General features: G+C 35.2%; 5 protein-coding genes and 1 pseudogene across 7 annotated transcripts; all 6 read right to left on the bottom strand.

Annotated features, from left to right (window-relative positions):
* Positions 1-2,133, bottom strand: LOC132307212 (protein CHUP1, chloroplastic). 3 transcript variants are annotated; one of them, XM_059804906.1, is made up of 5 exons: positions 1,343-2,121; positions 940-1,256; positions 740-851; positions 347-478; positions 1-268 (listed from the first exon to the last, which is right to left on the bottom strand). In XM_059804906.1, the coding sequence occupies exons 1-5, from the start codon at positions 2,060-2,062 to the stop codon at positions 227-229; spliced, it is 1,323 nt and encodes a 440-aa protein (XP_059660889.1). In that variant the 5' UTR covers positions 2,063-2,121; the 3' UTR covers positions 1-226. The 3 variants fall into 3 exon arrangements, with proteins under 3 accessions (XP_059660889.1, XP_059660888.1, XP_059660890.1); XM_059804905.1 differs by having other exon boundaries at positions 1-275; positions 1,343-2,114; XM_059804907.1 differs by lacking the exon at positions 1-268 and having other exon boundaries at positions 369-502; positions 1,343-2,133.
* Positions 2,134-4,567: 2,434 nt separating this feature from the next.
* On the bottom strand, positions 4,568-12,255 carry LOC132307209 (ran-binding protein 1 homolog c-like; annotated as a pseudogene).
* A 4,313-nt stretch (positions 12,256-16,568) lies between these two features.
* On the bottom strand, positions 16,569-23,797 carry LOC132307208 (ERBB-3 BINDING PROTEIN 1). Its single transcript, XM_059804904.1, has 10 exons — positions 23,643-23,797; positions 23,439-23,552; positions 23,153-23,237; positions 22,773-22,922; positions 22,302-22,455; positions 18,106-18,321; positions 17,871-18,007; positions 17,679-17,770; positions 17,105-17,287; positions 16,569-16,897 (listed from the first exon to the last, which is right to left on the bottom strand). The coding sequence occupies exons 2-10, from the start codon at positions 23,527-23,529 to the stop codon at positions 16,815-16,817; spliced, it is 1,191 nt and encodes a 396-aa protein (XP_059660887.1). The 5' UTR covers positions 23,530-23,552; positions 23,643-23,797; the 3' UTR covers positions 16,569-16,814.
* A 2,126-nt stretch (positions 23,798-25,923) lies between these two features.
* LOC132309571 (mitogen-activated protein kinase kinase kinase 18-like) lies at positions 25,924-33,022 on the bottom strand. The gene is made up of 2 exons (XM_059807865.1): positions 31,469-33,022; positions 25,924-26,096 (listed from the first exon to the last, which is right to left on the bottom strand). Exons 1-2 carry the CDS (start codon positions 32,946-32,948, stop codon positions 25,924-25,926), a joined length of 1,653 nt encoding a protein of 550 aa, XP_059663848.1. The 5' UTR covers positions 32,949-33,022.
* An 8,810-nt stretch (positions 33,023-41,832) lies between these two features.
* Positions 41,833-44,296, bottom strand: LOC132307207 (probable protein phosphatase 2C 25). Its single transcript, XM_059804903.1, has 4 exons — positions 43,789-44,296; positions 42,792-43,130; positions 42,503-42,682; positions 41,833-42,399 (listed from the first exon to the last, which is right to left on the bottom strand). The coding sequence occupies exons 1-4, from the start codon at positions 44,239-44,241 to the stop codon at positions 42,238-42,240; spliced, it is 1,134 nt and encodes a 377-aa protein (XP_059660886.1). The 5' UTR covers positions 44,242-44,296; the 3' UTR covers positions 41,833-42,237.
* Positions 44,297-48,847: 4,551 nt separating this feature from the next.
* Positions 48,848-52,405, bottom strand: LOC132307206 (leucine-rich repeat extensin-like protein 5). Its single transcript, XM_059804902.1, has 4 exons — positions 51,962-52,405; positions 51,349-51,446; positions 51,147-51,212; positions 48,848-50,664 (listed from the first exon to the last, which is right to left on the bottom strand). Exons 1-4 carry the CDS (start codon positions 52,354-52,356, stop codon positions 49,157-49,159), a joined length of 2,067 nt encoding a protein of 688 aa, XP_059660885.1. The 5' UTR covers positions 52,357-52,405; the 3' UTR covers positions 48,848-49,156.
* Between the last annotated feature and the right edge of the window lie 804 nt (positions 52,406-53,209).

The following is a 53,209-nucleotide window of genomic DNA, read 5'->3' as shown; positions in this document are numbered from 1 at the left end:
TTGAGAACAGAAGAAACCTATCTGGAATCTTCTGCAGATGTATAGATATAGAGAGTATCTCTGATATAGTAGTTCACAATTACCAGTGATATATCTGGTCTAGCCAAAAAATAACACCTTTTACATTGGTGGGCCGTGGTGTGCCACGGACCACAATCTGCATGCTATCAAGAGTAGGGAGTTTTAGTAGCATACTATTGTTTTTGACAACTCATTTTAACCTTCCTTAGTTCTTCGAATGCCTCCGTGGTGTCCACATCAAAACCACCTGCAAACTGGAAGATTTTGTGGTTAGCAGAACAGGTGAAGGAAATATGAGGTAGTCTTCCAGAGGGTTTCATTTTACCTGGTGCACTCTATAAGCAAACCGAACGCCTTGTAGCAATAGAATCTCTTCTTGCGAGGATTCATTGTATTGCAATTCTTTAGTTACCCTTTTCATATATTCCTTTGCCAGTGCCAATGAACTCAATTTCATCTGCGAAGAACGATAGGGAATTTACTGCTACAATGGTCAGGTAGAAAAAGCCTTTAGTGTGCACATCATAAAGTCTTGGATGACTAGTTACTCTGTTTCTACAGTATGATTCACTTACTGTGACTGATTATATGCGCGCGCGCGCGCACACAAACTTTAGTTATAATGAACTAATTTATTATAACTTTTATTGGTAAAGAGTTGCTCTCAGCTTAATTAAACATACATGCTTTATGATAAAGCTAGTAATGTGCCACCTACCTGGCCAATGAGCCCGATGTCCAGCATCCATTTCCAAGGGATATGGAACTCCCTGTATCTCTTGCTTGTAGCCTCTCTCATTCTCTCAATGTTGTCAACACTTCTTTCCAATCTGCATTATATGAAATTTAATCACGTAATTAAAAAAAACACACAATTGAATGAAGCAACACATAGTACCCTATAGTATACATGCTCGCCTGTCTTGCAATGCTTGTATCTTTGTAAGGGACTGGGTCAAAAGCTGTTTTGGATTATCTTTGAATGATGAAACTTCATATTGGAGGTTTTTCAGGTCCCGGTAGTTGAATGCAGCTTCGCGCAATGCATCTGCTTTTCTCTCTGGCCACCGCGGGAAGTGCTTCAACACAGCCCTTTCATCAACCAGGCAGGACAGCTCTCCATCTAGCCATTTCACAAAGGTCTCCACATCGGAAATCTCTGTAAAGGCTGCACCCTCCACCTCCCTCGTTAAGAAATTAATAAATTCCCCTTGAGTTTCCACATCTGATTTTATCTGTGCATAAAGACACACAGTAATCAGCAGAATTTATGTTTTGGGATAAGTAAAAAAATGTAAGAATTGGTTGCTAGCATACTTACAGCTAATAGATAAGCTGATCGGTTCTCAATTTCTCCAATCATGTTTCTAGAATTTGTGGCTGATGGCAATCCCATCTGATTGGTTTTGCTCTCCCTTTGCGAATCTCTCTTCATGAGTGAACGATAAAAGTCCATCACCTCTGGCACACGATGCACTGCTTTCGATCTAACTAGCAATTTTGATGGTGGTGGTGGCGGCGGTGGTGGTGGTGGAGGTGCTGGTGCTGGTGGCACTTTGTTTCCATTTACTTCTTCGACATAGGCAGGAACTGTAGTGGTAGGTGGAGGCCTAGGTGGTGGTTTTGGTACTCTGGCCGGGCTCTCCTTTTTGGCTGCAGCTTCTACTAAATCTTCCTTTGGATACAGGTTCTCCACTACTGGACTCTTCTCTGGTATTTCCATCTGAATTGCTGGTTTCTGTAAATATTTCTCTGTGATGTTGCTATCCATTGAGTACTGCAACTTCTTCCAAAGCATGGATTTCCTCTCATTATCGTGCGCTTTGAGGGCACTTACTTGCACCCTTAGCCGAGCCACTTCTTGTTTTAATTCCAGATTTTCTTTCTCCAGTGAATTGATCATCGCCAGAGAAGCTTCAAGTTCTCTCCTGAGGAAGGCGATCCTCGATTCATGATCAGGAATCGCCATCCTGTTCTGTTTTATGATGACAGGAGGAAGAGGGAAGCTGAAATGAATTGCTGGATCTTCCTCTTTATGCATGGCCTTACTTCTGAAGTAAGGTATGTGTTCTTCACCTAAGCCTGAAAGGTAAAACAGTTGAGACAATGCCCCTAGATGTGGTAGAATGGCAGGCTGATGTAGTGTAAGTTATTCTAGGGAGAGGATGTTTTGGACATTTCACAAGTCACAACCCTCTGTTAGATTTGGTGATTTAAATTTTACCATTGTATTTTAGTTGTTTGTGTAGGTGAGAGATGTTTTTTACAAGTCACAACCGTTGCCAAGTTAGGTAACCATTAAATTCTCTGGTCAAGTTTAATTTCCCTATGACTTATATGAGTGGTTTCATTTGAAAACCCTAATAAGTAGTGTAGCTCTCTAAATTCTTCCACATTTTACACAGAGTGTATAGCATGGCCTTTGCAACAGATGAAATGTGATTGATTGCAAAATTCCAACTGTCGGTGTGTGAAAACTTGTCTTTCGATTCCCCCACCGTCCATGCGTCGGCAGCGGACTGGGCTATTGGAAACCATTAGGTCAATCTGTTCAAAATTTCTGTGAATTGATGTCTAGGGTATCATATGCAAATGCATTTTCTATTCTTTGCTTGTGAAGCAATTGAAAACTTAGAAAAAGAGAAGAAAAAATATATATATAAAGGACAGTGAGAATGGAAAATTAAAGAAAAAAGAAAAAGAAAAAGTCTGATTATTACAGCCTACCAGAATGAAGTCCTCATATTTTCACTTTCTTTTAGTCCTTTTCCTTTATCTTTTTTTAAAGCTCCTAGTTAGTATGGGTAGCCATGATAGGAGTTCAGAATAGTGAAGATGCTATTGGTAAGTAGAAGGCAAAAACAGATTTAAGTGACATTGCTTTTTATTTATTTATTTATTTGGTAGTTGGACTGGACTTATAATTCCATAATTTCATGATTATGGTGAAGAACATCAAGCAATTAGGTTGAGAGGTTCCTCATGCACCTTTAAAATTTTGTCAACATTTTAATTAACTTCTCCTGCAAAAGGGAAACATCTATACTTGAAAGCCAACCACTAGGGTTCAGCAATCTAAATCATCTTTAAAAATCTTTAATTGTTACACACACACACATACTTATTTATTCAAATTATTAACAAGATTAAAAAAAAAAAAAAGGTGCTTTAAATTCTAGCAGTAGGTAGACCCTGCTTTGAGATCCTTAATTTCTTTTTTTATTCTTTTTATTATTTATTTTTTATTTATTTTTTGTGTAGGGTCCATGCCAATCTTTATTTATTGAATTCCATTGCCTATGGGTTAGGGAACCCCTAGAGAGGGGTGGTGGACATGCACAACTGGGTGATAACTCAAGAACATAAGAATATGAGATGGGTATTGTCTTTGGTCCTAATTTATTGTAGGAGTATGAAACTTGAGCAAATTCATGGTGGACATTTCACTCATATGGTTGATGCCCTTAAACAAAGGGAAGCTAAGCTGTCTACCAAATTAGTCAAATAGATGGTACTAGTATTGATTTCTGAATTCTCGGTACCTGTCGCTAACTTCTCTTAATGTTATAATTATTGAAGCCTGTCACAAGTTTTTTACTTTTCTTCTTCTTTGGTACAACTTTTAATGGAGCTTGAAGATCCCAGGTTCCCACTGGATGAAGGCATCATCTGTAAAATATAGTGTGTGAAAAGTAAATAATACCTTTATATCATAATAATATATTGTATTGCAATACGTAAGGCTATTATTGTCTTTTCATACAAGAGAAGGGCAAAATTGTCATTTTATATATTTTGGTCAACAAATCTGCAGAAATAAAACGTTACAGGTGTCATTGAGCACACACGCAAAATCTGAGGAGAGGTCAAAGTAATAAACGCTGAATAATCTATTTGTGTAATTTGCTCAAACCTCAATGAAGGTTAGTGTAATTTAACCATAAAATAACCATATTGAAAGATTCATTTGAATGAAAATAAGCTGTGCATATCTCACAAGCTTTTAGGTGACAAGTATTATGGCCAAATCTATATCAAAGTATAAAAGTACCTTCATGACATCAATAGTTCACCATAAATCACCTCCATATATACAAAGTACTAACCAAGAAGCAACATTAATTATATATTTGAATCTAGAAATTTTTTGATCGAGTGCACCAGCCTACCTCGTTGAAGATCGTAACATATCTGACACACTAAATTTTTATAAACAATTTTTTATAAATAGTTTGAACGTACCAATAATGTAGCATGCCTGACACACCCAATATTAAGTCAAGGATTTAGGGGGACAAAACAAAATCCGATCCTTGTCCTATTATTGATTAACTTTCACTTCAATAAGCACAGACTATGCTTCGGCTAATCTCCTGTTACAATTGAAATTGGTCGATCTTGATTATGTATCTACCAGGGTTAATTAAACTTTATGATGCATCCAAACGTTGTTAATAAAATTCACTACATTAGTCACTCAATATAATATTTTCTTAATTGTCACAAAGTAAAAAGTAAATAAAATTTGCTGGTATGGCCTAGAATATGGAAGCAACCGCCAACAAACCATGTGAATCATTTCTCTGCGCATCATTTCAATGAAATGAAATTAAGCATCACAGCGATTGTTGTATAAAACTGAAAAATGAATAGGGGGGTATAACCCCTAAAAAAAAAAACTAACAAAAAGCACAACTGGACTGATAACTTACTCCAAGTTGAATAAACGGTCAACCCTCGTAAAACCCTCTGAAAATGCCCGAACGGAGAAAGACCTCGACAATAGGACCTGTATTCGACCAATGTTGACCACGACTCCGACACAAACCGACAAAATCCACACCATTCCACCCACATACAACCGCTCCGGTGCACTTGACCAAGCTGAGTACACCAAGAACCCGGTGGTAAATGATGTGAGAAAATTGACATCATTCGAATGACACCATGTATCAAAACAAACGCATCCTCCTTTAAGTTGAGGAAACAGTCTTCTCGTCCTTGTTCTCTGAATCTGCTTTTACAGGCTCACCTTCAGATTCCTTATCTGCCTTGGATGCAACAGGCACCTCTTCACCCCTTTTGTCCTCTGATTTCTTATCCTCAACACTCAAATTCTCAAGAAGACCAGCAGCAGCAGCAGCAGCAGGCGATGCATCTTTAGCAGCAGCAGGCGATGCATCTTCAGCAGCAGCAGATGCATCTTCCTCTCTCTCCCGTTGGGATTCAACAACCTCTTGAAACTTTTCCTTAAAGGTTTTGCAAACTAAAAAGAAAAGAAAAGGGCGCATTAAATAAAAAATGATCAGGGACAAATTGGAAAAATAAAAATAAAAAATTGAAATACAAACAAATAAAAGTCACAACTTTTTTTATTTTTATGTTACTCTTCAGTCTTTAGGAATAAAATGCCATCAGATGTATAAACAAGTTTAGACGAACCATGACTCATAAAAATGACTTCTATAAGCCGCTTGAGCACAACAAAATGAATAAGTAATAAACTGTACATGAAATTTTAACAAGCAAAAATTTTAATTTAAGATACTGAATTTAGAATTGCATATCAGCTAAACTCTTGAAGAAGTTATTGGACAACACCATGACAAAAATATACTGTACCAGAATGATGGGCTGTCGAAATGGCAATCCAAGAATGCAAAATCTATGGGACTAAAACTAAGTCTCAATTCAGATCCTTTAATACAACACTCAACAATCACCAGTACGTGCATTAGCATCGTTACTTAATGTCCCCATAGCCCTTCAAACCTATCCCATCATTGGGCCATCAATCAAAAATGTGAACAACAACAATAACAAGAAAAACCATTAAAAAAAATATATATAATAGTTTACTTGAAAATTTTGAGAATACTCCACTCCGTGATTATCTGTATGTTATAAGACGTTCCCGACAAAGAGATCCAAGATCCAAGTCAAATTCTAAAGGAGGGTGCCAAAATGTCATTCAGATAAGTACTCCCACAAGGACAACAATGGATGTGTGTGAAAGGTTTGAACGTCCAGTCTTGTAGGGGAATTAGGGATAGTATTTCAGCCCACTATTTTTCTAATACATAATTAACCCAGTCATCGTCAATTTGAATACATAATTGGCATGACACGAGGAAATAATGGCTAGATTACCATAACTTTCCAATCCTAAATGTGCTTCGTTACCACCATCTATAAAGGTATTCATGTTTGCCAGGGTTTCTGTAATTCTAACTTATTTTTAATGAAGCAGTTCCAATGAGTTGGGCCCTTCACATTATGGATCTTAAAACTTGCACTATTCCTATGGCTTGAACCCAAGCCCCGATCTCTTGACAAGATAGCCATGTCCTATGTACAAAATTTAGCTACTACAATGACAAAAGGATCAAGAAAAAAAGAACAAAACAATGGGCACGTCTTTAAAGATAGCTTCAATGACCGGCAACAGCCATGAGAGCAATGAAATCTATCATTTTCATGTATGAAAGAAGCTACACATGACCACCATAACATCTACCATTTTGCCAGATAAGTGACATTGGATAAAATTTTTAAAAATGGTATTACTAAAGCACAATTAATTTTCTAATCACCAAATTTTTGTTTGTTATTCTGTAGGAAAAGGTGACGACATTAACACCATGAATTACCTCTACTCTGAAATTTAATTGTCAATCACATACAGCTTCTAGGTTTAAGAGAAACTATCTTACAAAAAGAATAGATTATGATGTCACAATATACTTGTCTCCAGAGTTCACAATATTCAAAAAACATTGACCATAATACATAGGGATAAGGATACCGCAATTGAAAAATGTAAGTGGGTTGGTGTGATATTGTCTTTTTTGATAAGTGGTGTAACTTGTCTTCCCCGATCAAATTAGGATAGGCTAAGCTAAGACCTACTATTATGAAAAAACAATTTATATGGATTTCATACAGAAAAGTCAGCCATCAAAGATACTTCTCAATGAGGCGATTGATAGAAATATATAGAAGGAAAAGGAAACTCATAGTAATAAGATATTTATTGACTTAAAGAAGTATGTGCTCTCTTTAGGTAAATTTATGAGATTAAGAGATAAGCAGTAATTAATTGGTGAACAATTGGGAAAGCAGAAAAGATAATATTCCATAACAATAGACTTTTATTTGGGCCTGTTTGGCATTGCTATTAAAATGAAAGGAAAAAAAAAAAAAACTTTTGCCAGTAGAGTTGCCAAAAAATTGCTGTTAGTAAAAAGCATTATGGTGTTTGGTGATACATTATATAAAGTACTTTTCACAATAAAAATATTTTTAAATCTGTTCGGTAGCAATATTTTTTAAAACACTCATATTCTTAATTTTATAAAAATGTCCTTCAATGGAATGTTATTATATTTGATACTAACAACTCTATAAAAGGAGGGGCTAAATTGTCTTCATAAAAATAAAAAGGATAAAATTTTCTAAGGAAAAACAGTTACCTAAAATATAAAACCTCTACTCAGAATGCAGTTTTAAAAGCTGGAAATTTTAACTTCATACAAAAGCTATAATTGATAACTATTAAAAGTGATTTTAATTGGTTATCAAACACATCTAAACGCAAATTTTGAAATAAAAGAGCTTTTAAGCAGTTGAAAAGCAATCCCAAACAGGCCCTTAGAAGATTAGCAAAGAGCATTGGTATTATTAAAAAATGAATCAACTTGAACATGTTCAAGAAGAGCCTAATATTGAGTGCTGTTTGCTAGAGATATAGCTAAAGCAATAAAATTAATTTCAATCTATGCAAATGTTGTAGATACATATTAGAATAGGATCTATCCCCTTTATGTTTCTAACGATTAATCTAATGGATCCGGCTCCTCAACATTTCTCACTTCCGGTGGACAAGCGGCCACGTAGAGTAGTGAATCACAAATTTTTATTAAAAAATAACTATCTAACGCAAAATGGCGTCACTTTGAGCTGGGTAGTTTTTAAAAAGTTTCAATGTTAAGTTGCCTAACGCCAAAGGGTCTCTTTAATTAATGCATCATGCACCTCATGATGCATTAAAAGATTCTGTCCTCTACCCCTATCTCTCTCTCCTCGAACATGCACCTCATGATGCATTAAAACATTCTCTCCTCTTCCCCTCTCTCTCTCTCCTTGAACGTTTTGGCCATGCGCATATCTCTCTCTCAACTACAACGAATTGTTGGTCTACTTAAATGAATCCAGCTCCTCTACATTTCTCACTTCCGGCGGACAAGCGGCCACGTAGAGGAATGAATCACAATTTTTTATTTAAAAAAAAAAAACCATCTAACGCAAAATGGCGTCATTTTGAGCTGGGTAGTTTTAAAAAAGTTCCAATGTTAAGTTGCCTAACGCCAAAGGGTCTGTTTAATTAATGCATGATGCACCTCATGATGCATTAAAACATCCTCTCCTCTTCCCCCCTCTCTCTCTCCTCGGGGCATAGTGGATTTGTTTTTAAAAAATAATAAGAAGTACAAGGGAAAGAAAAATGAATTTTGAAGGAAACAAATTAGAGCATGATTGGGGTTTTGGGGGGGGGGGGGGTGGGGTTTATATATACACGTAAAAAATAAAAGAGGGGGATTGTGGGGAAAAAAAATAAAAAAATAAGAATAAGAAGAAGTAAAAGGGAAAGGAAAATGAATTTTGAAGAATTTTAGGGGGGGGGGGGGGGGGGGCATGATATACAAATTTCTTATATATATGTATGTATGTAAAAAAATAAAATAAAAACCATATATATTATATAGGGCGGGGCTAGGCCGGGGGGTCATGTGCCCACCGGGCACACACTGGCTCCACCCCTAATTGTACACTCTCTTCCTCCAACTTAAATGAGTTGATATATTTGGATTTACTCTCTCCGCAATAATTACATTAAATTTTCAGAATTCAATTGAGATGCTAAATGTATCACTTTAAGAATATCTCTTAACACGTTACCTCTCAATACAAGTTAGCTTTTGAATCTCTCTCTCTCTCTCTCTCAGTTCATTCCAACGTTAAATCCTAATTATATATATTTTTTCAATAACATTTTTCTCTCTTAGCTGATTTCTCTTGCTACCACACACACTCCTTTTCTTCTCCCATTTTCTTTTTCAGATCTCATACATTGTAAGATTTATATTACACAATGTATATTACACAATATATGAGATCTGAAAAAGAAAAGGAAGAAGAAAAAAATAAAAATTCTATCACTGTCATACATTATAAGATTTAAGTTTAATCCTCACTCATTTTAATTTTTCTTCTTGTTTTTTTCTAGGTGAACAAAATCTCAAATCTCTAGGCTTCAAACTTTGTGCAACATGTAAGAAACAATAAAATTTAGTGTGTTCGCTTTATTTTTTCCCCCTCAAATTAGTTCCATTGTATATATAAATCAGATTTTTTTTTTCGTTAAATATATCACATATTTTTGTATTATTTTATTCTTTGTATTGGGAGTGGTGATTTTATTTCTTTAAATAAAGAGTGCTTTAGGCTTCCCATAGATAATACAACAGTTGATGTAGAATGAAAACCGCATAATGGAATGGAATTGATTTGGTTGAAGATGCTTATATATTTTATAATGAGTATGGGCACAGAGTTCGATTTAGTATAAGAAAGGAGCATTGTAATAAAAGCTCTATGGGAGAGGTTATATCAAAGCTTGTTTGTTTGTTCTAAATAGCGGTTTTGAGTTAAAGACAAGCTGGATTGTATGACAAAGAACCCTAGGGCTGAGACGAGGACTGGTTGTGATGCCTTAGTATTCTCTATTGTGCTATTGTGTTGGTGCTGTGATGTTTGGACTGAAGATTGTAGCACTATGGTCGTTTGATAGGATTTCAGAGTTCTTGTATGTCTTTTCTATACTTTAGTAACTATGTGATTGAGATGAAAGTTTATTCACTACAGATCTATATCTTATGTGCATCATTCCTCGATATGGCTTTTGTTGATCTGTTTCTATATGAGTGTCTAAAACAAGTTGTTCTTCACAATCCCTCTGACTTAGAGTTCATTCACTAAACTTTAGAAAAGTTTTTTCTACTAAAGTTCTTCATTTGAACTTAGAAGGAAAGCCAAGTGCAACTGCGTTTATTAACGATTGGCAGTTATATTAGAGTCATCTCCTTTGCTATGTTTCAGTAGTGTACTATTGGGAAGAAAGAAAAAAAACTTCCTTTAAGTTTTTCAATTCAGAAAGATCCAATGAGAGGTCACGATCTCAATTCAGATCTGAAAATTGTACGATTCATTTAAGTAGGGCAACAATTCATTGAAGTTGAGAAAGAGACACATGCATGGCTAAAACATCCGAGGTGAGAGAGAGAGAAGAGAGAGTGTTTTAATGCATCAGACAACTTAACGTTGCCTGGTGCATTAATTAAAGAGACCTTTGGAGTTAGGCAACTTAGTACTTTTTTAAAGACTACCCAGTGCAAACCAACGTCGTTTGGTGCTGGGTAGTTGACAAAAAAAAAAATAGGGATTCACTCCTCTATGTGGTCGCTTATCCGCTCCTTAGAAGCGGACAAAAAACAGAAATGTAGAGGAGCCAATAATGCGTACATTTAGTAGAATAATGCATAGTTGTTCAGATGGATCAATGGTAATATAAAAGGATGCTATTACCAGGGATGGATCTAGAAATTCATATGGGGGGGGGGGGGAATTTCAAAATTTTATGGGCATAAATGCAAAAAAGTACAAATTTAGAGGTGTAAAATGTAAAAACAAAAGGGCGGATGCCCCCACTGAGCCCACTGTAGATCAATGCCTGGCTATTACTACTTAACTACCATAAAACAAAGTATATTCAAAATAGAACAATTCAAAATCAAAGCTAATGGAAACATCTGCTGTAGCATATCAAACAATGATATACTTATCCCAAAAAAAAAAAAAAAAATCAAACCTAATGAACCAAAATCGGTGACTGCTCTATTCAGGGGAAAAAAATATTAAAAAAAAAATCAGTGACTGCTCTAATACTTCAGAAAGAAGTCAATATAGGTCTCATTATGATAGACTGATAGTGAAAGCACAAGTAGGAAGTAGCATGCAAGGGGCTAAATCCTTAAAGTCCAAGTCCTGAACCACAAAGTTAATCCTTTTCCTCCTTTTCAATAGGAATGAAGATAACTAATCAAGAAAAAGATATCCATCCAGATATAACAGATAGAAAACCATGATAATCTAGTTCAAGCTTTTCTACACTCTATCAGTCTGTTTTTTTTTGTGTATTGCTATTCTCGTTGTTCTTTGCAGATAATAGTAATGTATAATAAGATCCTACTACGATGAACTTAAGCAAGACTGGGATCAATAAAAAGGATTAACCATCACATATCAACTTTATGATACTAAAAGAAAATTTCAAACATAAAAGAAGGAATTCATAAGACATATGCTTACTCTCAATCGATACAAATCGAATGCAGAAGAGTTCATCCCTCAATTCACCATCTGCAAAATCAGTTGCATGCCAGACACAAGACTTTTCGTTTCCAGTATGTTCTAGAATCGACATGGTCGGAAGAACGTCAAAAGAATAAATAAACAAAAAACAAATTTACGATCAGAAATCAAGACATTCAAGTGAAAAAACGCAAATTGTAATAGAAAAATAAACTAACATACTGAGATGGTTTGCGCAGATCCGGAGAGTATGCGATTGCCGCAAAACAAGCCGAACTTTGCCCGATTCCTTGTGCTTCAAAAATTTCACAGTACCAGCGCCTCTCTCCTTCCACTGATTGCCATCTCTATCGAATCGGTAAAGCTTACACTTCCTGAAGAGAAAGTATATATATATAAAATAAAATAAAAAATAAAAAAAAGCAAATCAAATCATAAACCCTAGGGTTTTAAGCAAATTTAAGCATATCACAAGAGCTCCGTGCATGGATCTGAGAAACAAGTAATAAAGAGAATGAGAGAAGAGAGTAGTCTACAGATCAAGCATGGCGTCCTCGTCTTCTTCGCCGGTGGTGACAGCGACCTCTTGGAGTGCGCGATTGGATTTGTTGGTGCTCCGGTGTCTTCATCCTCGCCGGTAGCGGTTTCTTCTTCGTGCACGGGATCGGCCATTATAGAGAGACGGAGTGAGAGTGTCTTTTGAGAGAAGCAGATGATGTTGAACCAGAAACCGAGTGGATTAGAGGGTTTTACAGGGGTTTAAGCACAGCACAGGCGTGACAATTACGCACAAAAGAAAACTTTAAACGTAATTTGTAAAAATTTGTCGGAGTAAAGAAAAAAATAAATTGCAAAAGAGAAGATAAAAATAAATAAAATTGTTACATAAAATATTTGCAATTTTGTTTATTTATTTATTTTTGTAGATATATATTTTTTTTATTGACGAGAAACACACACCTCACTCACACAGAGAATCAATTCCATGATTTTGGTTCCTCATTAGTTCGATTCTGAAACTGGAGCAATTAAGAATTGGAACCGTACTAATAATTATATATATTATTCTTCTACTGTAAACTTTTCAAAAGACTCCGATTATGTTGTAGTAATCCTATTAGAAAATTATTCATGTAAAACCTCTCCATCCAAATCCTAATAGAGGGATATCTATATTTTTATATATACTATTATTAAAAATATAAGAAGTTTCTATCCAATTTTGAGTTTTCACCCTATATTTATTTATTCTTTTTAAAAGAATTTTTAGAAGAGAGTTTCTATATAATTCTATCACATATTTTATATATTTATTATTCAAAATGCACTATGGATTTAGAATCATTAAATAGTATAGACATAAATGTGGCCCAAGGTATTGCTAGGGGAAAAAATTCCTCCCCATTTGCTCTCTCACTGAAGAACGGCAAGTAAGCATCCAACACTGGTGCGTACGGCCACATTTTTAACATAGTTTTGTCATCACCAACTCAATAATGTAAGTAAAAAATTTACTAATTTATACTTTATTTTACCATATATACAAATAATGATTTATACGGTTATATTTTATACGGTTTATTATATTACTATTTAAATTAAAATACTTTTTTTACTTTTTCTCTTCTGTATCAGAATTTTGTTAATATATGGTATATAGTTTATTCTTCTTCTATTTCAAATAATGTAAATGCACAAGAACAAACAAACTGATTTTGAGGTTGTCTCTAAACAATATAAAATACGTTCCAAAATTTGGTTTTACAGATTTTTTTAATGTTAATCAGACCTAATAACCCAAACTTCAAATTCTTTAGATAACCAAAATCACCTATGGGTAACCCAAACTTCAAATTCTTTAGATAACCAAAATCACCTATGGGTTGCCTATAAATAAGATAATAGTTGTTTTACAAAAAAACATAAAAATCAGAGCCTCTCGCTTACAATTGCCAAATGGCCAAAATCTTTTTTCCAAAATAGGTCTGATTTTGTTTCTTTGAAGAGAGAGCTCGTTAATCACAAAGTATCACTTTATGTAATGTGTTATGGATTTGCTTTACGTTTGATCTGATTTTGCTTCTTTCAGACTTAATTTTGATGAGGGGAAGTTCATTTCGTTTGGATGCAAAGCTGACTTTTTGCAGGGAAGGTTTTTTTTTTTTTTTTTTTTTTTTCTTTTTGGGGAAGTTTAATTTTCAACTTTTCTGCCACTTATTTTGTCAAGTGGAACCAGTAAAGTGAAATTAGATTAATTAAATATTGCAATATATATATGTTTATATGAATGAAAGTTGTATGTATAAATTGTGGGACCTATAAAGTGAAAATTTAATCGGCTTTGAAGAATGCATTTTGCTGAAAAGTATTTAAAACAAAAAAAGTTATTTGAAACTCTTTTAATTATTAATATAATTTAACTGACAATTATATCTTACTAAATCATGAATAATAGCAAAGAGTTAAATTGGAATGTACAAAGAAGGGAAGAAAAAAAAAAAACCATAATTAAAGTGATTGAGTGAAATTGCCAATGATGCAGCAACAATTAATTGGCATAGTGAGGATCCAGTATACAAATTTTACCCAACCCAATCTACATGCTAGAAGTTTTTTTTTTATTTTATTTAATTTCCTTGACTACATGATAGAAGTTGAAAGAGATGAAAAAAGAAAATGAAAAAAAAAAATAAAACAGAGATGGTAGCAAAAATATCCCATTTTTATTTTTATTTATAATTATAAATCACTTTAACAATGGAACAGGTAGCCTTCAAAAAAGAATATATATATATATATATATATATATATATATATTGAGAGAAAGAAAAGTTATTTAGAATTCTACATAGAGTTAATTTTGGATGAAAGTTCATAAATCTTGAACTCTTCAGACTTTGAAGTCAACTAGGAGTCAATAGTAATTTTTGCTGGCAACTCCTCAATCTCTTTGTTCTTCTTTGTTGAATCTTTTTTCAACAATATTTTTTTCAATAAAGTTCTGTGAAATTTTGCTCAACATTATTTTTTAATTTTTTTTTGGATAGAAAGAGAAAGATAAAAGTTTGCAATGAAATTAAAAAATGGAAATAGGTTAAATAATGAACAATATAGGAATTTTATATTTATTACTTAAAAAATTGTGTATCTTGCGGAAAGTCGATCATGAAGTATGTTTTATTTAGGGATGGCAACGGGGCGGGTTTGGAGCGGGTTTTCCTAAATCCCGTCCCGCCCTTTTTAATTTTTGTCAAGTCCATGCCCGCCCCGAGACCCGCGACGGGTTAGATTTTCATGTCCAGCCCCGCTCCGTTGGGAAATACTGTGCCCCGTGCCCGCCCAGTTGACAAATTTTTTTCTCCCACGTTTTGGAACTTAAGCTCGTGCTATTTAAATGTGGAAAGCCTGTGAATGGCACAACATAAATGAAATTATGTATCCCAACAAAAATAAAAACCAAATCACAAAAAGTTCTAAACTTCAACTTCCACCATAACCAAAACAAAAACAAATTTAATACCAAGTTTACATCCCAAATTAGGATGTAAGAGATGGGCAACTCGGTAAGCTGCTAAAATAAGTTATTAATATTATATATATATATATATATATATATATATATATATATATATATATAATATAGTTATATGCTTAGCGGGGTGGGGCGGGGCGGGGCGGGGCGGGGCGAGGCCCCTATGATATGTGTACTAAACCCTTACCCGCCCCGTGACCCACAACGGGTACAAAATTTGTGTCCATGTCCGCCCCAACGGTATAAAAAATGTTCCCATATCCATTATTAATGGGGCGGGACGGGGTGGAGCCCCGGCGGGGCGGTAAAAATTGACATCCCTAGTTTTATTGGTTTTAGACTTTTTAAAAATCCGTTTTTAAAAAAATTAATAAACTCTCTATTATTGGCGAATGACTTTCTGGGCTTAGAAGCCCGTTTTGAAGCCACGGGACGCCTAGCCAAATGGGCCCATACGTTTTATACAGAAGTTGTATGTATAAATTGTGGGACCCATAAAGTGAAAATTAAATTCATTAAATATTGCAATATATATATATATATATATATATATATATATATATATATACTGAAGCTGTAAATATAAATTGATAGCTTAATACGAATTTAGCTCAAAGTGCTGTATATATAAATTGATAGCTTAATACGAATTTAGCTCAAAGTGCCAAGTCAGTTTTTTTACCTCACTGGACCAATCCAGCGACTGGTAAATGGAGAGGATTTTTTTCCGCTAGGGGAGGACCGGGGAATCGGTTCGGTTCTGTTTTAATTTCATGTCTCAATGATTCTGGTTTTAATTTCTAGGAACCGTTGAAAACGGTTTTGGTTCGGCCATGAAACATATCGAACCGAACCATGTGCAATCCTATAGGAGATACCGCTAGGTCACAAAGTTCTCGGTTATTTTCAACAAAAATTTTCTTAGCAAATATTTCGTAGTGTAACACATTGAAAATTTATATATGTCCAAATAAAATCATTATCATCCTAAAAAGAAAATTACAAAAAATGATGTAAACAGCATCAAATAATTATAATTCATTCTTGAATTTAACAATTATGTGAAATTCATTTCTTCGTCGAGGTTTCAAGAGCATCATTTTACTCTCATTTTCGCTTTCTTCTGTATTACAGTTAAATTGCTAAAAAGTGCTCATGTATTTCTAGTGCATATGTTTGTTGGACGCATATAGTCTTTACAACACACAATGATAATTAGAAATCATAAAAACAAAAAACTAATTAAACCCTACAAAAACCCAATAAACAAAAATATGGAAGATCAAACAAAATTATTAAGAACACATTTTTTTTAAGAGATCCTTAACCTGAAAACAAGGTTATGCTTAATGGCAAAATGGAATTTCCATATAGAGTTTCAATAACTCAGTTGTTTATCACCCCGGGGTGGATGATTTATACTTTGAGAAGCCAACTTTTATATATATATATATATATATATATATTTCTTTGGCAAGAAACTCACAAACCCATTTGCGGTTTGTCCCTAGGATCGACCGTATGGTCAGCTGACCATTCTCTCCCCTACTTCAAGTTATGAAATGAGAACCACCACCACCACAAGCATTCAGAACACCACCATTATATTTGTTGAAAAGCTTCTAATGAGGTGAAAACTAATGCATATCTTTTTGTTTCCCACAGCTTGAACTATTGAAGCATTATAACGCAAAAAGATATGCATCTGTGCATAAACTAACATCATCCACAATAGAGCAAAATGCCTCCACCAGGCTCAATGTCAGATCACTCTCCCTTCATAACTTAAGCTGCAATCAGCCGACATAAAGGACTGAAAAACAAAAAATTCTCATTCTTTAGATGCAACGCCATTAGATGCTTCATCCATAGGCTCGGTTTCTGCTGGATCATCCATTTTCTCACCTTTCTTACCTGCAAACAGAGGACGCCACAATCTCAATTTTTCATGTGTAGTGTTCATTGAAAAGACACTGGTCGTCTACTTCATCTACCCTGGGAATTTTCTTACCAATTTCCCACAAAACAGATCAATCTACGACAGACCCGATTTATATGCTATAGAGAAAAGGAAAGACTGTTTCTACAAATTATTCGTGGAAAGTTGCTATATACACGCACCTTTCTTCTTCTTCCCACCACCTTTCTTCTTAGTCTTTATGCCAAGGGCGAGCCAGGCTTTGACCTCGGCGTCATCATCTATCGTCTTTGTGGGCTTCAGCTCCTGCAGAGGATGGGCTGTGATCCTATCCGATCCATTAGGCATTAAAAGAACTGTGAATTTTATGTGAGCAACCAAATCACCTGCACAACAGCCAAACAAATAGTTTAAAGAATGACTGAGTTAATTGATAAATTAAACAGGCCAAGCAAATTAGGTCAGTCATCAGAGGTAGTTCAACGGAGGAACAGAAGCAAGAGAGAAGGTACATCAAAGATTGTATAGAGAGCGTTTCATATTAAGTACTTAACTAAATATTTGGTTCTTAACAAAATATGATTTTTGTGTTAACTAAAAATTTGGTTCTTAACAAAATATGATTGTGTTATGGACATTAGTAGGGAGAGTTTTCAGGATAAATTTCCAGTGTCCGTTTCATCACATTGAATACAGAGTTTTGAAAGCACAACAAAAATATGCACTCGCCGCTTCCAAGTCAAAGGATTTGTCATTGAGTTAACAATGGACACTTACCAGGTTTCTCATGAAGAACAGGGTATGGCTGCAAAAGATCATGGTTAACACATTCGACTAATCCCAGCCGAGCCCTTTTCTCTTCCAAAGCCCTATAAGAGGGGCAAATCAAATGATACCACGCCAACTAGGAAAACAATCCTGATATAATTAATCTAAGAGAGTTGAAATAAGATGACAAAGATGGCAAACCTTGCCGAAAATGGCATGATGGGGAATTTCTGACTAATTTCGCTGAAGATAAACCTTGACGCCTTCATCTTCAAATGATAGTTCTTGTCCACGGCTCTTTTGTAAACAGTTGTTTGTCGCTCATCCAATAACTTAGGCTGCAAATGATTTTTCCCCAAAAAACATACAGATCCATAAGATTTTGCACAGTGCAATTATAAAATGATATATGATTCTAAAATAGGTCGACACTTACTTTTCCATCACCTGTGCTGGTGACTATGTCAATTGCATAAACTTCATTCTCCTCAAATTCTGCATCGTCAACTCTAGTTTCAGGATTGGATACACTCAGTACAACCTTATTACCATCAATCACAAACTGCTTTAGCTGATGACTCAGAACGCCCTCAACAATCTTGCAGTCATAGGCAGCAGCAACCTTCTGAATGGCATCTGTGACATCCTTGTTCTGCAATACCACGAGGAACTCAGTAAACAAGCCAAGAAAATGACCAAAAGAGCATTAAGCATTGATTACAATAGATAATTATACAAAAAGAATTAACAACAAATACAACTATACTACACAATTGGACAGAAGGAAGACTGACATATGTTGTGTGCATATCCCATTGAAGAGAATAGCGTTGACTGTCAGCTACAGTTGGCAGAGTTAAAAGGCTGAGATGACAAGCAATTCAATTTTACGCTTCTTTCTTTCTTATTTTTCTTCCCTCTAAATTTTTTTTTTTTTTTGACATGGCTCTACAAGTGTCTTTCACACATCAGAGACCATGAAGAGCTCATTTACTAAAGTGAATCACATACTTCAGGAAGGCCAGAGTGAAATGACAGATTTAAACCCTTTAAAAGCATTGAAGTTGTATGTGTCATGAGCAGAAATTCTTCAACACGGGGGAAGTTAGAAGATCTTTTTTTAAAATAAAAAAAACTTTAAAAGAAAGAAAGAGATGGGAGGGGGGGAAGAAGAGAAAATAAACCAAAAGTTAGAATTAACCATACATAAACTGAAAAACTATAAACAACCAAAAGCCCCCAACTGCAGCTAATTTTATCAGGGAAAAGAGAAAAGACTGCATTGATTTTGACTTTGTGGAGTTTCTTCTTTTCATTCAAAACGAAGTGCCATGAGCCACATACCACCATTTTCTTAGTTTTTCTATCTCATACTTAGTTGAAATGAATGATTATATGTCATACAAATTTCACCTCCCTCCCAGAATCAAAAAACAGCAGGGTCACACTTTATGCAAACTTGAGACAACTGTTATTAGTATCTTATCCTTATGATGAAGGAACATCACTTATGCTATAAACAATAACTACACCAGACGATAGGTATCAGATACCGACACAACATCAAGTGTATACGGGTATAGAGTTCTCTGGTAGTGCGGTCTAATATTGGACCACAGGCTCACAACAGGGAGATTGTGAACCATATATATATATATATAAAAGAAAAAAAAAAAAAAGGGAGAGCAATGCAAATGCTGGCAACAAGGAAAAGAGGGAACTAATAAGTTATTAATCAATGATCATTAAATCAAAAGTTGACAGTCTAGATATTTAGCACCTCTAATGTGGCACCCAGTTATCCCGATCATTGTTTAAATTGTGGTATAAGTTCCGGTTGCAGTCGCGTACATTGTGAAACATCCCTGTGTCTATTAGTCAATGAGAAATGGTGATTGAAGCCATTAATTTATTATCATCATTAGCAACAGAACACTGATTTCCCATCTCGTACTGTTAATAGTTTTCAATAAAATATATGACATATAAGGACATGATTGGTATAAAGATATTGAATCAAATATTGGTTGCTGAGTCAACATTAGTAAAAGGAAAAAAAGAAAAGTCACCATAAGTAAAGATTACTTTCTATGTTTTCCTTCTTTGGTAATTGGTTTCCAAGTCAATATTACTAAGAATTACTTTCTATCATTCACTTATTCATCAGTTTTGATGACTAAAATCACAACTAATATTGTGAAGTAATCAGTATAATCAAATATATGTTCATGGTGCTCTTTGAATATGATATGATGTCCCGTCTCTAACAAAGAGATGCAGTTTTTGCACTTTTTTGGCCAAAGATTTAAATTTATATGTTACTTCATTAAACTCTAAAAGCACCAATTCTACTACATAAATTATGCTTCCTAACTTCTAAATTGAAAATAGGTGAAAAGAAGAGAAGAATGACGTATAGAAGTGTTCTTCCTATGAATGCTTCCTAACTGCTATACGGAATGATGGTGTCTATGACGTAGTAATGGACCATAACAAGTTATGCAGACTGAGATGGCCAATAACGCTACATACAACTGTAATTTCAACCCCACTAATATATCAGTCTAAAATGGTAATGAAAGCTATGGAAACCATTGTACCTTTACATAACGGTATAACATAATGATATCAACCAATTTTTAACACCATAATCCCATAATCCTAACTGCTTCATTCAAAATGATATGTCAAATTGGCCCCTAGTAACCTTAATAGAGATTATTACAATATATATTCCACCTAACCATGTATCTCATGATCTAAAGAAGAATATAAACATGGTAGATTTTATTTACTCTGTACCTATTTATAGTCAATAACTGAAAAGCACTTGAAAATGAACCGCCATCAAACATATTGTTCGCTTGATAACGGAAACCATAATGAAATCCTGACCCAGAATTGTTCATCAAATATTATCAGGCAAGCGAAAGAATCCAATATAAATCCAGGTTGAAGAGCCTACTTCTCAGAGAAACTGGAAATGTGTTCCATCAAAAAGACTTGGAACGGAAGGTATGATGTTTGGTCAGTGTAGGTATGACAACATGGAGCTTAGCTAGAACTTGCTCCATAGTTCATGATTTATTATTTAGAGAAACCATGTACATCATACTACATCAGTGTAGAAGCTACAGCAATTTTAACAAGAATTTCCAAGCCATGTATCAATGCAGATATGTGTCTCAACTCTCAACAAGACTAAAGCCTGAAGCTGAGCTTTTTTCTCTAAAGGGGAAAGAAAATAATATTGGCTTTTGAAGGCTGATAAAGAAAGAAAATCATTCAGTTGACTTACAAATTTGCTTTTTTGGCATCCATAAGACGTCAGTGGAACAGGGAGAAAAGGATAAAACAGACACGATTTATCAAAGAATCAGACAATACCATAAGAGAATAAATGAATAAAAACATACACCATAACAAATTTGGTCATTAGTTAGCTTTAGTACGTGGTGTTAATAATGAACAAAACTGATACATAATGCCTAAAGCATATAACCAATTAGCTGTGGGCCCACAGACCAAGTGAAGAATGTCGACTTTTGCAATCAAATTGGTACTTTTGCTGTAAAATCATAAATGCACAGTATCAATAAGTATTGGGCAACACCATAGCCGTTAAAGGTGCGCCCCAAGTGCGCCTCAGGGTTCAACAGCTGCAGGCGAGGCAAATTCCATTGGGCGCCCCCCTATTACACAAGCTCACCAACCACAAGGCACAGTAAAGGCGCACCTGATTGAAATTTGTTTATTTATTTATTCCTTTGCTTGTTCAATTGTTATTGCCTATTGGTGCTCATCTTAAGTTACCTAGACCCTACCACATGCTGTATCTGAGAGTAAAGAAAGTAAAATCTCATCTCTCAATCAGTCGACAATTTAGGGCTATCTCTCTAGTGTGCCAGTGCAATTGCGATGCAACAATCCACCCTATCTGGTATGCTCTCTCTCTCTCTCTCTCTCTCTTCAGTCACGATTCTTCTTCTTCCCAGTCAGTTGACAATTTAGGGCTTCTATTCCCCCCCACCCCCATCCCCACCATTCTCTCTCCCCTCTTCTTCTTCTTCTTCTCAGTCGGTTAACGTTGGTCGGGGGCTCTTTTACCTTGGAAAATAATACAATTTAGGGCTTTTTTTTTCCTCCTCCCCTTATTTAGCAGCTTCTCTCTTCTCTGGATTTTTGTTTTAATTACTGTTAATTGCCATGTTATTGCTGTTAATTTCCATGCTATTGCTGAATTTGTTGTTGATTGCCATGCTTTTTTTTTTTCCTCTGTTGATTGCCACATTATTGCTGTCTTTTTTTAAACATGTTTTGTGTAACATGCGCCTCACTTCAGTCAGTGCGCCTTGCGCCTCAGGCTCCAAGAGACCTTGTCGCCTTAGTGCACCTTGAGCCTTTAAAATCTATGGCCAACACGAGGTATAAAATCTATTGTTTCATTAGCATTACGTCTCAATTTTATAATCGTGAGATGCAGAATCTACTTGTAACAAAGATACCATCTGAAATGGTCCATTTTTGGCAAATGAATTCAGTGCCTAATATATCTTGGATGCCCAAGGAATATTGTAAATAAGCTAATGCATAAATACTTTATTTCAGATGGTAAGTCAAATATATCATTACCTTCTTTCCAGGCCTTACAAGCCTCAAAGCAACTTCAGCGGCTGTATTAGCTGCTGCAATTACATCAGCTGTCCTGCCTGTCACTGGCCCTTCATGAAGCACGTGAGTGTGTGCCACGACAGCAATGAATCCATCAATGTGACACCCCATATCACTGCACCAAACATGAATAACGACATCTTAAATTAAACCTTTTTCATTGGTGGCAATATTCGCACACCATGAAAAGCTGTACCAACCACGAATAACGACATCTTAAATTATACCTTTCATTGGAGGCAATATTCACACACCATGAAAAGCTTCCTGTACTCCACTCCTGATATGTAATATCTCTGGTAATGTATTCAGGAGTGCAGGAGGCTTTTTTCGGGGTGCAAATACCGCTTTCCTTTTATTCTTCTCACGGTATTAAATAACAAAATGAATCCAATACAAAGCACACAGCAGATTAATTTAACCATAACTTACATCTTCAACATATCACCTTCCTCTAGTATTGTTTCATCACTGGCCAGGGGAGAGAAGTGACATACAGTGTTGTTCACAGAAATGCAAGTAGGAAATGCTACGCCCCTCTCGATCTTCTTTTTGACATTCTTGTACATGTTCCCAGTTTGTCTGTAACCACAACCACATGCTTAATTAATATCAATGCATATATACACATTCTCGGTGCTCACAGTTTTCAAAAGGCATCTACACAATTGGGAGGCATCTCCTATTAATATCTCACCCCATTAATTAGTGCTAGAAACAAAACACACCCACAGCAAAGATTTACATACATAAACCTATAAACACCTTAACATTAACAAATTTAAAATTCAGACAAACAGAGAAGATCATACTCTCTGATAAAAGCATCGCCTTTCTCACAAATGTCAACAATCTTCGCTTTCGGTTTGCATTCTGACAACACCAACTGCAAAGCCTCTGCAAAATTATCACCCAAACTGATAAAAATTTTGTTTTCAAGAGCAACTTTTATCACTTCCAGCAAAGAACAAAATCAATGAAAATGAAAGCAAATTTTGCAGCGAATCTCAATATTTCCAAATAAAAAATGTGCGCATGTGTGATATATATATATATATATATATATATATAGACAGATAGAGAGAGAGATAGAGTAACTGTTAACGATTTCAGCAGCACTCTTGTACTTGGTGACGACCTCAGGGCTGGTGAGATCCAACTCTTTCTCCTCCCTCTCGTCGTCCGACATAGCTAACGATATGCTTTGAATTTCTAAACCAACAAAGAAAAAAAAATGAAATCAGAAAACAAAGCGAAGAATAACAACAAAAACATGGGAAGTGATTTGTATAAAGAACTCACAGAAACGGGAAAATTGGAGAGAAAATTTCAAAGGTAGAGATGAGCTAGGGTTTTAATGGGGCTAAAGAGATGAAGATAGATGAGTGTGTATGTATATATAGACACTTGAGTCAGAGGATTTGGACAACTGAGTGTTTACCAAAATTAGGGCTTTTTATGGCCTTAGTCGGTTCTGGAGTCAGCATGTACGTGGAGCATGCTTGCGGCGCGGTGTCTAAAATTGTCATTTTAGTGAAAGTTTGCTGACGTCATATAACATAGAAAGCAAGGGATTGATCAAAAACATGAAATGATGCATTTTGCTGAAATTGAGGATACAAAGATGTCATATTGATGTAATGCGTAATTGTTTAAATTGAGGATACAACACAATATGTCATGTACTATCGATGTAACTAAGGTTTTTTTTTTTTTTTTGGATCCATAGCATTGAAAAAAAAAAAATTTGGGGAGGAATAGTCACATTTCAATAATGAGGAGAGATTAAAATTATGAAAAAGAGAATTGAGTTGTATCCCGAATAACATGGAAAAAAAAGTATAATAATGGGTGATGGGATTAAATGAAATTGAAGACTTGTTATTTGAGTAATATAATCGAGATTTTGAATCATTTATATATATATACCTGTATGGTAAAATTTTTATTTTTATTTATATATACACACATATAGCATTCTTTGAACTCGTGAATAAAATGTTAATTGAGATATTAGCAGAAGATAGTGTAGGTGATTAATTTTGATCATATCTAATGTGCCTGTTTAATAACTCAATATAGGGATTAATTCATTTCAATTTAGTGTTTTTGAAAACGCAATTTAAATATTGAAGTGTCAACTTAAAATAAGATAAAATTTTAAATGACAGTAACATCACTTATCAAGAAAAATTGGAAATTTAAAAATATATAATTTTTTTTTAATTAATACTTAAAAATTTCAACTCTTAAATTTCTTATACTTAATTTTCAATTACATCAAACATCACCAAGTTAGATTTTTCTTAAATTCTTTGTTCTGGTTCATAATAATTTGTAAAATTTTTAATGTAATCTAGTCCCAGCTATATGGATATAAGTCGTATGACTACCAATCAATATACAACTAAATTGTAGAGGGGTAAAATAGGTTCTTTCACATTAAAAGTGGTGGACTGTCAATATATTGGGCTCGATTCATGATCTGCTCATTTCAGCTCATTCTCATTGGGCTGCTTTTGCCAGCCTAAAGCTATGGGGCCTGGTTTATAATTCAAATCCCATCTCAGCTGAACCTTTGGGCCATTCCCTTAAATTTGCAACAATGAACTAAACTGGTATTGTTGTAGCCTAGTTAGGCAAGGCCATTTTATTATTATTATTTTTTATTTTTTTTTATTATTATTTTTTAAAGGTAAAATTAAGAATAAATTAAAAAGTATTTACAAAAGCCTGAGGGAGGATAGAGCAGGTAATACAAAGCAACCCAGCCCATATTAAGAGTAAACAAGCCCATATAAGCTAGCCCATCCCAATAACGAGCACCATCTTAAACAAACAACTCATGACCGTTAGTCCCAATTCCGGTGAAGCAAGTAGAATATAATGATGCGTTTAGTTTGCAATGGAATGGAATACCCATTATAATCATTCATTTGTTTGGTATGCAATTTAAAGTGAGAATGACTATTCTATTGGAATAAAAATTTATTTATGGGAATGAAAATCCATTCAACAACTAAACCTATGGAATGACCACTCCATTCACAAGAATTTTTTATTAAAAAAATTAGCTTCTCAAAAAACCTTTATGAAGTCCAAAAATCACCACTACTTTCTATTACAATCACCTTCGCCTTTCACCACCATCGCCTTCCACCACCGCCACCACCACTACCACCGATTTTCACCATCGCCCACCGTTTTCCACCACCACCGCCGCCACCCCCTTTTACCACCGCCGCCATCTTTCTTTGTTGCAACCACCACCACTGCTTTTCACCACCGCTACCACCACCACCTTTCACCACTGCCACCACATTCCACCACCGTCACCATCACCACCTTTCACCATAACCATCGCCTTCTATCGCCACTACCTTACATTACCACCACCACCACCCTTCCACCACCGCTGCCATCATTGCCTTCCACCACCATCACCGCCGCAGCCGCCGCCGCCGCCGCCTTCTACCACCACTGCCACTGCCTTCCACCATCTTCCATCACCACCACCACCACTACCTTCTTCACCACCTTCCACCACCACTGCCACCTCCACTGCCTTCCACCACTACTATAGTCACTTCCACTGGCTTCCACTACCGTCACATACACCTCTATTTCTTTCCACCACAACCACCATACTACTGCCACTGCCTTCCGCCAACACCACTGCCGCCTTCCGCCAACACCACTGCTGCCTTCTTCCACCATTGCCACCACCGCTGCCTTCTAACACCAGCACCACGGCCACTGCCACCATTTATTTTTTTAAAAATTATTAGAAAATGTCATTTTGTTAATTTAATTTAGGGTTGATTACAATGACACCCCCTGAGATTTATCATAATGACAGCCATATATAAGTTGGGCTTTTTTTGAACAATAACAACCCCTCAAGTTTAATAAAGTTAACAAAGACACCCCAACTATCACTTGCCACCTCTGCCACTTAAAGAATTTACATTGTTGCCCTTTTGAATTATCAATTAACTCATTTAAATAATAAAATTACCCTTCTAACTTTGTATAGTAAAAAAATAAAAACAAAACCTAAAAATTTCCCTTCTCCTCCATACCATCCATTACCACCACCTCTATCACCACTACCATCACCACCACTTCACTATTCAAAATCCAAATCTTCAACACACACACACACACACACACACACACACACACACACCATCAGTTTCAAACACCATATCTTCAATATATATATATATAAGGTCCTAGACTTTGACGATGGGCAAGGTGGAGGTGGAGGTGGCATCAACACCACCACAACCTTCATCCTAAGCATGAGAATGATCCAAATTAAGAAGAATGTGGCCATCACAGGGATGGGCCTCTTGTCTCCCTCTTTGGCAACAACGACCCAAATTGATACGTCCAAATTCCCACCCGATTCAGTGGCCAGATTCGAGGGTTCAACAAAGCGGATTTTTGGTGGTGGCGGCCAGATCTGAGGGTTCAACGACGCGAATTTTTGGTGGCGGCGGCGGCGGCGACCAGATCTGAGGGTGTGGCGGGGGCCAGATCTGAGGGTTCAACAACGCGTATTTTTGGTGGTGGCGACGGCTAGACTTGAGAGTTCAACAACGACGGATTTTTTGGTGGTGGCGGCGGCGGGATCCAAGGGTTCAACAACGACGAATTTTTTGGTGGTGGCAGCAGCAACAACGGTGGTGTGGGATTTAGGGGTGGAGAGATTTAGGTATTTGGTGGTGGGTTTAATGGAGGGAGCATGGGTTGGGTTTGTTAGGGTTAGGGTTTGAGAGATTATGGTTAGAGAAGGTGAGAGGTTAGAGGTGGTGACATATACTGATAATATACCAAGGGCAAAAATGTCATTTAGGAGTTTTGATTATTTTTTAATTTAAATTAATAAAATATTGAAGGGCAATCTTGACTTTTCACACCTCTTAAGGGCCTGTTTGGATGCAATTTCTGACAGGGAGTGTCATTGTTCAAAAAAAGTCCAACTTATATATGACTGTTATTATGACAAATCTCAGGGGGTGTCATTGTAATTAACCCTTTAATTTATATGTTACTAAGAATGATATTTTGGTGAATTCAGTTTGAAATTTATTTCATTCTAAATTTTAAATTGGTCCATCCAAACACTAGAATGATTATTATTATTTCATTCTTACACATTTCATATTTACAACGAAACAATAGAATGAGAATGGTCATTTTATTCCATTCCATTCTCACTTGCATTCCATTCTATTCCTACACACCAAATACAGCATAAGTGAGAGATTCACTATTATCTAATCCCGTGGCCGTGGAGGAGGATGCAAGATGGAGCAAGGGATGTCCCATTCATTGACGATTCGCCTATTGATTGAAAAATCAACCAGACATCAATTTCAATCTGATTGTTTCAATCATTCGGTAAAGTAGTGAATTTGCTGAAATTTTTTCTTCTTGAAGATTTGGCAATTGCGTTCTGCCCAAATATTGTATACGAGTGAGGAAAATGTCAGGCGAGATACAGAAGCACTGCAATTCGAGGCGTCCTTCCAATGGTGTGATGCCCTTGCAACCAATTCATTATTTTATGGTGTCACAATTTGTCTTGACGTAGTGCGTTACACTAGTGACACAGGACCAGAGGAAAAAGCGATCCCAATCCCTCGAGACAAACATGATCATATCCCCATCGGATGAGGAAGGAGAGACATTTTCCGAGAGTTTGAGCTTCTGATTACACGCGAGGCCATCTATTAGATCTTGGCATGAAAGCCATCATAGTATCACACCTTCATGCAGGGTCAATTGTTTACTCATGTAACCAGCTAACATGTGGTCACATGAAGAGAGCAATTATATACCTGATTCAAAGATTTACATCAAATGTGGGCATGTCATGGGTTTAAGAACAGGATGTTCATATGATTCAAAATTTTTTATCTATGTCTATGTCAGAAAAACAGCCTTACAGGTTGTGCAAACAGAATTAAATTAGAGTGCGTATGTGATCCTTGTTCTTCAAGATAGTAAAAGACGAGTTGAGATGTTTCGCTCTATAACATCTTGTGATTCGTTCAATGCGGTACAACACGACAACATAGAATTCCAACTCATAAAAAATACCATCAAAATTCAAAATAAAAATAATAATAATAAGAATAAGAATAATAAGAAGAAAGAAAGAAATAAAGTAAATTTATGGGAATGTGAGTTGAAACATAAGGTGATAGTGGAGAGCCAAGCTGTTGTGTTACCAAACATGCCCCAACCTTAAAAAATACAAATGAAAAAAAGCAAAAACCTTTAAAAAACGAAAAAGATTAAAAAATATTAGATGTGCACTGTGATACTCCTTGTAACTTATTTTGGATTATTGTTGATCCTACAAGAAGCCCCGCCTCAAAATGATATACAAAAATCAATGCCGACAAGGTACGGAATGCATCTGGAGTGCCTATTGTCGGTCTGATTGGCCTAATCTGTCGGTATGGAAGACATCTACAGGATTGTAATCTCAATCAGAATCATATCTCAATTATAATCACATATGTGTGTGTAATATATTGATTTTAGTAGGTGTAACAGACTAACATGTTTTGTGACAACTTAACATATACTCTCGATTTATGGTGTGCAACATGCATCATAATTTTTGAAGATGCAATACAATTATTTTGAAAGTATCAACACAATTATATCAAAGTTGCAACGCATATTCTGAACATGAACACAATTAAACGAAAATGTAAGACGGACTTTCATTTTATTCATCTATTATTTGTGTTGCTTTATCAAAATATTACTCTGCACTATAGAATAAAGTGTGTTGTGCGGATACACCAGCGTGTTTGATTCTAACATAATGGTGAGGTTTGCATTGAGAAAGATGAATGAGAAGATTTTTATTTTTTATTTTACTCAATTTGGGTGAAATAATAAATTTGAGTGAAATTTCTGATATTGACCAACTTAATTAATAATGGGTTATGTTTATGCAAGAATTCTCACATCTGAAAATGCTATTTTAGCATTTACACACAACATCAGTTGATAACGCAATATTGTGTTTCTCATTTGATCAATGTTCAAACCTTAATTTCAAAAGAAATTTCCAAGCTTATGTTGTTTTTTCATACAAAGGTTTTAAAAAAAATTAAATAAAATCGATTGTCAAATGTGTGAATAGAGTTTGAGCTATAGCCCACACTGTTAATTAGTGATGTCACAATAAGTAAAAACTTTTAGTAGTAAATTAACTATAGAAAAAATAATCAATTCATGACTAACAAATGATTGCTTGATGGTTGATACATTTAAATTTTCTAACCAGAAAGTAATTTTATGATTGGAAAATGAATTTAACATCGAGGAGTATGAGCAAAATTTTACATCTTTATATCTTGCATCAATAACCAAACAAATGTATTCGGTCAAAAAATTCTGCATAACTCTTCAAATATCACTACATGGAATGATTAGTTAAAAACTCGTTAGGTCGTTACACTTTATTTTATATTTATTTATTTAAAATTCGGAACTTTTCGCCTTTTCTATGAATTGAAGATGTTATATCACCAAAGCCAATACTTAAAGGTCGCATAACATAATTTTAATCTCAAACAAAATTGAAAACTTGTAAGAGTACCTAGAATGAGAAAGCCTCCACCAAATGCATTCATGAGAATTTTCTACTAAGGAACCTACACCAACATTGGTAAAGCAAAGATGGAAGTACTTTGCGTTGGACAATTACTCAACTTACCGTGTGGAATTTTCTACCTCTATACATACATACATACATACATACATATATATATATATAGATCATCATGATGAACAATTTTCATGCAACCATACCATTTCACAAGCAAACATTGAATTGTCACATGCAAAGTTTGAAGTCTGATATAAAATGTAAATAATGTCTATAATAAGGTTAAAATAATATTCAATTCTTGTAATTTTTGAAGATGCAGTACAATAATTTTGAAAGTATAACACAATTATATTCAAGTTGCAACACATATTCTGAACATGAATATAATTAAATGAAAATGCAAGACCGACGTTCATTTCATTCATCCATTATTTGTGTTGTATTATCGAAATATTGCATTGTACAACAGAATAAAATGTGTTGTGTGAATACACCGCGCGTGTAGCAAAATATAATATTAAAGCAAGAACACTAAAGCAAGTATAGCAGGGGATTCGATTCCAAGGTAATGGTGGGGTTTGCATTGAGAAGGATGAATGAGAAGGATGAATGAGAAGATGAATTTTTGTTTTTTACTCAATTTGAAATTTGAGTGAAAATTCTCATATAACCAACTTAATTAATAATGGGTTATGTTTGTTATCCAATATCCAAGAATTCTCTCATCTGAAAATGCTATTTAAGCATTCACACACAATATCAGTTAATAACGCAATATTGTGTTTCTCATTTGATCAATGTTCAAACCTTAATTTTATTTATTTAAAAACTAAATAAATAAAATCGATTGTCAAATGTGTGAATAGAGTTTGAGCTATAGCCCACACTGTTAATTAATGATGTCACAATAAGTAAAAACTTTTACTATTAAATTAACTATTGAAAAATAATTAATACATAACTAACAAATGATTGCTTGATGGTTGATACATTTGAACATTATTATTATTGTTATTATTATTTTTTGATAAGAAGTAATTTTATTACAGCAAAATAATTTTAAAGTTAGAACATTTTGGACAAAATTCTTTAACCAAATATTTTTAATTGGTTAATGTATGACTAATATAAAAATATAAAACTCTTCACCTCTTTATCTCTTGCATCAATAATTAACTCTTCCAACTCAAATATTAATATTCCAAATGATTACGTAAACAACTAGAGCACAACTACACTTTAATATTTATTTATTTATTTATTTTTATGAATTGAAGATGTTATATCACCTAAACCAATACTTAGGTTGCATAACATAATTTTCACCTCAGACAAAATTCAAACCTGTAAAGAGTACCAACTAAGGAACCTTCACCAACGTACTCTGCGTTGGACAATTACTCAACTTACCGTGTGGAATTTTCTACCATGATTGGTAAATATATATATATATATATATATACACACATATATAGATCATCACGATGAGCAATTTTCATGCCACCATACCATTTCACAAGCAAACATTGAATTGTCACATGCAAAGTTTGAAGTCTGATATAAAACGTAAATAATGTATATAATAAGATTAAAATACAAAGTGTTACTGTGACATACAATAAAAATAATGATAAAACAAGTACAACAGTTGTAAAGTCTTTTGGACACTTATCCACTGTCCAATCCCTCTCTTGCGACCCATACGGACAGCTCGAACCAGCTTCCACCCCTCCCCAACCACCCATATTAGACTCATCACTGCCGCCACCACCGAAATCAGCATATTCCCAATTTGTCCTCTCAATTTCCTGTTCAACCACAATGTAATTATTATAATATTCCGAATTTATCCTCGAAATTTCCTCGTCTGTGCTAATCAATTCCGGATATTCCGAACTTGTCCTTTCTTGGACACCACCACTACAACACGCATCTGAAACTTCCTCTCTTTCACTGATCAAATTCCTCACCACTAACCAACCATCAGATTCCCAATTTGCCCCTGCGTTTGTAGCTAATTCACCCATTCTTTCTCTAGCGGAGTTTTCATGAAATTGTAATTTACTGTTCGTACTTTGAGTAATTTCTTCGTTATCTTCGTCGGACAACTCTGAATTGAACCAATCGAGAACACAACGAGGGGATGAATGAGTAATCGAATCGGACGGTGACGATGATGACATGAATGGGTGACGCAGCAGCTGATCACAGCTCCACCGCTTGGTATGATCTCTCCGGAGACACTTGTCGAGGAAGTCACGACCGAGTTCCGACAGCTGAGTCGGGAGCTCCGGCAACTGGTCCGAGTAACCGATTCGACACAGCGTGTCGGCGCCTCGGTCCTCCCACGCCGGCTTTCCGGTGATCATCTCGATGACGGTACACCCCAGCGACCAGACGTCAGATTCCGGCCCCTGGTGTTCCCGCCGGATCACCTCCGGCGCCATCCACAGCGGACTCCCACGTGGAGTGATCGCAGCGGTTGAATCGATCGCCGAACCGAAATCAGCCAGCTTCGCCATCCCGGGTGTGGACCCCACCAAGACGTTCTTTCCCTTGACGTCACAATGCACAAGGCCTTTCGAGTGAACGTAACGCAACGCCGAGACGACGCACCACGTGTACGACCGTATAATTCCCTCGTCCGCGTCAGCAGCGCCGGAACACTTTGCCAAATCAGCAACGGTGCCACCTGGCAAGTACTCCAGATATAAGTTCCGGAACGACGTCGTCACGTCGTCGCCGACATACTCCACCACGTACGGGGACGAAAGTGATCGGAGAATTTGAATTTCGTTCTCCAACGCCTCCAGCTGAGAACTCAGACATAAGCTCTGATCCACCGACTTGACGGCAAAAACATGACCGTCCGATTTGTCGACGGCGAGACTGACGGTGCCAAATGAACCTCTTCCTATACAAGCCCCTCTGACCCAGTTCGAATTTCGATTCACTTTCTCCATCTCTCTCACGAAACTAAGAATTTTTTTTAAAAAAAAGTAGTATTGGTTTTGGTTTGTTATTGGAGGCGTTGAGTGTGGATATATATATATATATATGTGGGGACGTGTGTAAAAGTGTGTGGAATTGGAAAATTATCCGTATAAGCGGTTGGTGACGTCAGGAGAGTTCTGGTCAGGAACTAATTGACGTAAAAGGGTATACGATACTGGGTTTTATCCTTATCCATGGGTGGTGTGGTGTGGTAGAATCTGCACCGTTGATTTGTGTTTTGATTATCGTGATTTTTGGTTGGGGCGGTTTGTCGACGTCACGGATTGGGTGGCATTCAACATGTGGTCTTAAAGTTCATAACCGTGGTGGTTCGTGGAAGGATTTGGGTTGGCTCGACCATTTCTAAATTCTCATGTTTTTGGTTGGGGCTGCTGATTCAATGGACCACAGAACCATCATTCTTCATGCCGCCCTAAGATCAATTTTGGAACTTGGATACATTCTTATTATTATTTCTTAAATTGTGAATTAGAATTATTATTATTTTTTATTATTAACCCTTATTCAGTTTAACCGGAGGACAACTCTTATTATACTTTAATTTTAATCTTTTTCGAAATTTAAAGATACTTGGTTTAAAAAAAAAAAAGAGGGCTGATATTTAATAATTTCAAACGGCTGTGATCGGCTGATGCAGGATAAGATGTGTAGACTTGTTACACCAAATCACAGAACTGATGACATTCTGGGGTATCCAAGTAGGTCGCCAAAAAAAACCCCAAAAAACTAGTCCACCACATGAATTAAGAAAGGGAGGTGGGGACAGAGTTGTGTGTTGAGGCTGGGTTGGAACTTAAAGCGGGACCCACTTGTTTTCTGACGTGGCAGAAATTTGTAGGTCCACGTTAAGGCAACATGGAATGAGATGCTCATGCTCTTTGATGGAGATGCCAAATGCGTGTCGCGATGTGCCCACCATTTGCTGGTGTCTAGCCTCCGGAGAAGGGGCTTCGGTAGAAGTCAGTTGACGTGAACCACCAACCTCCATTCAATATATATATATATATATATATATATATATTTGTATGTAAATATTATATAAACCATATCTCTATATTCACCATTAACTAGTTAGGATCTTCTTTGTTTATTGAGGATCTTCTTTGTTTACTGGACTGTTCAATACACATAATATGATGGAGATCACTGCTTGTATACTACAAAGGGGTCATAACTTGTAATTTTGGTTTATGTAAATATAATATAAACCATATACCTATATATTTACCATTATATATGTTTGTGTATGCAGATGTCTCGATAATTCAGTTGTTAGTACTTTCAATAAATTTTAAAAGTACTAAACTTTGGCTCTTTATATCTATTAATCGAACTTCTAACTCTTCTTGTCTTTTAAAAAAAAAAAAAAATGTTAGTGTGTGTGTATATATATATATACATATATAGTTATACCTATCTTTTAAAGAATGTGACACCTCTTAATTCCTTAGCTACCACCTAATTAGGAAAACAACTCTGTCATCCCACCAAAATGTTTGGGACACTATAGGTGGACAGAATTGGGTAGGAGATAGGATAAAGAAAACTAGTGATGACCACAAATTTGATGAAGTGGTAAGGGTTTTAGTTATTGGGTATTTGGTGAATTTATACTTTCTTTCATGACGTGTACAAATTATGGGTTGCTAACTCTAAATGTTTGCCACCTGTCACAATTGGAAGGTTTTTGTAAAGGTCACACACCACGTGTAAAATGCTCAAATATTGAGGAAGCTTCATGGATTCAAACATGTATGTACATTTGGTGACTTGAAAAGGAAAGTACAGAGAGTGATGGTTTGCCACGTAAGATTGGTATGTTCAAAAATATATGGGGATGAGAATTAAATTTGTAGGTCATTGAAGAAGAAAGTATTTGGACAATTTTGTGTGTGTACAAATTAAATTGGTACAATTGGTGATTGTTAGGTCAAAACACAGTTACACCAAGAATGAAACATTTTTCATATTGCCAGCTAATTCGTTCTCACTTGTCAATGAAAGAGTTTAGTTATACCTTACAAAATAAATAAGAGAACCAAAAAAGAGAGCACTTATTTAATTTACAAAATTTAATGAACTCTTATATTTTAGTCAGTAAATGAATAATGATTTTTACGCCGAAGTCTTCAACTTGATTGAATTTTCCATGGTGGTCGGCTAAAGTATTTGATTGAAAACTTTAACTCAAATAGCATGTAAACTTATGTTATTTTGAATGTACGGTTTCAAATTCCAATTATGTTAATTTGAGTTTTTTGTTAACAAACATCTTAATCAAGTTAAAATTAGTATTTAGTCTTTTTAAAGATTATTTCAAGATTTCTCTTTCTCCCTTTCAATTTCGATTATTTTATTTTCAATCAAGGTCAGATGAAATCGAGGCACATTTACAACAATGTATTATATATTTATGACTTTTAATTATTGATATGATTGATTAACATCCATCAGGCTATTCTAAACACTAAGTTTGTTTCAAACAAATTAATTTGGGGTGGCACATTAATTATATCTTTTCTTTACAATTAGTGATAGAAATAAATTTTTTGTGGGTGAGCAAGCGACATTGATGATTGACAAAATATATTTATATTCTATAAGCTTTTAAAATTCAACTTCACAACAATTTCTTGAAGAGTAACCTTTTAATCTCACAGTGGTGACAACTTAAACAAATTGAGCACACCATAAGAACAAACTCAGCTCTAATATTATGTTGGAAAATATCAAATTGGGGCCTCAAAATTAGAATTTAAGAAAATTTCATTAAAAATTTAAATTGAATTCTCTCCAATTTCAATTCAAGATGTCAATTCAGTATTTTCAGACACAACATAATTGTATTTATTTAAAAATTGAAAAGGCCTATTTAAATTTGAAAAGGGGGAGAGGAGTTGTCTAAAAATAATTTTTCGAATAAATGTGCTTTAACAATTTCACCCGATAAAGAAAGAGAAATGGTGCACACAATTCAAATTAGATTGATTTTTGTAAAAATTGTAACCACAGTTTCAAAAAAATTAGAACTAATCCGATTAGGTAGCCAAATTCGACTCCATCTAAACCAATCCGAACTGCGTTAACAAATTAGATTTGAAAGCAATGTTTAATTGGTTGAATATATTCCAGAAAAATTGTTTGTTTTCACGCAACCATCAAAGTAAGTCGCTTTTCAAAACAAAAAAACCATCAAAGTAAGTTTCCAACAGGTAATGAAAAGGATATTTGAGACAACCTGTCTAACAAATTTTAGCGACGTTTAGGAGGGTTGTCGCCTGAGAGCAAGGCAAAAATCAAAATTGAAGAATCGTCGGACCAACAATACAACGTGAATTTGAACTAAACGGTTTTCGATCATTTCATAAATCGCAGCCGACATGCATAACTCACACTGTCACACACAGTCAATTCGGGTTTTTTTTTGTTCTGGTTCCTGCGTAACCAACTTCTCCTTTCATGTTTATGCATCTCACCTTTGTTTTTCATGAAATTTATAAATCTACTTTAGAATCAATTAAGATTGATATGACCCATATGGGAAAAAATTCCTTCGTATTATAAAATTTTTATACACGCTAAATTAACTGTTTTTTTTTTTTTTAATTATTATTTATTAGGGCTAAAATCACAAAACCTATTGTAGTTACCAAAAACTCCATATAAGCTCCCTCAATTAACAAATCACCCTCACAACTAACAAAAACTATCAAGTTGATTCCAATTCGTGTCAAAACTGTTAACTTCATGTGAATTGACAAAAATGACCTTTGATAACATAATATTATTTATAAAATTGAATGTGTAAATTTAAAATACCAAATATGCCCTTTAAATGAATTGGGGAAAATATACATACAATACTAAACTTAAAACAACATCGTCTTGCCCTGTACAGAAATACACATTGAATGTATCCCCCTCTCTCACCCCTCCTCTCTCCTCCCCTCCCGACATCGTTCTTGTCCGATCTTCCAAGCTTTCCGTAGGCAAAGCCCATCAGGGCAAAGCCCGGTCCACACATCTTCAAAGATTGATGTCGATGTTCCCATCTTCGTCGTCAGCTCTCAAGTCATCGAATCCCTCATCCTCCCTTTCCCCCCTTCCCCCCAAACCTTTAAAATCTGTTTTCTGTTCATGAAAGCGATTGGTAACTGCAATGAATCTCAACCTTAAGTCACTGCTGAAATTGACCATCACAAATACAAATTCTCAGTTCTGATCAACGCTGGAGCAGATCCGAATAGTAGGGACTTCGACGAACGGTCGGTGATGTCCCTCACCATTAAAAATTGATTGAATCTAATTGCACAATTCAAAACTGATTGAATTAAAAAATGAGTGAATCCAAACATGCATGACTAACTTGGTTGCCATCATGAATATAAATTTTCAGTTCACAGTTGCTCAAATTAGCAAGGTAACTTTTGTTTGCACCAATGTCTCTTTAGGGGTTGTGTGTGACGGGTAGTTGATGACTAATTTTGGAGAAATAGGTAATTGATGATGGTGGCGACGCCACTGCCGATGTCTGAATTCCCATTCTAAGATTGCGTCCACACCAATAAATCGGATCAACCCATATCACGTGCATCGTCAATTTCTCAACTCGCACCTGAATCAAAACCATTTATTTCTTTATCTGATTTCTCTCTTTTTGCTTTAAAAGTTCGAATTAATGATCAAACACTAGCATTTTTTTGTCGGTTATTGACCAAGCATTGTAGTTATTTTGTGTTGTGTGCCATGAGAGTAGAGGAAGAAGATGACGATGAAGAAAAACATAAAAGGATTTGGTGGATGTTGTTGTGCAACATTTTGTTCTTATTGAGGCAAATGCAAACTAAAGGTCTTCTATAAGGACAGTTAAGTCATTATGTAATTAAAAGGGCAGTATGGTCAGAATAGTATGCACGTGACTGTCACATGCTTTTCTCCCGTTAATTTTAGACGGCCACTTAATAGAATAGGGTGATTTGACAATTTTTAGAAAAAGATTAAGGAGTAATGTGATAGTTTCTTTAGTTGAGGGGTTAGTCGATAGTTTTTGAACCCTATTTATTAAGGCTCTATTTGGTTCTCATTTTGTTTTAACCCGAAACAAACAGCTATTTTGTTGTAGAGTATTGTGAATAGTAATCGGAATCATGTTTGGTAACGTCCATTTGTTGCAAGATTTTTGGAAGCATGTAAAAACATTTCGATAGTCCACATTGGGTCCAGTGGGCCACTGATCTTTTCCCTTATTGGTAGTTTTTATAGTAAAGTTCTAATAATTGTAAAAGTACCACCACTGAACCTATAAAATTCACAAAAACCCTTTTAAAAAACTTTCAAGATTCAAAGAATCCCTCATTTTCTAACTCATTGTCCAATAAAATTTTCAAAATTAAAAAATACCACTTTTTTCTCCTCAACCGAGTCTCACAAAATTTTTAAATATCAAAATTTAGAAAAGACCCCTCCTTTTGTATGTATTAATTTTGGTTCAAAATTTCTTGCCATACTATTGTTAACGGTTGCCCCTCCGAAATAAATTCTTGGCTCCGCCGCTGCTTTTCGTTAGTATGCAAAATAAAATATTTTTTACCAAACATGTTTTTTTTCACTATTTATTACTATTGTTTTAGACAAAAATAAAATTACCAAAAACAAAACGTGTACTAAACAAATCCTATCTGTTCAATGCAACCAATTCATATATATATATATAATTTATGACCTATCTGTTTTGAAAATATTTTTTCTATCATCTAAAAAGAATACAATAGATCAAAATCAAGAAAAACATTAGTTTACTTGCACGTACTTTTGTTATTATAATGCACCTTATCTTGTTAATTTCGGATATTGTAACATGCCTCTTTTTAAAATGTGTTGTTAGTTGATAAGATTTGTACAAAAGAAGACTTAAAATGTGTTAATCAGTGGTTCAAAATAATTTAATTTAATTTTCAACCATATAAACACATTTATAACATGTCCCACATGTGCCTAAGAGTGGGCATCTTTGTTTATTCATTGTTTTTTTTTTTTTTTTTTCCTAAGAACAATCAACTTCATTTGACCCATCAACTAACTTGTCCCCCCGCCTTACGATGCAAGTGCTGTTTTCATCATTTGAGGGATCCTTCTGGATATGAACAGAGCTTATGGCCTAACAATATGAAAACAGGAAAATCTCCCACAAGACCTGCTGGTTGGTCACCAAGCTCACACACATAATAATGTTTGGTGTGTATGCCTCAATATTTATCTCTCTCTCTCTCTCTCTCTATATATATAATAATGTTTGGACAAATTACAGATATATTATTTAACATTTTTTACTTTGATTTTTTCTAAACTCATTCGTGGAAGGTCGAAAAGTAGTTAAAAGTCAGTAACACTATTATACTAATAACATTATATTCTATTGCATTTTACAAGGAAAGGATAAAATTGTCATTTTATAAAATTTGGTCAACAAATTTGTAAGAAAAAAAACATACGCCAAATTTCAAAAAGATCAAAATAATAAACATAATTTATCCAAAGTTTAGGAAAGGTCAACATAATTTACCCATATATATATATATATATATATATATATATATATATATTTATGTATGTATGTGTGTGTGTGCATCTGTGTGTCTATATAGGCTTGGGCACAAAAACACACGCGACATGATAATGTAACACACAGAAAACCAACAAGCCCAAGTTGCATCTACAGTAGACTGAATGACTACACTAAGAGCGTGCCATGTCGAATGAGGCGGAGGCAAACCGTCATGTCACGTGCACTTCTTGGCAACATTTTGAGCACAAGGGGCAAGGGGGGCTTAATTTACGGACAGCTTATGACCATATAATGTGATTAATATATTTTTCTTAGTATTTTATTTCATTGTATATGTAAACATAGAATACTAAGTTGAAGATGCGAATATAAGATTTTCTGGTAGGCTTCTTCCCCTCGTACCATTAATTTGGTGGGGTTTTCGGAGAGCTTGTTTCCATTGCAATATTCTTCCAGTTTTCTGGTAGGGTTCGTGGACTAGTAATACACACAGTACACACAGTACCACATATTCTTAAGTTTAGGTTTGTTTAGGTGTTATAGAAGATTCTCCAATCGACAAGAATTAATTTTAGGTTCTTGAAGGAGATTCTTTGGATCAACAGGAAGTCGAAGGCTTGCAAATTAATCTGTAATTTGAACAATTACAGCCAAATGAAATTAAAAAAGAGGATAAATCTCTTTTGAACATGCTAGAATAGAATTAAATTCAGACAAAGTCTTCACATTCCATGCTTTAGTGATTTATAAGGATACTAATAAATAAAAGATTAATCACCTTAATAACTGATAATTTGTAATATAATTAGTGAACAAGGAAAGTCCATTTAGTGCTTAATATTGTACAAACAAGATCGCTCTGTCATGTGGACATAAGAGGAAATATTGAAATGAGTTTTAACATACTGAAGTCCTACAAAAAAAAAAAAAAAAAAAAAAAAATAATAATAATAATAATAATAAAAAATTTCTAATCATTGCACTAAGAATTTAAGAGAGGATTAGAAGTATCTTCTAATTACAGAAGGTCTGGAGTCTCGTAATATTGTACACCTTACTAAGGTGGCCTCTGGCCTGAAATTGTATTTTGGTATTTTCTTACTTTTTATGTAACCTTAATTTTATACTACAAGTATAGTGGAATAAGTTATTATTAGTTATTATTTTGAACAGACTGTAATTCGTTTGCTTTTTATTGTAGTGAAATTTCGACGATCCCATAAACATAACTTAGTTTTGATGAACAACGTAAATTTATTGGTCCCCCCGGGCGGTTTTCACAACAATCAAATGGGACTTTCTGATAATCAAAATGATTAATTATTATTTTGAACAGACTGTAATTCGTTTGCTTTTTATTGTAGTGAAATTTCGACAATCCCATAAACATAACCTAGTTTTGATGAACAACATAAATTTATTGGCCTTATTTGTATTCTTGTTGTCACGTAAATATGTGTCCTGCTTATGTTTTTGTTGTTTTTTTTTTCCCCCTGTTTTCACAACAATCAAATGGGACTTTCTGATAATCAAAATGATGATGAACAAAAAAATTTGGAAAATTTCAAAATAAGCAACCTGTGAAATAACTTTTGTAGAGCAAAGGTGGGAGTCAGTAGATCATGTTATTCTGAATTGTGTGAGGGTTTAAATGGTAAATGCATTGCATCAGCAATTAATTTTACTACCACCAGTTAAGGAGATAACATAACCACCATATATATCCGGAGGAAAAATCATATCCCAAGTATATATATACTTGAAGCTTATATTCATCTAATTCTTGGAGGTAAATTCAAGTTTTAGGATGAGGTTTACAATGATTCAAAATTAGATGGTGAAGGCAGAGCAACATGTCGTGCAATTTGTTCAAAGTGATGCAGAGAGGTGGGGGAAAATTGCGAAGTCTATTCAGTCTCAAGTTTGTGTTTTTTTGCCATCTAAAATGATGGGAAATTATTACATGGTCAAAGATTATAGAACCGGTCAATCACGTCCCGATAGACAAGCATTGTGATTTGACGAGATCATGTAGCGCCGGACCATGTAAAAATTTATTCAAGAGTCGTTATTCAAGAATGACTCTGCCGGTAAATGTTTGCATATTTTTAAAGAATACAACTTAGTCCTATATAGCCAGCTGGAGCTTGCGAGTCCAAGAGAGCATATGAGGTAGTAACTTGATCGCTCAGTAATATGTTGTTTCACCACAAAAAATAAGAAAAAAGAAAAAAGAAAAGTAACTATGACTGAATTAAAGCCTAAAATAGAAGAATCATAACCTAGATGAAATTTATAAAAGAATAAATTAATTTACAAATAGGGGTCAATAGAATTTCAATGAATAAAGAATATGTATAAAAAATAATTTAAACGCGTTTCTGTGTTTGATCATTCTCCAAAAAACTGCAAAAAAGGTCAAACAACTACGCTAGATGAGGCTCTTCCATTAAAACATATACCTCCTCCATCATCTTCGTCATCATCAACAACTAACAAAATCACTATGTAGTAATACCCCACCACTAAACAGCAACTACTGAGAGTCTGGCCTTTAACCCCTAATAGGGTAAAGGATTTACTTTGAAAAGAAAAAAACGCAGGCAGGAGAACTTTTCTGTCAAGTTATATAAATTAGGGTAGCTAATTCTCCAATAAAAAGCCGACGACCATCAATGATATTTTTCCAATTGAATCAGCATCACACTAATATCATCGAAGGAGCCTCGCGAAACGGAGAGGTCTGCAAGCATTTTACAAGCTGACAGAGGTTCTGGCTTGTCAGTTCCTAAGCACAAAGGACGAGCAATATCGACAGCTTCCTGATTGCTAACCTATAAAACAAAGGGAAGAAGGGGTCAATTAAAGTTGCCCACAAGGAATCACCAAAAATAATACTAATATATAAGAATATAAATTCAATTTGTAATCCATTACCTTATCCCACAAGCCATCAGAAGCAAGGAGTAAGAATTCGAAGTCCGGTTTGATTTTAAAAATTTTTGTTTCCGGTTCTGCTATTACCCATTGTTTAAGGTGGCGATCTCCAATTCCTCTGGACACAGCCAGAGATCCCTGAATTCGCCAAACACCACGGCAACAATCGACGTAGCCACCCTATAAATGATATCACAAACCAATCAGTTGCAATTCAGATGCTACCAGCATTTCATTTCAGACAGAGGGAAAAGAAGAACATCTAAAATAAAAACAACTAGCTGCTCACCGTGGTCTCAATTCTATCCTTCTCGTCTTCCCTTGAAGGGCGGTGATCAGATGTGAGGGCCTCAGCAACCCCACCCCTGCTCATCACGGCACGGCAGTCACCAGCATTAGATACCACGAGGTTACCTTTTCTGATAAGTGCTGTGACACAACATGATCCCCCGCGGACATCTTCCTTCAGAAACTCGGTATCTGTTTTCAGATAACCATTTTTAATGGCTTCCTCAACCTCTCCTTCATCCCTTTGTTCCAATTCATCTAAAATGTTTTTATTCAAGTTCTCTGCTGCAAACACAGCAGCTTTTGCACCTCCATGCCCATCAAAAACACCAAAAAAAGCCTGCAAAATAAAAAGGGGAGGGAAAAAAAACTGTATATCAGATTTTGGTTTCATCAAGTTCATATAAATAACATATTACCAAGTACAAGTAAAAGGCCTGCAACAATTTCTTTCAAACCTGAACTTCAATTTTTTTTTTTTTTTTTTTCCCACAAGATTCAATTACTTACTAGAAAATTCTTCCACAATTTTTTAATAATCCAACTTGAGTACAGTATCATTAATGATTTGTGAGTTCCCTAAGCCTCCATTAAAAGCTAATTTGTAATAGAACACTTCCAGGTAGATCCTAAAACTTTCTCAAAAATAGAACTCAGGAAAAGAAATTGGCAGAAAGTACTCCCAGTTTAGAGCAGTAACACTCGATTTATCTCCAAAGACTACTTAATCATGAAACTATACTAGCCCTAGGGAAAATAACCTCTTCACATTCAATATTGTTTTTTGAACTTATTTTAGGAAAAATTTCAGTATAAAGACTAACGGTCAAATTCCCACAAGGTAATGTAAACAACAACAAAAGTCTTCAATCAAACAAATCTCCTCAAAAAGGTTCCAATTTGTAGAATACAATCACCAAAACTATCAATTTTCACAAAGCCAATAATGAAATTATTATTACTTTCATTAAAAAAATAAAAGCTCTAATCTTTTTTACCTGTTTAGGATCTCCTTGAAGATCAAGGGCAGCAGAGTACCGATCCTCCATGGCCTCTCTCCTCCCTCTCTTGCAGTACACAGAATACCCATCCCTCTCAACCTCCACCGACTCCTCAGCCGCGGACGGCGTCGCCGGACAACCACCAGCAAAGCTCCACGAAGCAATCGGAATATCGAGCCGCATCGGCCTCTTCCTCTTTTGCAGCGTCGGAGAAGACAAAGAAGAAGACGACGACAACGACCCACCGTCCGTAGAAGCCCTAGCGAGTCCACTGAGAGGTGGTGGTTTCAGCAGCCGGAGCCTGAGCGGCGACGACGGCGACGACGAGGAGGGCGATTGAGAGATGGTTTCGGGGGATGAAGAGATGGAGGAGGATTTGCAGAAGAGAGAAGAGGAAACCCTAGATGGAGAGAAGACAGGGGAGCTCGAAATCGCAACGGTACAAGACATTCTGTAACGTCCTAATTTTTTGTGTGTTCTGATTTTGTTGAGAGGAGAGAGAGAGACAGAGGGCTATTTATATATGGAGATGGATGTGGGTTTGTCATGGTAGAGAGTCAAAGTGTGGGTCTACGGGCCTAGGCCCATCTCCGTGTTATAAGAGCGTGTTTTGATTTTGCCAAATTTTCAGTTTTCCAAGTCATGTATTGACTTGTGATTGGGACACCACCCTTTCCTATTCTTTCAATGCTCTTATAATTTATTCCTAGAATATTGAATTATGGTTATAGTTATTTATTTATTTTTTATAATGTTCCCAGGATTCTGTATGATTTGTACTTCTTAAAACAAAAGTGTCTAGCAATTGACTAATCCTTCACATTATTTATTTATTTTTTTTAAACCTGAGCTACTGGTACATTGGTACTCCTAGGGATGACGATCTCTCCCATTCAGCGGGTTTTTGCCCTGCCTAATCCCTAATGAATTGAATTTAAAAGTTTCTAAATGAATTTGGAACGGATATGATAAAATAATTGAAAATTCGAATCGGGCTTGGGACAGAGGCGGATTTAGTGATGAACCCACCCCAATCCCGCCTCGATTATATATGTACTTTTAAAAATTATATATATATATAAATCTAATATATATTTAATATTTTTAAGACCTTGTTACTTAATTTAAAGTATATTAATATTCACGAAGAAGTCTTTAGTAATTTAAAAGCTGGGCCAATTTGTTTATCAGCCCAATTTGATCGCATTAGGACCATTGGGTTAATTTTTTTTTACTAAATAATAAAAGTGGCATAATCCGCCCTCACCTCGCAATTAAACGGAATATGCGGGACGGAGTCGGTACTTTGTTTGCCGAAATAAAGACGAGAATGATATACCAATTACAAACCCGTTCTGGAGTATGAACGGAGTTAGTATGACGGATTTTCTAACGAAGCGTAGTAAGGTTTAGTGAAACCCGCCCCAACTCAGCCCCGTTGCCATCTCGATTAAGGAATAATTGTTTACACGAAGGAAGTGCATCCCCTCCTCTTTGGAGGGGTGTGGAGGGGTTCTCTGTGCAAAACTATGTTGTTTTGGTGTACAAGTACGGAACCAACACAGGTATTGTGTTGTGTGGGACCCACCTTAAGGCTCTGTATTGCACCAAAACGACTTTGTTTTGGTTCACAACATCGTGCACAAGCCCCTTCCAAACACTAGGGGTTCTGGTCCTTGAGCTTGTCTGTACCACCAGACGTATGAGTATTGTCTTATAATTGCGCAATTGTTGATTTTGCAATTATACATAGTTATATTGGAATTTGGTGCATCTTATGCCTCTCATTTTTTATTATTTATTTATTTATTTATTTTTTTACTTACAGCTTTTGAAGGAAGTTGATTTCAAATATGCTAGAAGGTATGCAAATGTAATTTTCAGTGATTATAGATAAATGATGATTTCAACTGTGCTATGGAAACAACGTTTGAACTACCCTCAAGATATATAAAGTGTTACTAAACATCATGTTTTGATATATGATGTTCTTCGAAAGTAAAATGAGGTGTTACTAATCATGTTTTGATATATGATGTTCTTGGAAAGTAAAATGAAATATATTTATATTTTTGTTGATAGGTTCTCAAAGCACCCCATAACTCACGATGAGGCACATGAAGTGGCAAAATTTATGTGAGTCGAGAGTCTTGCTATTAAGCTATCCTTTGAAATTAGAAAAATAAAATATTTTAAGTTATGTTTAAATCATTTTTTTGTATGATATTAAATTTTGAGAATGATGTTAATGTATTTTTTGCAACTTCATCAAATTGCCATGTTTTGTTTGTATTTGCATTGTCAAAAATAAAAAATAAAAAATAAAAATAAAATAAAAATTAAAACGATGTTTGAAATTACCGAACTCACATATTAAAATTAAAATTAGGATAAATATTATTAAGATTTTGAATTAAATTTCACTTCCATTTTAATTCTAAAACATTGATTCGTTGTTATCAAATACTCCGTACAACATAAAAATGCATTTGATAGCATAATGGACATTTGTGAGAGCTCATAATTATTTAACTAAATATAAAAAATAAAATAAATAAAAATATAAAAAATAAAAGAGAAACAAGGACATGGTAGAATGTAGTGATTGGTGAGAGGGGCAATAGTGTCCTTTTAGTGCATGAGAAGGCGCCCCAGATGAAAAGGAAGAGACGAGATGAGTGAGTGGTGTTAATAATGTGGCGCTACAAAAAAAACAATAAAAAGTCAACACTTTTTATGTTTGGATTTTAGGGAACGAGTTTTGACTTATAGACCATAGTGAACTCATTTTTCTTAGCAGCAAAGACACAGGTTGGCGCGTTTTTAATCAGCGGGCTGAACTGCCCAATTACCGTTGTGGATGATGACATTTTGGCATTGCGCGTGACGGCTGCAGGACACCGTGTAATGTGTTTTCCGACATGGATAGGATAAAAATGAAACTTCGACACCGCATAATCCTAAAGAATTATTTGCATTTAACATGAAAAATCCTCTCTTTCCTCGTTACTTTCCCTCATCCCTCTCTCCCCTTCGTGTTACTTTCCCTCTCCAGTCTCCACTCTCTTTATACTCTCGACCCAAATCTGTTTCTTGATTAATTTAAATTTGTGTCCTTTCTCCCTCATCTCGTATACATATAGAGAGAAAACTGGAGATTAGATTTTAAATTGGGAGAACTGAAAGAGATTAAATATTAGAGCGACATAAAAGTTCAATAAGAATACAAATGGTTATAAATGACCCAAGATAGACCGTGAAAAATGATTTACGAATTTTTTTTTGATAAATCAATTTGGTCATTTAGGAGTAAAATGATTTACATGAAGAATAATTTTCTAATCTTGGAGTCTTTCAAATATCAAAAAATGAGGAAAATTATTTCTGAAAAATATTTTACGGTGAAACAAACAAAGCCTTAAAGTCAAAACAGATCACAAAAAATGAGTAACAAAATGAGAAAAAAAAAAAAAAAATTACAAAAGACAAAATAAAAAAAGTGAAGAAAATTAAATATTTGACTCTTTATTAAAGTTTTAAAAAAGAAAGAATAGAGAGAAGGAAAAAAAGTTTTAAAAACAGTTTTGATACCAAGTTAATTGTGTGTATATAGATATTATAGAATTAGCTAATATATTTATAACATACTAGTATACTACACTGCAATGCACAATGTAAAATTCAACAATTTGTATCACTAAATCATATTTGAATAAGGTTTTTACAAATCACAATCCGAAAAAGAATATAATATAAAAAGAAAACAATTTGAAACCTTTTAGAAGCCAAAAGAATAATTTTGAAAAAACAAAGAACATCCAGATAATTATGAAGACTCGAGTTTCGTTTGTTTGGACGTAAAATATTTTTTTTATTTTCTGTTGTTTGGTTGTCGTAAAACATTTACAAAGAAAAAAAAATATTAAAATTTAACAAAAATAACTTATCCATCAATTTCCAGCAAACGTAAACCTTTGTCAAACACCAATAAAGTAAAAATAAAAAAATATTTTTCACGTCAAGTGATAGAATACCCAAGGTAAACTGGCGACATGTGAGTTGGCTACTTTGAAATTCCATTATTGGTACTCGTATTAACTTGAAAAAATTATGATTTGAGGGTAACATTTCCACGAACAAACACCTTCAAGAAATTACATCCCTAATGATGTTTAACATCATGACGACATTTTCATTTTATACGTTCGTGCGGAGACCACTCCACCAGTACAAAATGACGAAATGTGAACATGAAAATTGAATGCAACCCTAAGACAAAGAGCTGTGACTTTTCAAATGTATAAACATACACACAAAAAAGATAGAAAAATCTATATGTAGGATCAAATGACGTAATGTGAACATGAAAATTGAATGTGAGCTATGACTTTTCAAATGTATAAACATACACACAAAAGATAGTAAGAAATGTGTGTTTATATAATCTATATGTAGGATCAAATTAGTATCGGAGCCAAAAATTATTATCCATATTCAATTTGTTTAGATAATAACTATCGGATTCGAATTATTGGATCAAATTCCCATCCGTTGAATGCAATTAGACTTTTCAAAGTTAAGAAAATGCATTATAAATTTTTACTTGTACATTCAACTAATAGCAATCAACCTTTATCTGCTGAATTATTAGTGTAAAATAAAGAACCTCAATGTTCCAACGATTTGATATTTATTCCTTATTCACACATCTTACTAGTAAAAAGATGATTTTTTTTTTTCATTAGCAGTAAAAAGATGATTCTCGCTATAAAAGTGAAGAATAGCTATGAAAATGTTTCAAACACAAAAGGTATCCTTTTCAACTATTGCAGGGTTATATGGTTAGTTACTCATTTCAATAGTTCAAAGCCATCAAGTAAGGATAAAATGAACAACTAAACGAAAAAGAAAATAAATAATGGAGTTGTATACCATTATTAGTGTTTGTTTCATTCCTCTTTAAATAAATTTATAATTTTAAAATAAAATAACACAACTGTTTTTTGAAAAATCAAATAAGTTTGTGCAGCAGAAACCAAAAAGGGACACGAAGACGTGCTTAAGAAAGAATTGTGTCATTTTATTCCATAAAAACAATAAAGTCAAAAGTCTATGATCAACTCTCAGGAAGGTTAATCCAAAAATAAAGCAAAAACAAAAAAAGCAAGCACCAGGAAGTAAATAACAAAGCACCAACCATAAACAGTTCAAGAGATACATAAACACCTTAGTTATTTAGTAAAAGTATACTGGCAGGTGATGCTTACCTTTAGGCACCAAAAAACCTCAAACAGTGGGACTGATATTGCAAACCTTCTGCTGCTTTGAAACTTCAAGATCTCTTTTGATACATTACTTCCATACTCTAGAAGTTCCTATTTGCCACAGCCTCAAACTCTCCATTGGACGTATCACCTGACTGGTGGTCTCTGTTTGGTGAATTCCCCATGTCTCTAGCATTTGATGAGCCCCAGCCTCGACGGTCAATACCCTGAACATTCCCGGTGTTCGTGTAATCAGACATGTGCCCACCCTGGTAGCGTTCGTTCGGCTCATTTCTTGAGCTTGTGTAATGAGGCGTGCCCTTATTTTGGTATTCTCCATTTGGCATTGATCCCATATCACTTGCCCAATTTGGACCATCTCTTGGTTGAACATTTCCCATATTGTTATATGGGTCGCCCTGATGTTGCACAGGATGCGACATTCCCCTATTGTGGAAATCTTGATTTTCAATTGGATGTGGTGGCACACTCCTATTGTAGACATTTTGATTCTGCTTTGGTGGTGTAACATCTCTGTTGGGGTACCTCTGATTATGCACTGGGAGAGGACTGTTCCTGTTCAGATATTCATTGTTCTGCAATGGTTGGGACACATTCCTATCCTGCAAATTGAGGTCGTTCGAGGGAGGTCTCATCTCGTTTCTCTGGTAATTCCAGTTATGAGTTGGAGGTTCCATGTACCTATTTGGGACCCCTCTATTAGCCATGGGAGGAGGAATCTCCCTACTCTGGAAATCTCGATTCTGTATTGATTGAGCATAATTATTTTGATAGTCGTGGCTTTGCATTGAAGGCAGCACATCCCTGTTCTGGAAACTATTGTTTGACGCTTGAGGTGGAATGCCAGTTCTCTGAACATCAGGATTCTGCATTTGAAAGGGCATGTCCCTGCTTGCTGGAGGGGCCTGACTTTGGTAAATTGGTGTGGATGCGAAATTCTGGTTTGGAAGACTTGGTGGGGGTTTTGGTGTTGACGGTGGTGGTAGTGGGGGTCGCACATTCTGAGCTGGAATATTACCATTTGAGAAATTTGGCATTGGAGGGGATTGATTTTGGTAATTTGGTGTAGGTGCGAAATTCTGGTTTGGAAGACTTGGTGCGGGTTTTGGTGTTGATGGTGGTGGTAGTGGGGGTTGCATATTCTGAGCTGGAATATTACCACTTGAGAAATTTGGCATTGGAGGGGATTGATTTTGGTAATTTGGTGTAGGTGAGAAATTCTGGTTTGGAAGACTTGGTGCGGGTTTTGGTGTTGGTGGTGGTAGTGGGGGTCGCACATTCTGAGCTGGAATATTACCATTTGAGAAATTTGGCATTGGAGGGGCTTGATTTTGGTAATTTGGTGTAGGTGTGAAATTCTGGTTCAAAGCACTTCGAGGGTTTGGCTGCGACGTCGGTGGCGGTGGAGGAGGTTGCATATTTTGACTGGTCATATTATCTCTTCTCTGAATGTTCCTTGGCCTGTCTTCTCTCCTTCCCCTGGTCTTGTTGTTGCTGTTCCTTCGTAATGAGTCATTATAGTTCCGTACCCACGTCTCATGGTACATGGGGTCATAAGGAACAGCTTGACCGTCGATGAAAGGCTCCCCTGCAAAACCGATAGAAAATACACGATGAAATAAAGATAACAAAAGTCAAGTAGAACCAAGATAGATACCTTAAGTAGAAGAATAAACAGCACCATTGCACAAAAGGGATACGTGGTCATTATGTCATTTCCATTAAAAAAGCAAATGATTGTCAATAACATTTTTATTCTTTCAAGTTACATTTAAATTCAACACAAAAGAGAATCAATTATTGATTAAATAAAATTATACATGAATAAACCTCCTCAAGTTGAATTATGAACACAATTCAACCACAAAAAAATAATAAATAAATAAATAATGGATCACGAAATACACTATATCTTACACTAATACCTAAACTCAACAAAATATAGCCATGAATTAAATAATAGAAGTGACCTGCATGAGAGAATTCAAACCTCAACCCAATCCAACATGGCCGGGTTTGCTCACGCTGTCCTAATGGAATTGAAAACAGAATGTTGACGAGTAAACTCACCTCCATAGTTCTTGTTCTTAACATCAAGATAAGAATCTGGAAGAACCCACCTAACCTTTGGGAGCTCTGCAAGCAAAAAAAAAACTACTAATCACCCAAAAGCAATGCACCCAACACCATGATATATATATATATATATATATATATATATATATATATATATATATATAAATAGAGATATTGAAAGAGGAAGAGAGAGTACCCTTTATCTTGTAGGAAAGCTCCTCCGACACAATGCACCCAAAAGCAAAATAATGTCGAGTCGAGACAGAGTAAATCTTCATTCGAGCTTCCTCTTCACTACAACAGTTTCCAAATAGAGTTCCCATATCAATTGAAGGCCAAGCAGTAAAACAAAATATCCGCCACAATGATAAGATTTTACAACATTTTATGTAAGTCTGTGTGTTCATCTTCATTACACTTCCATTATAAAACCAGTAAGTTAAAAAACAACAGTGATCATTTTTGAAATTTTATTAGGCCTAAAGAAATTGAAATGACAGCTCGTGTTAATTATAAATTGAGTGGAGATGAAAAAGAACACCCAAAATTGTGTGAAGACCACACAGTTGAATTTGTTGATTCTCGATAGGTAGCTAACAATGGGCTCCATCAACCTATATATATGTGCAATTAGAAACACATACACACAATTATACAAGCATACATAAAAATAAACCCCCATTGATCAAATTTCACCACGTTTCCGTGCAACATTTGAAGATATCAAATTGGTTCCATCAAGCATACACAAACACATACATATAGATGATAATTGGGTGTTCGTGAATCTATTTACATACTTCAATTACCTGCCAAGAACCTGAGCTAGGGTTTTGATATAACTATCAATGATCTCATCGCGGACCAGATTCGAGTCAGGAGGCTCCACGACAACGAGCCAATGCTCGAAGTCGCAACCATCCAGAAGTATCGTCTCTTTCGGAGGTCTGTTGCTCGAATCGTTCGTTGTTCGCGTGGCCATCGAACGAACACCCAAAACCCCATTCTTCAAACCGTTGATCGAAATCGAATTCGAGGGCAAATTGCAATGAGAGACCAAACATCTGATGTCGATTCGACTCTGGGTTTGCGAAAGCTTCGAAGAGGGTGAGGAGGATAAGCGAGTTATGGTTGTGTTGGTGTTGCGATACGAGTCGAGTTGGTGTCTCAGAGAGGCTAGGGTTAGGGTTCGCCGACGAATCATTTTCTTCTTCGTCGGTCGCTGCCGAAGCCTCTCAAAAAACCCTGAAATAGAGCTGTGATTTGCGAAATGCTGTGACAGCAGGGTTTAAGCGTCTTGTGTGTGTATTCAGGTGTGTGTTTGCTGTTGGTACGAGTATTAGAAGGGAACCGATCTCGGCCGTAGGATTGGTATACCTCCATTGTTTGATTCGCGATTTACGTCCACGGATCATTTCTTGTTTAATGGACTCTGAACTGAAGTTGGTTGGGGTTTTTGGACAATGAGGGCCTACGTAGGCCCAGTTAAAGTGAAAAATCCAGTAATTGTGGAGGTCTGAAAATGGTCCAGGTGAAGTGGGCTTCTTTTAGAGCTCATGCTGTGAGTTGTTTGATGGGCCTAGTGCTAATATTTCAACTAAGCTTAGCATTTCTTTTTCTTTTTAAATTTTTTTCTTCTATATAATTATATAGTTTAGTCTAGTAGACCTTAGTCACACAATTCGTCCAAAGAGGTCCCGTTCTCAAGCACTGCACGTGAATTTGCGATTTAGGAATTTAATTTTTGCAATTTGCGAATTTGTTTTCTTAATTCGTGATTTTCATACATATTTACCTTATATAATTAAATTTATTAAAGTCCCAGTGATATCAAACACCTATATTACAATATATGCATTTATTACTCACTCTATTACTCAATGTATACATTAATTACTTAAACTCCCTGTATGACATTGATATACTACCATATCTATATATATATATATATATATATATATATATATATATTAATTATACTTGTTTGAAAATATACCACTAAAAAACTTTCATATTACAAATAGATCATGCATCTATTAGTGAGAAAAGTTAGCTTA

This window comes from Cornus florida, unplaced genomic scaffold, assembly GCF_030987335.1.
Source record: "Cornus florida cultivar Cherokee Brave unplaced genomic scaffold, ASM3098733v1 CherokeeBrave_3.0.0_Hap2_Chr05, whole genome shotgun sequence".
Taxonomy (NCBI): Eukaryota; Viridiplantae; Streptophyta; class Magnoliopsida; order Cornales; family Cornaceae; genus Cornus; species Cornus florida.
This window is presented reverse-complemented; position numbering and strand designations above follow the sequence as displayed.

What these genes read in the sequence shown, in the direction of transcription:
- LOC132307212 (XM_059804905.1), bottom strand. Translation starts at nt 2,062, where the DNA reads ATGCATAAAGAGGAAGATCCAGCAATTCATTTCAGCTTCCCTCTTCCT. An exon ending in GATCAGCTTATCTATTAGCT is followed by an intron (nt 1,257 to 1,342) that starts GTAAGTATGCTA and finishes CTTTATGCACAG; the next exon opens with ATAAAATCAGATGTGGAAAC. An exon ending in ACATCGGGCTCATTGGCCAG is followed by an intron (nt 479 to 739) that starts GTAGGTGGCACA and finishes CGTTCTTCGCAG; the next exon opens with ATGAAATTGAGTTCATTGGC.
- LOC132307208 (XM_059804904.1), bottom strand. Translation starts at nt 23,529, where the DNA reads ATGTCGGACGACGAGAGGGAGGAGAAAGAGTTGGATCTCACCAGCCCT. An exon ending in TGCTGCTGAAATCGTTAACA is followed by an intron (nt 23,238 to 23,438) that starts GTTACTCTATCT and finishes ATAATTTTGCAG; the next exon opens with AGGCTTTGCAGTTGGTGTTG. An exon ending in TGTTCTTCATGAGAAACCTG is followed by an intron (nt 17,288 to 17,678) that starts GTAAGTGTCCAT and finishes GCTGTTGTGCAG; the next exon opens with GTGATTTGGTTGCTCACATA.
- LOC132309571 (XM_059807865.1), bottom strand. Translation starts at nt 32,948, where the DNA reads ATGGAGAAAGTGAATCGAAATTCGAACTGGGTCAGAGGGGCTTGTATA. An exon ending in TGGCATGAAAATTGCTCATC is followed by an intron (nt 26,097 to 31,468) that starts GTGATGATCTAT and finishes AAATGGTGGCAG; the next exon opens with TGGCCGTGGTGCTGGTGTTA.
- LOC132307207 (XM_059804903.1), bottom strand. Translation starts at nt 44,241, where the DNA reads ATGTCTTGTACCGTTGCGATTTCGAGCTCCCCTGTCTTCTCTCCATCT. An exon ending in TTCAAGGAGATCCTAAACAG is followed by an intron (nt 43,131 to 43,788) that starts GTAAAAAAGATT and finishes TTTATTTTGCAG; the next exon opens with GCTTTTTTTGGTGTTTTTGA. An exon ending in AGGATAGAATTGAGACCACG is followed by an intron (nt 42,683 to 42,791) that starts GTGAGCAGCTAG and finishes TATCATTTATAG; the next exon opens with GGTGGCTACGTCGATTGTTG.
- LOC132307206 (XM_059804902.1), bottom strand. Translation starts at nt 52,356, where the DNA reads ATGATTCGTCGGCGAACCCTAACCCTAGCCTCTCTGAGACACCAACTC. An exon ending in CTAGCTCAGGTTCTTGGCAG is followed by an intron (nt 51,447 to 51,961) that starts GTAATTGAAGTA and finishes AAACTGTTGTAG; the next exon opens with TGAAGAGGAAGCTCGAATGA. An exon ending in TAAGAACAAGAACTATGGAG is followed by an intron (nt 50,665 to 51,146) that starts GTGAGTTTACTC and finishes TCGGTTTTGCAG; the next exon opens with GGGAGCCTTTCATCGACGGT.